This window comes from Musa acuminata, unplaced genomic scaffold (assembly GCF_036884655.1).
Source record: "Musa acuminata AAA Group cultivar baxijiao unplaced genomic scaffold, Cavendish_Baxijiao_AAA HiC_scaffold_1138, whole genome shotgun sequence".
Taxonomy (NCBI): Eukaryota; Viridiplantae; Streptophyta; class Magnoliopsida; order Zingiberales; family Musaceae; genus Musa; species Musa acuminata.
In genome coordinates, this window is record NW_027021350.1 from 3087937 (window position 1) to 3160025 (window position 72089).

General features: G+C 37.3%; 6 protein-coding genes across 14 annotated transcripts in view; 2 read left to right on the forward strand and 4 right to left on the reverse strand.

Annotated features, from left to right (window-relative positions):
• Positions 1-4067: 4067 nt before the first annotated feature.
• On the forward strand, positions 4068-12619 carry LOC103999725 (uncharacterized). Of its 2 annotated transcripts, none has more exons than XM_065179194.1 (6): positions 4068-4234; positions 4958-5378; positions 6270-8313; positions 9450-9656; positions 11090-11396; positions 12330-12619. In XM_065179194.1, the coding sequence occupies exons 2-5, from the start codon at positions 5044-5046 to the stop codon at positions 11363-11365; spliced, it is 2862 nt and encodes a 953-aa protein (XP_065035266.1). In that variant the 5' UTR covers positions 4068-4234; positions 4958-5043; the 3' UTR covers positions 11366-11396; positions 12330-12619. The 2 variants fall into 2 exon arrangements, with proteins under 2 accessions (XP_065035266.1, XP_065035267.1); XM_065179195.1 differs by having other exon boundaries at positions 4068-4219.
• Positions 12620-14239: 1620 nt separating this feature from the next.
• On the reverse strand, positions 14240-46549 carry LOC103999726 (chaperone protein dnaJ 72). Of its 4 annotated transcripts, none has more exons than XM_065179344.1 (4): positions 45943-46549; positions 18782-18851; positions 17616-17750; positions 14240-14540 (listed from the first exon to the last, which is right to left on the reverse strand). In XM_065179344.1, the coding sequence occupies exons 1-3, from the start codon at positions 46353-46355 to the stop codon at positions 17688-17690; spliced, it is 546 nt and encodes a 181-aa protein (XP_065035416.1). In that variant the 5' UTR covers positions 46356-46549; the 3' UTR covers positions 14240-14540; positions 17616-17687. The 4 variants fall into 4 exon arrangements, with proteins under 4 accessions (XP_065035416.1, XP_065035415.1, XP_009419832.2 ...); XM_065179343.1 differs by lacking the exon at positions 18782-18851 and adding an exon at positions 20162-20231; XM_009421557.3 differs by lacking the exons at positions 14240-14540; positions 18782-18851 and adding an exon at positions 20162-20231 and having other exon boundaries at positions 17533-17750.
• Positions 46550-47607: 1058 nt separating this feature from the next.
• LOC103999728 (SUN domain-containing protein 1) lies at positions 47608-54551 on the reverse strand. Of its 4 annotated transcripts, none has more exons than XM_009421558.3 (3): positions 54282-54551; positions 52732-53865; positions 47608-48187 (listed from the first exon to the last, which is right to left on the reverse strand). In XM_009421558.3, exons 2-3 carry the CDS (start codon positions 53803-53805, stop codon positions 47882-47884), a joined length of 1380 nt encoding a protein of 459 aa, XP_009419833.2. In that variant the 5' UTR covers positions 53806-53865; positions 54282-54551; the 3' UTR covers positions 47608-47881. The 4 variants fall into 4 exon arrangements, with proteins under 4 accessions (XP_009419833.2, XP_009419835.2, XP_009419836.2 ...); XM_009421560.3 differs by having other exon boundaries at positions 52732-53859; positions 54278-54551; XM_009421561.3 differs by having other exon boundaries at positions 54278-54551.
• A 9108-nt stretch (positions 54552-63659) lies between these two features.
• On the forward strand, positions 63660-65013 carry LOC135671274 (calmodulin-binding protein 25-like). The gene has a single exon (XM_065179302.1). The coding sequence runs from the start codon at positions 64125-64127 to the stop codon at positions 64749-64751; it is 627 nt and encodes a 208-aa protein (XP_065035374.1). The 5' UTR covers positions 63660-64124; the 3' UTR covers positions 64752-65013.
• A 500-nt stretch (positions 65014-65513) lies between these two features.
• On the reverse strand, positions 65514-68322 carry LOC135671273 (dihydrofolate reductase-like). The gene is made up of 6 exons (XM_065179301.1): positions 68110-68322; positions 67949-68041; positions 67765-67863; positions 67057-67098; positions 66512-66743; positions 65514-65874 (listed from the first exon to the last, which is right to left on the reverse strand). Exons 1-6 carry the CDS (start codon positions 68305-68307, stop codon positions 65711-65713), a joined length of 828 nt encoding a protein of 275 aa, XP_065035373.1. The 5' UTR covers positions 68308-68322; the 3' UTR covers positions 65514-65710.
• Positions 68323-71255: 2933 nt separating this feature from the next.
• LOC135671275 (calmodulin-1) overlaps positions 71256-72089 on the reverse strand; it is a 4569-nt gene continuing 3735 nt past the window's right edge. For both annotated transcript variants that reach the window (XM_065179303.1, XM_065179304.1), the window contains exon 2: positions 71256-71853. In XM_065179303.1, the coding sequence (XP_065035375.1) occupies positions 71480-71853 (374 nt within the window). In that variant the 3' untranslated portion in view covers positions 71256-71479. The remainder of the gene's footprint in view (positions 71854-72089) is intronic.

The window sequence follows — 72089 nt, forward strand, 5'->3', positions numbered from 1 at the left end:
TGCTTATATTTTAATTAGATGCATCATACGTGTGGGGATGTCTTGTTCGATTAAAGTGGCATTTTGATACTTATTAACTAGACAAATATATTATTGGATATATAAATGAATCATGCATAAGAAAATATTTTGCATATCTAGGACATGTTAGGTTATTTTGGTGCTAATCTTTGCTAACAAGAAGATACTTTACTAGATTAGGGTGCGCAAGGTGTGTAGGCCTCTTTGCTAATCTAAGTGGATATAAATTTATTGTATAATGGGAGTATGTTGGATAAGAGTGAGTTAGATATTTCTTTTACATAATGAGAGCAAAACGAATATTTATTGTCATACATAAGTGGATAAGATATTTTTTACCCAATAAAAATGAGTTAGACATTTTTTGGCCCAACAAAATTAGGTTAAATACTCTATTACTTGACGAAAGCATGTTAGATTTGTTTGCTTTTTGCTAGAAAGAGTGAATCGAGTATTTTTTATTTGATAAACAAATTAGTTAGATATTTATTGTCTGATATGAGAAGGCAAAAATTTTTTTCCTTGACAAGAGTGGGTTAGATATTTTCTTCATAATATAAAAGTGAGGTTAATATTTATCATCATAAAGAGAATCAAACTTTTTCATTGAGAGTGGATCAGATATTTTTTTGTTTGATAAAAATGTGGGTCAAATATTTTTTGCCCAACTAGAAATATCTCTTATATATATGTGTGTTATTGATATCATAATAAAAGTATAATGGGTATAATAGTGAAAGGGCTCCTCTAATATATCATAGTTTATGTTTTGATGGGTGTAAAGTTCCCCCACTCTCCCCACCCCCCTCCCCCTCTTTTTGTTTTTTTTTTTAATGAGGATGAATGATGTATGGGTTTTTTAATTTTTTATGAGGATGAATGATGTATGGGTTTTTTAATTTTTTATGAGGATGAATTATGTATGTGCTTTTTTTTTTTTTTTTTACGAGGATGAATGATGTATGAGCTCCTTTTTTTTTTTTTAAGGAGGATGAATGATGTATGGGCCCAACCTAATTTGTTTGGGCATGAGCATACCTTGAATTAGGTTGGGGACGGGCTTACCTATGGTATCTTGGTGCTTGTCTATCTAACAAAATATCTATGATAGTGTCCTATATATCAGGATAATGCCATAGTTTGATGTATTTGTATATTCACGAACCTAATTGAATACCTAATTGAATGTAACAAGCACAATCAAAGGTGATTTTGAACCATTGGAATTACTCTTGGATCTAAATTCCAATAAATTCATACACATTGGATGAGAAGTAATAAGTCATTGGCCTCATGTGAATGACCTACTGCTTTTATGTTGCTACTTGTGTGATTACGCTTGCTTCTCACTAATATAACCCCAAGGATTTCATGATTATTACATGAACAAGGTATGTTGATTCAAGATCAACCCATATGCTCTTGTAAATAAGTAACTTAGGGGCTCACAATCCAATGTTGATCATACCAATGCATTGGGCATTTTGATGCTTATTAACTAGACAAATATACTATTCATGTAAAGATTCTTAGCTCAACTAGGATATATGAGATACTTACAAGTATGCATTGAATCATTGATGTTTATATCCTCTATGAATGCATCATACACAAAAAAAGATATTTTGTATGTATTTTGTATAGCTAGCGCATGTTAAGTAGTTTTGGTGGTAGTCTTAAATGGATATATCGTGCATAAAGAGATACTTTACTCGGTTAAGATGCATCAAGCTAAATAGATTTAAAATTTATTGTTTAATGAGAGTGTGTTGGATAGGACTGAGTTAAATATTTCTTTTACAAGAGTAAGTCTAATATTTATTATCATACTTAGATTAGATCGAATATATTTTACCTAATGAAAGTGAGTTAGATATTTTTTTGACCCAACAAAATTAGGTGAAATACTCTTTTACTTGACAAAAGTGGGTTAGATTTTTTTTACCTAAAAAGAGTGAATTGAGTATCCTTTTATTTAACAAAAATGAGTTAGATATTTGTTGCTTGATATGAGAGGATTATATGTATTTTGCCTAACAAGAATGAATTAGATTTTTTTATAATATAAAAGTAAACTTAACATTTATCATCCCAAAAAAAAGGATTAAATTTTTTTTAGTGGATTAGAGATTTTTTTTGTTTGATAAAAAAATGGGTCAAATATTTAATGTCCAACTAGAAATATCTCTTATATATTTGTGTTACTGATATCAAGACAAAAGTATAGTGGGTGATAGTGAATAAAGTGATGTCAGCTTTGACTTGCTAACTCACCTAGGGCCCCACTCCTACCTCAATAGTAATCATGGTAGAAGAGCCCACGCACCTCTCTTGCCTTGTGACCGAGCGATTGGGAATCGACCTTTCCCTCTATCAACCATGATTTTGAGAAAGGTTGCATACTTGAATATAGGGAGCATCAATCCCTAAGGGTGGAACTCATTCTCCCATTTCCGACATAATTAATTCCTAACGGTGAAATACATCTTCCTCTTTTCAGTCACCCGGTGTGGGTGACTGTCATCATCTTTTCCCATATAGACATCAGCCCAAACAAACAATAATCATATAATTGTCCTTCGCTAACAAGGGAAGGAACCAACCGATCATTGATATAAATGAGCCTCTGAATGACCACGGATTAAGGGAGGAGCCATCAACCTCCTGCCATTGACCATCTAGGTATAAAAGCTAGCCCCCAAAGGGGGAGAAAAATAATTCCTACTACTTTGATTCCCACTACCGACTTTACCATCAGATGGGTTGAGTCGAAAACTCTCCCAATGTTGATCTCTTGTAGAGGAACCTCCGTGAAGCCAAGATGCTCCTCGGTTCGACTCCAGAATCCTGAGGAAGTCCAACCACATTGGCCCAGCATAGAATCCACCTTGAGCAAATAAGTAGCACCTTAGGATCGTGCCAATCGGTTCCCCCTACCACAACTAACATATGAGAGCATCACGCGAGCTTCCAAAATGAGTTTGCGCCTTCGGAATATGACTAAATCATGCTGACTCATCAGTCAACGACCTCATGATTATAACAATGGGAATGATGGTGAAGGGGCTCCTCTAAGGAATCATGGTTTATCTTATTTGGGTATGAACATACCTTGAACTAGATTGGGGATGGATTTACCTAGGGTGTCTTGGTGCTAACAAAAGATCTATGATAATTTTCTATATGTCCGAGGTTTGATGCATATATTCATGAGCCTAATTGAATGTAATAGGCTGAGATTTTGAAGCATTGGAATCAATTAAGACTTATCCAAATTTCACCTAATTCACACGTATTGGATGAGAAGTAATAAACTTTGATATAGTATTGGATCCACGTTGGCTTCATGTGAATCAACTATTGTTTTTATGTTATTACTTGTGTGATTGATATAGCTCGAGAAATTTAAGATAATTACATGAACAAAAATCAAAATTATATAAGGATGATCGAGAGTATGTTGATGCATGGTCGATGCAAATTGTGAGAGATGTGATGTATAATAATCTACTTATTAGTGTTAAAGGTCCTAATAATAAAAAAAATAATATTTCCTTACTCACAAATACATCTATAATAATTTACATTTTAAAATATCTTTACATCTAGAAAAACTCTACAGATGTGATGTACCAATTCACGCGTGGGGTCCACCAATTAAGCTTAGGCTTGTGAGAGAAGCAGAGTTGTGGGTTGTGGGACTCTCAGTTCATTTAAATCTTCGAAATTAGCTTACAATAACACACGGTGATCCCCTTTACGTCACGTGGATGGGATTTGTATTAGTATCTCACCTTAACATATAATATTGCATAATTCCTATTTTGGGTCTCTCTATTTAGTAGCAAAATCTGATCAGTTGACCAAGGGGGAAGGGGTACGAGAGTAAATAAGTCCAAAGTTTAGGGGCATTAACTTCATAAAAAGGGCTCCTTCAATTAGGGTAAAACAAAAAGGCAGGGAATCAAAGATTTATTCTTCATTTCAAATTCCCCCTAAATTCCGCGGCTCCTCAAGAACGAGGATCGAAGCCCCCCCCCCCTCCCCCCACAACGGTAACATTCCTCTCGCTCCGTATCCTCTTCGATTCGCTCTCGTTTGGGCCAATTGTATGTGGCTTCATTGCTCATCCCCCCTCTCCACTCCCTGTCTTCTTCGTGATTCGAAGCATCGTCTGACCGATTCGACCGAGGAGGAGGTAGCGGCTCTTGAGGTGCTTAGACGCGGTTCTTGGTGTTTTGGGGGCCGGGGTTTTCTTTTGAGTGCGTTTACTTCATGGGTTTATCGCTTTGCCTTGGATGATGATTGTGCTCGTTTCCCTATCTTATTCGTCTCGGTTTTTCTTTTGAGTCCCCCAATTGTGTGTGCTTTTTAGTTCTCGATTGAGCTCTGCCTGAGAAAATGTGGTTTCTGATGGCTTATAATATGGTGCTGAACGGACTCGCTTGTTGGAGGACTGAGAGGGGTTTAATTTTGGTAATTTTTGGATTAATTGGATTTTTCTGCTCGTAAGCTCAGATCTTATTTGCAAATTCTAAAAAAAAAAATCCGATCTATTATATTGGACTTTTCTCCCATCACTATGATCCCTCCTCTGGGTATCTGAGCTCTACTGTAAATTATAGTTTTGTGGAAGGTTCCTTCTGCCCCTTATGATCTGTATATATCCCCTTTCGGCCCTTTTTGCTTCTAGGTAGGACACTCCCGCACGCAATTTGGAAAATACCAATCTTCTTGGTAATTTTCCTAAGCTAGGCTTTTTATTCTTCAATGGAATTCTTCGATCAATTCTCTTCGCCTTCTTCTTTGCCGAGACCAAATTAAGTGGTAGCCATGCTTTTGGCATGTAAGATTCTTCATTTGAAATTTGACTGTGGGGTCTAGACTTGGAGCTTATTTTAATGCTTAAAGATTAAATTTTTTTTTCTTCTTTCAGCCAGGAATTTTGAGGTTCACTAACTTGGAGCATTTGTCTATATACTTGAAGTTTTCATGTTATGAGAAGTCACATAGTGCTTTAAGATGAGAAGGTTCTTTTCACTAAGATCGTCTACATCTAATAGTGGAAATAGCAACACAGCTGCTCCTGCACCAAACAACCAAAAGAAGAATGTGAAAGTTCCAGCTTGCGATGGTGTTCCTAATGCCTCTCAATCTCCCAAGGAAACTGTTCTTAAACCGTGCAACCGGTACCTGGATGATGAAGATTTACTGAAGTCACTTAATCATCGACGGAGCCTCTCATTTTCCTCTGCCACCACCAACTATGGTATGGAAGAAAAATTCTTGAGTGACTTCAGCAGATCACCATCCAATTGTCGCAACACACTAAATCATGTTGACAACTGTCCTATTCAGTAAGTTCTTAGTCATGCGACCAATTCTTATCATACCACTTATCCTAAAGGTTCTCAATTTTCTGTAAGTTGGTGGCTTAAGACGACTTTAAACATTAGCATTTTATGCTCTATACTAAACCTTTTTCTTGAGTTCATTGCTCTTCCGCTTTTGTCCATTTATTTTGATTCCATTCATTTTTATTCTTAAATAATATGACTGACATTTGGTGTTAATTGAGATTATAATTTGGTTGGCTTGAATAGATTTTTCTAGATTAAGAACATGCATAAGCTGCTTGATGCCCATTCGCCTTATCACCAGTTGCATGGTAAATGTGCTTCTAATATCCTAATGTTGAACCACATGCTACATATTCTACTCTATGTCTTACTCCTGGATGAACACATTGACTTGTGGATAAAAGATGATTTTAATTTTTTTATTTTTAAACTGAAGTTATCTTGACCGACTGTTTTACTTTTCTTTGGTACAACATGCTAATCAGCTCCAACATTTTGCACTTTCTTTACTGACTGTATTCATGAGTATGATTCATACATTGTATCCGTTAGTATCACAACATATTTCTCACTTGATTGATGCTCAGCTATATTCATATATTCTTGAGTATGACTATATTCATGGCAATAACTGTCAAGTTTCAGTAAATAATCATGGACATTGTGGAGAGTTTCCTTTTTCTTTTCTTGGCAAACAAGGCATCTAGTATTTTAATCTTATTCTGGTAGATTGTATATATCAGTTACTGATCGTATGAAGTTCTGATATTGGCAACTTAATTAAGTTCTGCGGTCCCAACAGTTTTTAGCTGATGTGGCTGCCATTTTCAATTCATCTTCAGTGACACTTAAGCTGCCGTCTAATATCATATTCTTGCTTGCTACCAGCTGTCAATTGTCAACACCAGAAAGAGCTTCGAGAAAAAAGAGAGGAGATCTGGCTGCCGTCCAATATTCACGTGATGTAGAGTTTGATTCTTCAGGCTCAAGAGAAAATTGTTCATCAGGAAATTCATCATGCGGTTCCCCTGTTCCATTAAGATGCAGAGCAAGTCATATGAGTACTTCAAACAAAACTGAATTTCATGATTTCTACATTGATGGAGAGCCTCAAGTTAAATTCAATCAAGATCATACTAGCCACTCATCTGGCACTGAAGTTGATGGTTGTTTAGCAGACAAAAATGTGCTCCCATGTCCAGTAAGGCCACCCAGAGTTCAGTACATGAAACCAATGTCACCTACCTACGATAAAGAAAACTTCAGGAGCTACTCATTTAGGGAGACAAATCATCTCCAACATTGTTCTACTCAAGATTGGGCAAAAGATGATATTAAGCTAGCATCCCCTTCCAGAAAGACAAGAAGAAATGCTGAGAAACTATTCCATGCATTTGCTGGAAAATTTTTAAAACCACAAGATTATGACTCTAGAACAACTACGACCATAGATGATGTTAATGATGATTTCTCTGATGCACAACCGTCCTTGACCTCAAATGGCTTTTCTGAAATGCATGATTCTGAGATTACTTCTTCCTGTGAAGATGTAAAGGATTGTTGCACAGAGGAACTAACTGGTTTTCAAAGACATAAATGCTCACTTAGAAATGCAATAATGGATGTTAAGGTTGATAATATATTTAACACCAGGCTGCAGGAAGAAGAAACAGATGAGGAGTTACAAAGGAAGGTAAAAGAGTTGGAGGAGAAGCTCAAGCTCCTTTCTGAAGAAAACCCTGAAATGATGAAGTACAGGAGTAAAAGTTCAAACTTAACAGCAATGCTCCAAATTATTCAGAACATCAATGAAGACAGGAAAATTTTGGCACTTGAGCTCTCATCACAAATTAGATCCAGGCTTTTAGAGAGATTTTCAGCAAAAGAGAGATTTAAACAGTCTAAGGCAGAATTGGATACTAGAACAAGGCGTCTTGAGAAGGAGAAGAACGAGATACAATCGAGTTTAGAGAGAGAGTTGGACAGAAGGTCAAATGACTGGTCATTGAAGCTTGCTAAGTTTCAATCTGAAGAGCAGAGGCTACGTGAACGTGTAAGAGAACTTGCTGAGCAGAACGTGGCACTTCAAAGAGAGATTTCCTCACTCAAGGCTAATGAGGTAGAAGCTCAGGGCAGGATGCTGAACTCAGACAGGCAAATGAATGAGCTGACAGCTTGTTTGGAAGACGTGAGAACAAAGAACCATGATCTTCACCAGTCCTTATCCGAGTTGCAAGACAGATATAGTGGATCAGAAGAGGATCGAGATTGTCTCAGGAGATGCTACAAGGAAAAGGAGAAGGAGAATAAGGAACTGCAAGAAGTAGTTGTAAAGCTGCAAAGAGTATGCAGTGAACAAGAGAAATCAATTAGTGGATTGCGACGAGGATACAGTGATGATTTATGTAAGAAAGTAATAGAGGAAGGTGATAACATCAGTAGGTTACAAATGGAACAGTTACGATTAACAGGTGTCGAACAGATGCTGCGAAAGGAGGTTGAGTCCTGCAGGCTTGAAATGGAATCTCTTAGGCATGAGAACATCTCCCTCTTGGACCGTCTTCAAGGTACTCATAATGGTTATGGCCACTCATTTATCAAACTTGACCGACAACTCCATGCCCGAGTAGACCACTTGCAGACTCAGGGTTTGTCGCTGCTAGATAAGAATAGCTGCTATCTTGGTGATCTGTTAGAATTTATAAAACGCAGGTGGTATCAGCAGGACACTAGCATGGATTTTGATGGATTTTCAGTGGACGAGTACATTCTGAAGTATCAGAGTCTAAAGAGAGGGATTGAGAACTTCAGAAGAAACTTGCAAACTATATTGACAACATTAGATGAGAAGTCCAATCTAGACTCATTGCTATGTCATGTGCAAACTATAGAAGATGGTAAACCAAGGCAACTGAAGAGTCAGGTGTCAGAGGTAAATCTTGCTTCATATTCCCCAAATAAGATATTTGTTATCTTGATGATCTCTATTGTTGATACAAGCATTAATCTTTCTGAGTACAGTCAATGGACAATATATATGCTAATTTCCAAACAAGATATATGTTAATTTTCTTTTGCCATCCTTTGAATATTTACAAGAAATTTGGATCCTTGAAGGACTTTGCAAATGTACAGTCTTAATTTACGTCGTCATGTTATGGTAGTAGTAATGGTAAAGCCAGGCTTGCCATTTCATTTGGACTGGTGCATATCGGCTGGAATTCACCGGTTCGGGTGTGAATTGGGATATGGACAGCCTCTTTTCAGGTGAATATGTAGCTTACTGCCTGGTAAGCCTATTGAATTGAGCTTATTGCTTGATTCTTTTTTATTTTTTATTAGGATCACATGATCCTCCAATGGTTTCCTCTCTTTTATGATTTCTGTCACTAGTGCTCACCTCTCTCATGACAGCTGCCACTTCTCTCACCCATTGCTTGCACTGCCCACATTGTCAGCCCATCGATCCATCCAGATCTTCTCTAATTCTCCTCCTCTGTTGCCACCACCACCTCCTCCCCTCATCTTCTTTTTTCTCTTCCACTTCCCCCTCTTCTTCTCCTCCTCCCCTCGTCTTTCTCTTCCACCTCCCCACCTTGCCCCCCCCACCGCCCCCCACCCTCCTCCCCTCTTCTCTCTCTTCCAACTCCCCCTCTTCTTCTCCCCCCCTTCCTCCTCCTCTTGTCTTTCTCTTCTTCTCCCCCTTCTCCTCCTCCCCTTCCCTGAAAGCTCCTTATTGGTACCAAGGCACATACCATCGACCGACACAAGTCCAGTAGCCAATCTGCAAAGCTTGTAGCTGTAATTATCGGATAGTACCTAATGGTTCAACTAGAACTTGAAACCTTGTAGAGTTTATTTAGATCGACAACAGTTGGGTTGGGCCTTTCTATTATGTTCTTTTATTCCAAAACTGAATTGAACATCAGGTGTTTGTTCAAGTAGGAAAAAGTTAAACTGTTTGTATCCTAACTGCTTAATGAATAAAGGCTTGCATCAATGTTTCCAGAAGTTATTTCATTCACATTGTTCAGCATGTCATCTGTTGTCCACTTTTTACCTGTTCAGGATGAAATGTTGTTAAACCTGAGGGCAGAAGCCATACTATCGAGAGTATTGAAAGAGAATCTGTGCTCCAGAGAATTGGAATACGAGCAATTACAAGCTGACTTTGCAACTTCAGTTAGGGCTCGTGGCATCCTGCAAACTGCTAACCAGAGACTGCAAGATGAACTTTCTTGTCTTACCCACAAGATGAAGGACTTGGAACTTCAGGTGAATGTATACATGAAGGGCTTGCTTACATTTGTTTTCTAACTGTGTTTCTTTGATCATAGATTAGTACTAAATAATGCTTTACTGTTTGAATGTACTAGTGTATGAAATTATGTATTATTACCTTCGTTTGCTTTATCCTAGACTAGTACTAAATAATTCTTTACTGTTTGGATGTACTAATGTATTAACTTTATGTAGTTTACTAAATCATAATTCATGGAAGATCTGATTGCTAATTTGGGTTACTTCTGTTTTTATTGCTTTTGAGTTTTGATGCATCATAAGTTGTCTTGATTATTTGAGATACCACTGCTCCGTTATTTTTCTCCATCAATTTAAATAATTGACCACCTTGAGAACATAAATGCTTCTAGCAATTATGTGAGGCCCATTAAAATCATTAGAAAAACCACTTAGCTTCTTTTTAAGTTTACTTGCTCTAGTGAAGTTACTGGAGAATCAACCTTTACTTGCATAAGCAGGTAGGCTTTATTTTTACAGATATTTTACTTGGTTGATGAGAGTGATGTCACAGAGTGCATTATCTGTGTTTCTTTTGAGTTTTTTATATTCTATTTTTCGGTGCTACATGGTCAAGTGAATATACTGGTTGGCGACCAGACCTGTGGAGCATTAATATTTAGTACCATATAATATACTACGTCGATACAAGTTGGCAAGTGTCAGTATACCGGTTGGATCATTACAAACAAAAAGAGAGAGATAGGTGGTGGAGTTTTATAGTATAATGTCGGAAAGACAGCAATGCAGTGATACAAACAAGCAGTGGGGGCAGGAACGTGAAGGAGAAATGCTAGCAATGGAGAAGGGAAGTAGCGATAAAAAAAATAAAAAAGTACAGCGGGTCTATGGTTAAGCATTGATTAGCTTATCGCTCGATAAATCCAATGTATTAAGATACAATGTGATAAGCTTGGTTCCAAGGATCGGATCTGGCAAAATTGCTCAAATCACATACTGGTATCCATCAGATCAATAAAAAATGTCCTGTATCGACTGGTAGGGTTGGAACTTTAATCCTTGCTCTTATGTATATTTTCCCTCTCATGTAACTTAGATGTCGCAATGAGCACAATTTATGATTACATTTATCAATTCACTTGTCAACAAAATCTCAATGACTTCATGCCTTCAGGAGAACAAAGTTGCTTTAGTTCTAATGAGGTCTTTAGATTGGTAAGGCAGTTTGCTATCCTGCAGCTTGAGGGACATTGTATATTTTTCTGTGTCAGTAAAAGTAGTTCACTGTGACTAGCTCAGGAACCAGCATTATGCAGTTGATGCTCCATAATTCTATTTTTTTCTAAACTTGTGTCTTTTGATTTACTACTTTTTATTGACTTGGTACCTTGATGAATCACTTTTGCATTTTTATGAACTTAAAATGATGAGGGTCATCAAAATAGCAGATACTGAAGAAGGATGAGACAATCTCTCAGCTCCATCAGGAGATGCAGTTTTCCATGAGGGATCTAACTTCTGTTCAGAGCGTACTCCAAAATGTCTCTCAGGAAAAGGAGCAAATGTGGGAGGAAGTGAAACAGTTGAGAAAGACTAACATGCTTCTGGAGAATGAGGTTTGTTGTCTCAGGAAGAAGATTGAGACTCTTGACGAAGACATACTTCTCAAGGAGGGCCAGATATCCATTCTGAAAGACAGCATGGAACAGTTCGTTCTAGAATGAGATTTTGAAGAATAAATCCGGTTTCCTGTAGGTACGGTTTTGTTATGTCTACTTTTTAAGATGCATATTTTGGATTTCATATCGTATTATGTCCATTCTTTGTATTTCTTTTTTCCGGTTTCTAATATTTAGCCAAATGCCATGTTTCCTTGTGAGGATTGATTTCAACTGGTAGGATCATTGAGATTGATACCAATTCATGTTTACTCAGGATCCTTACAAACTTTATATATAAAAACAATTTGTAAAGAAGATCTTAATCAAATAGTTCTACTTTTGCGAAAACCCAATGACGGTTACTCAAAATATATCCGCATTTAAGCTTTGCTCTTTGCTCTAATCATAATCCTTTTTTCCAGGTCTCCTTAATTTGTATCCGGTTACTCTGATATTAAAAATAAATTCCTCCATCAAGCCCTACTTCATGACAAGTAGCAGTTGGCTTTGTCTCTACCTGTGCTTCGTCATCAGGAAAGCTATGTCCCATTCTTTGCACCTAAGATTGTCTTGCTTTTTGCCACCTACCATCCTACAGTCTTCATGTCTCTTGTCTGTGCTTCTCATTTCTCTGGTTTCTTCACCATGTCTTTTGTTTGGCCAAATGAGAACATCACATGACACTAGCGGTGGTTTATTTTTATCTTTGAAATTGTTCAATTTTCTGACATGTCAACATGAGGCGTTCGAGTTTAAAATCAAATTACGATCTCATCACCTCCGCAACCTTTGTTATTTACGTATATTGTTTGCTGTACTTGGGTGACGACGTCTGGATCCAGAACAAAACCAGGTTTCTGCAAATCTCAAAAGGGCTCCTTCACCATGATATAAAAATGCTTAACTCTTGTCGAGCCATAGATAATTGACTGTTAGAAATAATTGACTGTCTGCACCGACCACCGGTCATTTGGGTGCATTTTTATGAGATAAAGCTGTTTAGTGCTGATTGAATCTTTCTCTGCAGGTCGTATCTGGTTCACTCTTGTAGCACCAGCTTCCCGTCAGACTCTCAGTGAACCCTTTTGTGGTGGTAAATGGTTCAGTCGTGGTGTGCACTTATTGTATCAACATCAGATAATTTTCATCTTCATTTGATTTTTCTTTTTCTTTTATCTCAATTGAATGATCTCATGTAAAGACTAGCTTGGCTTTCTGCTTTTTTCTTTACAGAGGATACTGGAATCTTGTTGCTGTGTAGGAAATATAATACAGAGGATGTGGGCCATTTTGTTTGTTCTTCCTGAGAGTTACATCTTGAATTTGACTCGCTGGAGTTAATAGTCACTTAGCAGGGCATGATCTGAGTGTAAGTTTATCAATTTCTACTAAACTAATATAAACTAATATGATCTGACATGTTCTAAGATTATTAGTCATTTTTTTTTTTAAATTTTATGATAAAAGATAATTATCAAAATTAGAGATTTTATGAATATGTTTAAATGTTAAGTGTAATTTGATCAACTTTCACTAATTCAACTCAAACTCTTGTACTAAAATACCTAACCATAATTTTAAGATGATTAATATCAATTTTTTTTATAGAATTTTATGATAATTAATTATCAAAATTAAAGATTTTTAATAAGTTTCATCATAATCTGAGACATGATTTTAAAATGATTATTATATTATTATTATTATTATTTCTATTTTTAAAATTTTATGAAAAAAGATAATTATCAAAATTAATTTTTTAAAAATATGTTTCATAATCGAATATAACTTAATTTTAACTTTTATTAAATCAACTCGAAATTTCACAGAATTACTATGACATGATTCCAAGATGATTCTTATTATTATTTTTTTTAGAATTTTAGAATAATTAATTATCAAAATTAGATTTCTTTTAATAATACATATGATCAAGTCATTTTAGCAAATTTCACTACCAAGTAAAAGTAAAAACGAATAAGAGCTGACCATTTAGAACTCGTTTTTTACTATTCATAATCCCATAAAAAAAATTAATAAAATAATATTTTATTATTCACAACCCTTTTAATTCTATTTTTTTCTTCCTCATAGCCCTCTCCTATGAGGGCTATTGCCAAGCAGTTTGCAGAGTTAATGTAATTGATCTTCTAGAAGATGATATCTTTTGGGTTATTATAGGATATACATAATCTTAAAAACATTAAATCATTATGAAAAACATTAAAAATTATTTTTCACTTCCTCTTCGATCTTCAGTTTGTCTCATTTCATCATCTATCTTCTTATGTCATTTTCCGTTACCTCCAGCAATTAAGCAATTAAGAGGAAGAGAAGAAGAAGAATAATGAGGAAAGAAAGAAAAGAGAGTTATAGGTAAGAAGTAAAATTATTTTATTAAAATTAAGTTATAAATCAAAGACATATATATATATATATATATATATATATATATATATATATATATATATATATATATATATATATATATATATATATATATATATTTACAAAGAGATAATTTAGAAATATTTAAAATTCTTAATATATGATTTAAAAAACAAAAAATAGGTTACATTAAATGAATATAGTAAAAAAAGCCAATAGTGAGATGTTTTTTCCAATAAAGCCTTTAAATAAATAAAGCTTTCTATTTTTTTGAAAAAAATTATATTATTTTCTTGGACTGATGCAACTAACTCAACTCTTTTTAAAGATGTTCGTTAATTAAGTTGATAAAAATTTTAACGATCGACAATAAGTCCCTCAAATCACATTTTATCTTCCTTCTCATGACCTCTCCAATATTTCTTTTATAATTAATAAAATTTATTCCAATCCATGCAATGCCTTGTAAGTTATAGAAGAAACTATGAAATGTAATTGCATAGTTCAAATAGTGAGTTCTTATTTATACACAGCAACGATGCTTAGATATTTCCTCAACTTAAAATCTTATCCACGTACTTAGCCACGTATTACTACGTTACAAAAAATATTTTTTTTTTTCGAAAGAAAAGTAAAGTGGTATTACTACGTTACAAAGTGAAATCAAGTCACCCTTTTTAAGTAGAGAATGTTTGCTTTGGTCTGACATACTTAGCCACGGAATGAGGAGCATCATCATCGTTATCATCCCGAATCGAAAGCCCCCATTTGGCTAATGGCTCGTAGCGTTGAGTTCATCGTGCAAGAGATACAGCCGGCTAGTTTCCAAGATTCACCCTTCCTTGCCGGTCTTTAAGAATAATATGGGAAGCATAAGGAAATCATCATATAATATGACAAGAATATGGGAAGCATAAGGAAATATGACAAGAATATGGGAAGCATAAGGAAATCATCATATAATATGACAAGAATATGGGAAGCATAAGGAAATCATCATATAATATGACAAGAATATGGGAAGCATCATATTCATCGCACTCATAAGGGAATGGTTATGAGTAAGAAGGTGGAAATGGTTAAGGGAAGCATCATCACATTCGATGATTGTGGAGTAAAGAAGGTAAGGTGGAAATGGTTAAGAGAGGCAGGCCTTCATCAAAATATGGTACTCTTAATTACACTCATGTGTACATGACAAGAATATGGTATATCATATTATCATTTACTTATGCTATCAACAATAATATAACCAATAAAAATAATAATATGACAGAAAAGTAAACAAATTTAAGATATTTTCACTTGCTAAGAAAAATGATGTAACTTAATGTGTGACGATAGTACATATGTTATAAACACAAGAACTATATATTTATATCTTATCCAAAATTTATATTAAAAAAAATGCCTATAAATGTGTTGGCATAAACTCATTCATGCTCACCTCCATGGGTGAATTACTAGTATCTTTATGGACATAATAGAGTTTACTATAAGTGATAATAAGTATAAATCTCTTTAGTTTTATTTAGGTGAGCATGCGTGCATAACATTTTAAAATCATATAAATAAAGTTTTTCATAGTAAACTCAATCTTTTTTGGTCACTTTAGCAACTTATAACCTTATAATATGACACATATATAATAAAAGATAAATTTTTGATGCATGTAATATATTTCATAAATTTTTAAAGACATCATATATCATAACATATCCGTGCACTCCTAACATATATATACATTCTCACACTATACATTATGGCAAATACATGTAATATATTTTCACTATAATTTATATATTTTTATGATTATGTAATGTGTACATTAATTTCAAGCTTATACCTAGCTCATAGCTATCATATTATTCAAAACATACTTTTCAAAAATACATTATAAATACATATGACCAATAGTATATAGTAAATTAAACATATAATTATCTGATTTGACTTAAAATGAAAGTGCTAGTGAAGGACCATGGTCTTTAATGATCAAGTGTAGTAGAGAGTTGTAAACCTATCAAATTTGGAATACAGAGTCGTGATATGCCTAAATTAAGAACCTTACATCTTAAATTACTTATAACTCTCAATCTAAGCAATAATTTATAGCAAAATTTTAGTAGAATCTCTTTTGACTTAAATTATAGCCATCCTGCAAATTCACCTAAATTATATCATCAATTTGCTAACAATTCAACCTATAATCAAATGACCTAGTAATTATCAATCAAATAACAACGTGATTGATTCTGTAAAGAAATGTTGCTTCACTATTATTAATGACTAAGAAATTTTACAAAAACTTAGGAGACATATAAAACTAAATCTATACAAAATTTTAGCTTAAAATAGAATCATTTAGGGCTAAACTATCCTCATAATTCGACTATTATTACATATTTAGTTATGCTAAAATTATGTTGAGAATATTTGAACTTCTAAAGGTCATATCATAGTGCACATAGATGGTATGTATTTAATTTCAAATCTCAAAAAATCATAAGGAATTCTTTAAACACATTAAAAGTATAGGAGCTCATTATATCCTTAAGGGTGTCAAATAAGTTAGAATAGAATCTTTTCATTAAAAAATATAAGATTCTAAGTGCTTCAGCTTCGAAAACTAATAACTATATACACAAATCTTAGGTTAAAACAATCCAAGAAGCCATAGAATCATAGAAAATATCTCTAACTATCATAGATTAATTTGAACCCTAGATTATTCAAAAGCATCTAAAATATAAGTTTACAACTTGCTAAGCTAAAACCCTAGTAGGTATATCTATAGAAGGGTTAGGTTTTCTTATCTTGTTTTTCCTTAGGACTAGGGTTCTTAGCCTCCATAAAGGAAAGAGTGAAGAGACTCAGATAAAAGGGTAAAAAATGAGAGAAATAGTCATGCTTTATCTAGTTTGATGAGGAGTATAAAGACAAATTAAAGAAGAGGTTGATTTGGGGCTGCTTAATATAATAGGTTAGGCTCGACCCATTAGGCCCATCAAGCCCATCAAGCCCAACAAAAGCCCAACTCTTAATCATACATGCTTACAATTATAACTGAACTTATACTCAAGTTCATTAGTATATTTATGTATATTACATCAGAGAATCATACCATTTTCGTAGTAATAAAACATACTTAAAAACAGGCATCAATGCTTATATATATACTCTAAATAATATTTCAAAAAACTTTATGTATAATATTTTTAAAAATATATACTTCAACTTTATAGGACAATAATATGAGCATATGAAACATAAATATCATAAAATATATCTTTAGATACCAATAATATAAATAAATATATATATATACATATATAATTTATGTTTCTGTTGACATGTTAGATATATAAAAACCTTGAACACTACATAAATAGACAAAGGTTTTATACCACAACTATTTAATGCAAGCACAACGATTGCAAAAGTAGTAGTTATTTCAATTGTTCCACAGAATCCAAAAGAGTTGGCAATCGAAGCTAGAAGCATGTTTCTATTAATTTTGTTTAGAGATCTTCCTTCCATGATCCAATTACTGAGGGGCCAGGTTTCATATGGATTGCACCAAATACCAGTAAATTTGATTTCACGTTGTGCAAGAACATGTTTTCATAAATACATTATAACAATTTACACCTAAATTACAAAAGAAAAGGTAATGTTTAAACATGACAAATCCCATGGTATAACATATAATGCAATCAATTACAAAAGTACACCACCCCATGCCAATGGGAGTCGCATGTAACGTTTATCATCTTTTAATATATATATATATATATATATATATATATATATATATATATATATATATATATATATATATATTTCATGACAACTATATGAAAAAAGAAAAAACTTAATCACAATTGACGACAGAAATAGTCAGTTTGAGATGAGTAGCACTTACGGAATCAGATATACAAGTCTATCCAAGAATCTGTGCACTTTTATGTGACTTTGACTTGTTATTAGCAGTGTATCAACTCTTCTCTTTATTGGCCTTATTTTGTTCGATCGACTCCATTGCTTCTTCAAACGATTTCTGCAGAAAAATGCCAGTCATTTATTAGCTTATTTATTATAACATTCTTGAGCAACAGAGTTGATAAGATGAAGAGCAGCGGCAATGCTCACACTAGTTTTGGCAGAATGAAATTTTCCGGAAGGTCATTGCAATTCAAGAAGCCTAACTCATCCGTTACACTAGGGAACTCAACAAATAATGGTAAAAACAGATGAAGAGACTCTGGTTAAGATCCTGGAGACCAACTCTGTCATTGATATTTTTTTTTTGCTTCTGAGTCAATTTCGTGCTCACAAAACTTTACAGGAAAGGTAACAAATGTACTGACTGACTTGTTGTTCACATGCTAAAACCAGCAAATGTTATTAAACCAGGAGGGGAGATCAGCCTCCTGACCTATCAAGTTTTAGCACTTGGATGAGCAAGGATTTGGATGTATCAACTTTTGATAATACAACAATTCTGTTTTGGGAAAAAACAAAGCTAACACCAGCACTTTTCCATTAATAAATATAGTACGAGGGCTCAAACTGGGCCCAACATCAACCTTGATATGAGAAAAACCAGCTCATGGCAAAAGCTCTTACTGTAAGCATAAGCTCTTCTTATCAATTTGCTCAACTAATACTGACTCCAAAAATAGACACCTTATTGTAACTAAAGAATGTATAACAACCAAAAGAATTGTAGAGAAAGTCACACCACCAAAGACTTTCAGCTTATACAACCAAAAGAAGATCAAGTTATTGCTTATGGATTAATTGATTCCTACATTTGATATGCAACAGAGTCAGATAAATGTCACCCATAGTTCCATGGGATTTATGCAGTATGCGGTTTAAAGCATGATAATGAAGCAGATATGGCTCCTACGATTACCTTAGATAATTCAGGTACTAAATACAAAGGCTCTTATTACATTGTCAAATGAGTCAAACCTATTTTTTATCTTCAAACTAAGACCTACAGATAGGATGGAGATAAAAAAGCAGCACATAAAACCATCACTATCTAATGGCAAGTCAGAATAAAAAGTTGAGAAATTGTACCCCAGAATTGTTCATTTTCCACACAGTTTCAGAACTTCTCTCAACAACTACTGCTGCACCTAACAAGACGCTGAAGGAGGAAAAGAAAAGGTAAGTGCAACTCCTGAATAGCAAGAAAGTTCGCTGCTTAAGAGTAATAAACATGAACTATCTAAAAGACAAAAGGATCTTGTTGCATTTATTGGCATTTTTGTCGGTATCCATACTATACCTTTCCACATGGACATATGAAACTGAAAGCATATCTAATGAAAAGAGCACATCTATGGCATCATTATTCATGACTAACAAGAAGTACAATTTAACGCATTGTCACTGCACAATTATGTCGGTTGGTCAAAATGGGCTATATGATCATGTTAACATATAAGTCCTCACAAGAACAAAATCTGGATCAATCTTATCCACCTACATTCCATGTAGATATTTTATTTACTTTTGACTAGTAAGCTTCATACCATAAGCAAGATTTTTTAATATAAGGTAAAGAAGAGCATTGTCATGCAGCATGATAGCAGTTAAACTCAGGAAAAGTGTAGATTGTATTTAAAACTTCAACTGAACACATAAAGCACCCCAAAATTACTGGAAAACGTACCAACATACTAAATAAATATTCATACTAAGTTTTCTGAAAACAAAAAATAGGCTAAAAAAACAAGAATCTCAATTAATAGAAAATCATATCCAAGAACAAAAATACAATGACAGGGATCTAACCAATAGTCAGATCCAACTTTTTATAAAATTGAATTCAGGTAATCAATAAAAATGACTACATATCACTGCTTAACATTTCAGAAAGAACTTGGGTGGAAAGCCCTTCACATGAAAGCTATGCAAGAGTAATGCAGACACAAAAAAAAATCAGAACAGAATAGAGGTAAAGCTGGAGCTTAATCCTGATACCTAAGAAGAATCCTAAAAGGATTGTGTTTATGTTGCATCAAACAATTAAAATGAAAAGAAAATGGAATTACTTGGTAACAAAAAAGTGTCTTGTTTTCATTAAGCAATAGCTATTCAGATGTCAGGCCTATTTAACTATTGAACCTTGGTAATCAGCATGATAGTCTAGTCGACAAAATGCCCAATTACTGCCAAACTAAACCTACTAAGTCTCGTAGAACAAAAAACCACCTATGCTTCCTATTCCAAGTGTCCTTCCAATTCCAAGTGGACAACAGATCTTGAATGGACTTCAATGTAGATGGTTACATCATTGAACCTGCATTTAATTTTATGAAAGGCCTCTCTCTCTCTCTCTCTATCAAATTTATTTTCCAATTTTCCTTTTTAACTTGATTTTTCATTTGTAACTAAAAAAATATTAAACTAATTTTTCACTTCCACTTTCCAGCGAGAGCCAGGCAGTCAAACCCCAGAATTGTTCATTTTCCACACAGTTTCAGAACTTCTCTCAACAACTACTGCTGCACCTAACAAGACGCTGAAGGAGGAAAAGAAAAGGTAAGTGCAACTCCTGAATAGCAAGAAAGTTCGCTGCTTAAGAGTAATAAACATGAACTATCTAAAAGACAAAAGGATCTTGTTGCATTTATTGGCATTTTTGTCGGTATCCATACTATACCTTTCCACATGGACAGATGAAACTGAAAGCATATCTAATGAAAAGAGCACATCTATGGCATCATTATTCATGACTAACAAGAAGTACAATTTAACGCATTGTCACTGCACAATTATGTCGGTTGGTCAAAATGGGCTATATGATCATGTTAACATATAAGTCCTCACAAGAACAAAATCTGGATCAATCTTATCCACCTACATTCCATGTAGATATTTTATTTACTTTTGACTAGTAAGCTTCATACCATAAGCAAGATTTTTTAATATAAGGTAAAGAAGAGCATTGTCATGCAGCATGATAGCAGTTAAACTCAGGAAAAGTGTAGATTGTATTTAAAACTTCAACTGAACACATAAAGCACCCCAAAATTACTGGAAAACGTACCAACATACTAAATAAATATTCATACTAAGTTTTCTGAAAACAAAAAATAGGCTAAAAAAACAAGAATCTCAATTAATAGAAAATCATATCCAAGAACAAAAATACAATGACAGGGATCTAACCAATAGTCAGATCCAACTTTTTATAAAATTGAATTCAGGTAATCAATAAAAATGACTACATATCACTGCTTAACATTTCAGAAAGAACTTGGGTGGAAAGCCCTTCACATGAAAGCTATGCAAGAGTAATGCAGACACAAAAAAAAATCAGAACAGAATAGAGGTAAAGCTGGAGCTTAATCCTGATACCTAAGAAGAATCCTAAAAGGATTGTGTTTATGTTGCATCAAACAATTAAAATGAAAAGAAAATGGAATTACTTGGTAACAAAAAAGTGTCTTGTTTTCATTAAGCAATAGCTATTCAGATGTCAGGCCTATTTAACTATTGAACCTTGGTAATCAGCATGATAGTCTAGTCGACAAAATGCCCAATTACTGCCAAACTAAACCTACTAAGTCTCGTAGAACAAAAAACCACCTATGCTTCCTATTCCAAGTGTCCTTCCAATTCCAAGTGGACAACAGATCTTGAATGGACTTCAATGTAGATGGTTACATCATTGAACCTGCATTTAATTTTATGAAAGGCCTCTCTCTCTCTCTCTCTATCAAATTTATTTTCCAATTTTCCTTTTTAACTTGATTTTTCATTTGTAACTAAAAAAATATTAAACTAATTTTTCACTTCCACTTTCCAGCGAGAGCCAGGCAGTCAAACCCCAGAATTGTTCATTTTCCACACAGTTTCAGAACTTCTCTCAACAACTACTGCTGCACCTAACAAGACGCTGAAGGAGGAAAAGAAAAGGTAAGTGCAACTCCTGAATAGCAAGAAAGTTCGCTGCTTAAGAGTAATAAACATGAACTATCTAAAAGACAAAAGGATCTTGTTGCATTTATTGGCATTTTTGTCGGTATCCATACTATACCTTTCCACATGGACAGATGAAACTGAAAGCATATCTAATGAAAAGAGCACATCTATGGCATCATTATTCATGACTAACAAGAAGTACAATTTAACGCATTGTCACTGCACAATTATGTCGGTTGGTCAAAATGGGCTATATGATCATGTTAACATATAAGTCCTCACAAGAACAAAATCTGGATCAATCTTATCCACCTACATTCCATGTAGATATTTTATTTACTTTTGACTAGTAAGCTTCATACCATAAGCAAGATTTTTTAATATAAGGTAAAGAAGAGCATTGTCATGCAGCATGATAGCAGTTAAACTCAGGAAAAGTGTAGATTGTATTTAAAACTTCAACTGAACACATAAAGCACCCCAAAATTACTGGAAAACGTACCAACATACTAAATAAATATTCATACTAAGTTTTCTGAAAACAAAAAATAGGCTAAAAAAACAAGAATCTCAATTAATAGAAAATCATATCCAAGAACAAAAATACAATGACAGGGATCTAACCAATAGTCAGATCCAACTTTTTATAAAATTGAATTCAGGTAATCAATAAAAATGACTACATATCACTGCTTAACATTTCAGAAAGAACTTGGGTGGAAAGCCCTTCACATGAAAGCTATGCAAGAGTAATGCAGACACAAAAAAAAATCAGAACAGAATAGAGGTAAAGCTGGAGCTTAATCCTGATACCTAAGAAGAATCCTAAAAGGATTGTGTTTATGTTGCATCAAACAATTAAAATGAAAAGAAAATGGAATTACTTGGTAACAAAAAAGTGTCTTGTTTTCATTAAGCAATAGCTATTCAGATGTCAGGCCTATTTAACTATTGAACCTTGGTAATCAGCATGATAGTCTAGTCGACAAAATGCCCAATTACTGCCAAACTAAACCTACTAAGTCTCGTAGAACAAAAAACCACCTATGCTTCCTATTCCAAGTGTCCTTCCAATTCCAAGTGGACAACAGATCTTGAATGGACTTCAATGTAGATGGTTACATCATTGAACCTGCATTTAATTTTATGAAAGGCCTCTCTCTCTCTCTCTCTATCAAATTTATTTTCCAATTTTCCTTTTTAACTTGATTTTTCATTTGTAACTAAAAAAATATTAAACTAATTTTTCACTTCCACTTTCCAGCGAGAGCCAGGCAGTCAAACTATTATATATAAGGCTTCAAATCTTGAAGAACGGCTACTTACCAAACCCAAAGTCGCCATCATACCGTATATTGGTAGATTAATACATTAACTTCAGGAAAGCCAACAATGCTGCTAATTGGGCAGCAACGTTTGCTAAGAACTCTAGTTCTTCACCAGCTGGCTTTTGTAGCATCATTACCTCTGATAATGAGGAGACTATGTATTCCAGACTTTTGAGTAGTTAATTTAGCTGTTTTACTTTAAAAAAAATACATTAACTAATAGTTATCAGGAGCACAAACTGCCTCGTTAATGTGACACGGCAAACAGATGCACATCACTGATCATTACAAAAGAACTAACCATTCATAGAGTTGCAAAATTAGTGTCTTCTAAATGTTACCAGGTCCTACCTACTAAACTCTATGAACACAAGAGAATATAATTTTTCTCAATTCATTTATTTTTTTTGTATACAAAGACATATATAGGCTGATTACAACCTATACAACTAAGGAAATTGATTCTGTGCAATATTTCATTCTAATTCATTTCCTATAATAATGGGATGATTTGATACTGATTGAGTGGCTCAAAATAGGGGATACCCTTAATTATGGGATTATACAATCCCTTAATTATGAGATTCAGAATCCCTTAATTATGGGATTTTCTACACTCCCCCTCAAGCTGGCTCAAAGATGTCAATCATTCCCAGCTTGCTAGTTCGATCCTCATAAGAAGATCTTTGAAGCCTTTTGATAAGAATATCCGCTAATTGCTTTTCTGAAGGAATTTAAGGCATGCGGACAATTCCTTCTTCAATTTTCTCCTTAATGAAACGTCGATTTACTTCAACATGCTTTATTCTATCATGGTGCACTAGATTATGAGCAATGTTAATAGCAATCTTATTGTTACAATATAGTCTCATAGGAGTTTCAATAGGTATTCGTAAATCTTTTAGAAGCTTTTTTAGCCATAAGAGTTCACAAATACCTTGTGCTACTACTCTGAACTCTGCTTCAGCATTGCTTCTATCAACAACTGTCTATATCTTGCTCCTCCAAGTCACTAAATTACCTCCAACAAATATACAATATCCTAAAGTTGATTACTTATCACTTCTTGATTTTGCCCAATCAACATCGATGAAGGCCTCAATTCTTATATGATTGTCATTTTTAAATAATAATTTGTTGCCTGAAGTCATTTTCAAATATCTAAGGATCCTATATACTGTCTTTAAATGTTCTTAATAAAATGAACAAGGGTTTAAATAAGCACCTGAGCGCTCGCCTAGGTGCTTGGGTAGGCGAGGCGAGGCCAGAGAGCTTCACAGATTCACCAGGCTGTCACGGACAAACTTCAAAACAGGGTGTTTGATGTAATGCTTATGTATGTCCGTGTCTTTTGGCATGTTCATGCCTTGTACAGCATGTAGAGGGGCAGCCGAAGGCTCAATAGTCCCATTTTAGTTGGGTTGGTGGCCTATTTAGGCTTGTAAATAAAGGTTGTGTCATGTAGACACGTGCGAGAGCTATTCGGTCTGTAATGGACCATTTTACCCTTTGTTGTGCAACTATTCAGAGCTTGTAAAGTCTGTTTGTAATTTGCATTGTCTATGAAGTGTTTTTCGGACATGTTTGCTTGTGGATCTCGATTGAGGCATTCTCTTTAACCCGTTCTCTCTTTTGTTGGTCCTAAGGGACAATGAGAGGCTTCGGGGAGGCTTACCTTTGCGGACAAACGCGCGAGGGTGCCGCACGACTTAGGCAAAACTAGCTAAGTCCGTGACAGATGGTATCAGAGCGGGACAAGCACTCATAGAAACACTTGACATGCAAACGTGGGGGACTTAGCGGGGCTGCGTTAAGGGCAGTCAACAACGCGCGACCGTTTGAGGGAAAACGGGCATGGAGATGTAGGGAAAAGGGTCACTCAGAGGAGTGAGCATCTAACATTGGCATTCAGAGGAATAACCAACCCTTCGCGCAAGAGGCACCACGAGAACAGGCAAGCTTGGAAGAATGCGGAGCGTACAAATGTTGAGATGGCTGAGTTTGAGCTACGGCTCAACGTTGACAACTTTACTTGATGGTGCTCAAGGCAAGCGAGGCGCTTGGCAAAGGACGAGACCATGCAAAGTGGAATGAGTTGCTCAACGACCGAAAGAGTTGTGCAAAGCTCATAGAGGTGAGGGGAATTGCTAACTAGAAGAATTCGGTACTCATGCATGGGCTTGTATGCGGACGAGGGAATGTTCGTGGCCATCCCAAGGCGGTCGAGACTCGACGCCATAGAGCATTGAAACTTTCTTTTCGGCATGCGAAGGATACGTCCGGAGGAGGCTGAAGTGTGCAACGAGTTCAGCATGTTGCTAGGCCTTGAGGGGTGCAACGGTGGCTGTATTGACGTGGAGGCGCAATCTAGCAAGTGTGTTTGCAAGAGGCAGAACAATGCACAGTTTGTTCAGCAGATCGGAGTAGTCCAAGGGGATGGTGGTCTCCGAAACGAAGAGAGATGTTGCTCCAACGAAACAGTTATCTAGGAGGGATAAGTCTCGACACTCCAGAGGGAGAATCATGTGAGACGGACTTCACATGTTGAGGAGGAGTACCTCACAAACAACAACTCCACGAAGCTCAATGGACCGAGCAAGCAGCGAGGAGTTGTCGCATGATCTTGCTCGAGAGAATGCATTGGTGGATGCATTGCGAGATCAAGTGGGGGAGCAACCTGAAGCAACTTAATGAAGGCACACTTAGAGTCGATATGGATATCGGACTCAAGGGAGGGCTGACCCGTGGAATGGTGGGCGAGGGCCACCATCGACTCAATGCAAAAACGAGGAGCGGAGCAACTTGGGTGTAACTTGGCGAAGTACCCAAGCCGCATGAAGGGAGCCAGCAGAGAAATTGGAACATGGAGCGGAGGCGCAGTGCTTTCCTTAGACAGAGATCAAGGACATGAACTCTTGCAGAGGCAAGAGTAGAATCATGTTGTTCTATAGGTCCTTTCTGACGGAGCGGACTCATCTTGCATGGTGCCAAAGACGAAGGGAGCTTCTAGGCACATGCACCTTATCTCGGTGGAGCATTTGATGGAGGAACTAAGGCGACTCAATTTGCGGAGGCGAAGTTGGGTTCAGAAGGCCTTAGCACGGGGCAAGAGGACGCAGAGGTAGGTACTCTTGAAGAATATGCCACAGTGTTGCCATTCAAGTTGCTAGGCAGGAAGCGGTGCGCAGCGGAGATTGTGTTGGTAGGGGCAGAGGCCCAGGATCCAGACAATGGTGCACAAACTACAGTGAAGTCGGTGGACTTCGGGAGCTACTAGGCGACGGACTGTCCTAGAGCGTTGCTTCATCTAGGTGTGACCCAAGAGTGGGTGGATGAAGGTCGATTGCCAAAGGAGCGAACAAAATCGAAGGTGGAAGAGACCCTGCGATGTATTGGCAGAGGCCATACAAGGAGGGTTCACAATTCGAGTTCATCCCACGAGGATCAGAATGTAACAGAGATGTCACCAGGAGGCAACATGGTGCAGCGGATCGGGGTGGAACAGTTCGTGGCAATGCGATACACACGACAGTTGTCCCGTGAGGGATAAGATCATATGGAGGTATGATCAGGAGCTACTGGGAGCTCCGCTTTGGTGAACAATACGACGGCAGGAAGGGCTATGGATTCAAGGAGTGGAGGCCATGGTACCGCAGAGGCGGGTCTTCCGGGCGTGCACCGAATTTTGCATCGGATGAAAACCTTGGTCATCAGCATATGGGGGCTGGGTTCCACCAAGGGAAAAGTTCGAATGCAAGTACCAGTGAGTTCCATGGGAGGGACTTGATCATGCAGAGGTATGATCGAAGCAGCTGGAGAGTTGGACTTCTCCAGAGCTCATATTCGCTTAAGGGAGCCCGACAAGTCAGAGGACAAGGTCGAGTAAGCGAATGTTGCTACCAAGGAAGCTAGGGAGAGCAGAATCGGTACAAACCTTATAATTTGATAACAGAGGCCATGCATGAGAGTTGCACTCTGTCTTTCCATCGACCACAGGGAGCTGCTTGGAGAACACAAAGGTGTTGAAGAAGGGGGTCGAAAGGGGCGAGGAAGCGACGACGAGTCCATAGGGACTTAGCTACCCAAAATCAAGCATCAGTTAGAATGAAGGTGGACTCAGAGGAGTGCCACGAAGATATATCTACTGATCATGGAGAAAAGGGATGTAGAGGCGAGGCGACGGATAGTAGGGCCATGGGCATGGCAGCGCCATGGTACCGCAGAGGCGGGACTTCCGTGCAAGTCATTGATCCCTTGCTCTCATGGAGGGAGAGCGCTTGGTCGTGAAAGGGGTCGAGGAGGTGGAGCATGCAGAGGCAATCTCCAAGTATCGAGACAAGGCTGAAGGGCAGAGGCTAAGAAACTTCGTAAGACCGGTGTCAACAAGTTTCTCATCAAGATAGCCGTAAGTGAAAGACTTCGAGTCATGCAAGAGTGCACGACCAAGGAACGAAGCAAGCAGTACACGGTGCTGTACCTTTGCTACTCAGTGGAGTAGGCGGCAGGGTTGATGGAGAAGACGGTACAATCCCAGAGGCGACCTCATCTATCAGAGAATTACTCCAAGTTGGGGTGAAAACTTCCTGCATTCCAAAAGTTCAATGGCATTGAGAAGGTGAATCACAGTAGCTAACTCAACGCAAGGAGTGCAAACACTTCAAGTGCTTCAGAAGTGTGAGCAAAGAGTAGGCGAAGGCTAGTAACTAGCTCGATGCATGAAGTACAACCTCGAGGAGGTGGGCGAAGTCAAGTAACCTTTGCCTTCTCAACTCTTAAGAGAATGGGCGAAACCGAGTACCCCAGTTCTCTTATCTATCCAGCAGAGGAGCTCTGCACAAGTTCAAAGACCCTTCGAAGATAATGGAAGACAATAGTTGTCAGATCCTCACCAACGATGATCAGTGCTACTGAGAGTAGATTGTCCGCTTCATTTCCCAACGAAATGTCAATTGAAAGCGGAAGTGATGCGAACCTACTTGGATGTGACAACTAACTGAAAGAAGAGTCAATGAGCAGATTTTGTGGAGGAAGGACTCAAAACTTCAGAAGTTTGCGAGGCGATGCTCGTTAAAGCTCCAACAAGCATCCACCCAGTTCAAGCAGCATGTGGAAATTTTGAGAGACTAGCGCAGTAAAGATGGTCTTTTCCTTCATTTGGTGGATCCGCAGGAATCAACGAGGATCAACACAACTCAGCCAACCCCACACTAGAGTCAGAGTCATTGGTGAGTTGAGGCAGCATGGCGGATCAAAGGTTCGACTACTCAAAAACAGCAGCGAAGAGCAACTGGGAGCCAGGAGGCGCATTGCAGCTGGAGAAGAAGATTGAAGACTCAGCAAAGGTAAGGAGTTGCAGTGTCGGCAAAGGCTTCGACGAGGACGTCGAAGGAATAAGTGGGGGAGAATGTCACGAACAAACTTCAAAACAGGGTGTTTGATGTAATGCTTATGTATGTCCGTGTCTTTTAGCATGTTCATGTCTTGTACAGTATGTAGAGGGGCGGCCGAAGGCTCAATAGTCCCATTTTAGTTGGGTTGGTGGCCTATTTAGGCTTGTAAATAAAGGTTGTGTCATGTAGACACGTGCGAGAGCTTTTCGGTCTGTAATGGACCATTTTACCCTTTGTTGTGCAACTATTCAGAGCTTGTAAAGTCTGTTTGTAATTTGCATTGTCTATGAAGTGTTTTTCGGACATGTTTGCTTGTGGATCTCGATTGAGGCGTTCTCTTTAACCCGTTCTCTCTTTTGTTGGTCCTAAGGGACAATGGGAGGCTTCGGGGAGGCTGACCTTTGCGGACGGACGCGCGAGGGTGCTGCACGACTTAGGCAAAACCAGCTAAGTCAGTGACAAGGCGGCACTCTTCAATGAAACGTCGCTTGGGCGCTCGCTTGATCCCAGGTGCCAGGCTGAAACCATGCAAACGAACCAAACTATTAAGTCTGGTTCGATTGAACAATAGCTAGTTGGTTCGATTGAACCAACTAAGCTACAAAAAGTTACTTTACTTACGAAACCCACCCCCTGCCACCCCCCCTAGCGACCTCGAGCAACCCTAGCGCAATCGTTGCCTTCGCCACACACTTCCTTTGTCGCTACCTCCACCGCCGTCGCACAGGACCGATGCTTCCTCTACTATCGAAGGACGAGTCCGAAGGTGTAGCTTTTGTGCGCAGTTCCCTTCACCGTTGCTGCTTCTAGGTAGCTCCTTCCATCGTCGAGGGAGAGGACCGTAGCTTCCTCCGCCATCGACGGACACATTTAAAGCTTCCTCTGCCCACGACATCATTGTCTGTAGCTTCCGCCGTTATTGCCATTACCGCCATCCAAAGCTTTTTCTATCGCTACTGTTGTTGTCTGTAGCTTTCTCCGTCACCGTCGTCTAAAGCTTCCTCTACCGTTATTGTCGTCCAAAGCTTTCCCGCCGTTGTTGTCGTCCAAAACTTCCTTCGTCGTTGCTCCTATTGTCCGTCGTCACCATCGTCCGAAAGTTCCTCCATCACCGCTGTCCTCTCCTTCTCCACTTCCCACCATCGACGACTCTTTTCTCCTATTTAAGTACTGTTAACAATAGATTGATAACTATTGTTATCATATAATAGTCCCTATTTAGATTTTAGTACTACTAATTTCTATTTATCAATTGTATTATATAATTTTTATATTTTAATATTTCAGAACACCTCGCTTTACTCGAGCGAGTGCCTAATGCCTCGGGCATTTTGGGACCTTACTATATAGCGTAGTAATTTAAAAAGCGCTAGGTACTAAAAGGCGCCAAAGTTTCAAAATGCCTGAGACACTAGGTGCTCGCCTGAGCAAAGTGAGGCACTAAAATATAAAAAATATATAATATAATTATTTTAAAAAATGATATTAAATTGAGAAAATCTTAAGTATAAAGTCACAATATCACATTAACAAAAGTCTCAAAATTCAAAACAATAAATAAAGTTAGCAGTATTAAAATCGAAATAATATATTATTAATCTAATAAATAAAAAATATTGTTAACAGTATACTGTTAGTGTTAACAGTATACTGAGTCGAATATGAGAAGAGTGTGAGAAGAGAAGAGATCGATGCTGCTAACTGAGACGGAGGCTACTAACTAAGAGCAGCGGCAATAGTGAGCAACGACAGTGGCAGCAGCGAGTAGCGACAGTGGCAGCGGAGAGCAGCAACAGCAGAGAGTAGCGACAGCAACAGCAGCAACGGAGAGGCAAAGCGGAGAGCAACGATAGCGGGGGGTAGCGGCAGCGAAGAGAGGCCACGACAACAGAAAGAAAATATCAACAGCAAGAGTCGGGTTAGGGTTGGGGAAGACGCGAGGGTCAGTGGAGAGAGGCTAATATCAGTGCTTTAGTTGGTTCGATTGAACCAACTAATGTAAATGCGACCAAACCAGACCTAACATGCTGGTTCGATTGCCTGATTTAACCCGAGCGCTTGCCCAAAGCGCCTGACGCCTAGGCTTGGGCAAGCGCCCATGCGGCGCCTCTTTGAAGCACGTCACCTGGATAATAAACGAGGCACTCGGGCCTCGCCTCGCCTAAGCAAGCGCCCGAGCGCCTTTTGAAATCACTGGAATAGTATTTTTTAAATCACTATTGATGAATGCATAAATTGACTCACTACACTCATTGCAAATGTCAAGTCTGGGCGAGCCTGAGATAGGTAAATCAACTTACCTACCAATCTCTAATATTTGATTGAATCCATGGCCCTTTGAGAACGACATCCCAATTTATAATTGAGATCTATAGGAGTATCCATAGGTTTATAACCAAGCATCCATGTTTCTTTTAGAAGGTCTAAGGTGTATTACCCTTTGTGAAATAAATATCTGATCTTGTTGTTTCCATGCCCAAGAAATATCTTAGCTAGCTAAGATCTTTAATTTCAAACTCTTTGGCTAGGATATGCTTCAATTTATCCAATTCTGAGATATCATTGCCTATTAGGATAATATCAACCACATAAACTATAAGAATAGTAATATCTCCCTTATCTAAGTGTTTATAGAACATTATATAGCTCGAGTGACTTTGAGTGTAACCATGGTCATGAACTGACCTAGTGAACCTCTCAAACTATGCAAGTGGTGATTGTTTGAGACTATAAAGAGATCTTCTCAACTAGCATACCTTATTCAAGCCATACAATAGAACCATCTGCCTTATATTTAACAGTAAACACCCATTTGCATCCCACTAGATTCTTCCCTTCTGGGAAATGCACCACACTCAAAGTATCATTCTTTTGAAGAGCTCTCATCTCCTCCATAAGTGTCACTCTCCATTTTGGAATTAATAGAGTATCCTGTATTTTTTTTGAAAATTTTAAACTAGAAAAGTGAGTTGTAAAAGCCTTAAAGGCTGAAGACAATCTATAATAGGACATATATTTAAATATAGGATACATTGTACAAGATCTAATTCCTTTTCTAATGGCAATGAAACATCAAGATCTAAGGAAGGAATAGAGTTACTTGTGTCTATGTCTAGATCTGCTATTAGTTCAGACCAAGGATTACAATTTCGAATAATACAGCTCATACCGGGCAGTACGTACTGGTCCGTCAGCAAACCGGTACACGAACCGCCCGCTATCGAGTGGTATTATATATATAATATATATATATTATAATATATATTATATAAATATGCGACGTCGCCTCTTTCTCCCCAGTGGGAAAAGGCAACGTTGCATCACGTCGCCTTGGCAACGTCGCCAAAAAAGGTGACGTGACATCGCCTCAGCAACGTTGCCGAAAAAGGCGAAGGGGCGTCGCCTTTTTCAGCAATGTTACCGAAAAATTCTTTTTTATTTATATATATAAATATATATAAGATTTTTTTACTCTTATATATAGCGTCGCCTTTTTCAGCAATGTTACCGAAAAATTCTTTTTTATTTATATATATAAATATATATAAGATTTTTTTACTCTTATATATAGCGTCGCCTTTTTCAGCAATGTTACCGAAAAATTCTTTTTTATTTATATATATAAATATATATAAGATTTTTTTACTCTTATATATATATATATATATATATATATATATATATATATATATATATATATATATATATATATATATATATATATATATATATCGAATGGTATACCGTTCGGTATACAGTACCGTACTGTACCAAGTGAATGTCGAAACTCCGATACGATACGATATTTCAATCCTTGGTTCAAACTCTTGATAGTACTCAGGAGGGTGAACATCAACCTTTTTTAGATTTTGCTATCTTGAATACACACGAAGCTCAAGTGCAATCATAGTAATATCACCCCCAAAACTAGATTGTCCAATAGCGTACTATGGCATTGGAGATTTGGGTTGTGGTGTTCAAGATTTGGATTCAGGGGTATCAATAGGACTAGTTAGCTGTTGGCTAGATAGATTTGGTAAAGTGAAAGTAAGAGATGAATATGCCAAGGAAATAGGGATTGGTAGAGACAATTCCCAAAAACAATATTCTTTGGTAGAATTCTCTCCCTGAAGATGAATTTTTTGAAAATATGTTTGGTTTTCAAAGAATGTGACATCCGTAGTGACAAATATTTTTTTCGATATAGAATCATAACATTTATGACCCTTTTGAGTCGGGGAGTAGCTAATGAACACACACTTTAATTCACGAGATTCAAGTTTACTTCGATGATGGTTATAAATATAGACAAAAGCAATGCACCCAAATACCTTTGGTGGAAGAAAGTTAAATAGTTTCACATGTGAATAAATAAAGGATAAATGATAAAGAGGTCACATGTGGATAAATGAAGGATAAACGATCAAGAGGTGTTTGAAAATTAAATATTCTAGTATCCATTCAATTAATCAAATATGAAGCAGTAAAAATGATATCTCCCCAAAGAGATTTAGAAACATAATGGTAAATAAAAGAAAGCATGCTACTTCAAGTAGGTGTCTATTTTTTCATTCTGCAATACAATTTTGTTGGGGGATGTCATCAACACATGAAGACGAGTGGTTTATTCCATGCTTTAACAAGTAGGAACCGAGACTGGTATTAAAGTATTCTCTACCATTGTTAGTTCTCAAAGCTTATATTTTTGCTTGGAATTGATTTTGGATCATGGTATGAAAGTTCTTGAAAGTTTTTTCAGCATCTGATTTTTCTTTTAAGAGATAAACACAACATATTCTTGTATGCTCAGTGATTTAAAAAGTGTTAGGCACTAAAATCCAAAAACGCCCGAGACGCTAGACGCTCGTCAGAGCGAAACGAGACGCTAAAATATAAAAATATATAATATAATTAATAAGTATAATTATTTAAATAAAAATATACTATTAATTAAGAAAATCGGGTACAAAATCATAATGTCACATTAATAAAAGTCTTAAAAATTAAAATAATAAAATTTTACATCAAATCCATTGAGTTGCTCTGTACACTTGCCATTTATTCTGAAACCTAACAATAATTTTAAATAAATAAAAATTAATAGTATTAAAATCAAAATAATATATTTTTAATATAATAAATAAAAATACTATTATTAGTATACAGTTAACAGTATACCATTAATATACTGTTAACAGTATAGTGAGAAGAGTGTAAGAAAACCGAGGCTGCTGAGGCAACGATAGCGGTAGCAGGCGACAGTCGTAACTGGAGCGGGAGCGACGAGCGGCGGCGACAGCAGTGAGCGACAGCGGGAGCAGCGACAACAGCGGCAAGCGACGATAGCAGTGGAGAGCAGTGATTGTGACAGCGGCGAGCAGCGATTGTGGCAGCAACGAGTAGCAACAGTAGCGACGAGCAGTGATAGTAGAGAAGAATCTCGGTAGCAAAATCACGAGTGTTAGGGTTGGGGAAGTCGGGGAAATCGCGAGAGGGAGCCTGATATCGGTGATTTAGTTGGTTCGATTGAACCAACTAAAGCATCGGAGACCAACCAGACCTAAAAATCTAGTTCGATTGCCTGGTTTAACACAGGCGCTCGCCCGAAGCGCCCGGTGCTTGGGCTCGGGCGAGCGCCCAGGCGGCGCCTCTTTGAAGCGCACCGCTTGGAAATGAAGCGAGACGCTCGAGCCTCGCCTCGCCTCACCCGAGCGCCTATTGTAATCACTGTGTATGGTCATCAATAAATGTTGTAAACCACTTGGTTTCAAACAAATTTGTCACTTTAGAAGGAACCCAAAAGTCACTATGTATAAGACTAAATGGTTTGGATTCTTTGTAAGGCCGAGAAGGAAAAATAGTGCGATAGTGTTTAGCAAATTGACAAAGTTTACATTAAAATAAAGAACTATTATTGTTTTTGAACAATGAAGGTAATAACTTTTGCAAATATAGAAAGCTTGGGTAGCCTAGTCTATAATGTCATAACATTATTTCACTACTAGTAGGAGTGTTACTATTTATTGTCAACTGATCTTGTCCATTCCAAGTAGTGTCCTCTTCAAGACAATAAAGTCTTTCACTCTCTTTAGCACCACCAATCATCTTCCCCAAATATAGGTCCTGAAATTCATAGTGAGAAGGAAAGAATTTAGCAGCACAATGAAAATCCTTTGTAAGTTACAAGATAAGTTGGGAACATGAAGCACAAAATCTAATACAAAGGAATAAATAATTGCAATTGTGCCTTTTCCTGGTATAGAAAAAATTGATCCATCAACACCTTTTATTTTAAAGTTTCCAAGACAAGGTGTGTAGGAGGAAAACAAGTGTGAAAGGTTAGCAATATAGTCTATTGCACCTGAATCTATGATCCAAGGAGCTTTAGGACCAAAAGAAGCAAAGCTGTGAAACAATTACCTTTCTTGGACAAAGAGCAAGATGCTGAAGAAAAAGGATTAGGATTTTGGGATTGGTTCATAAAATTAAATAGTTGGTCAATTTGTTTCTTACTGAATAGAGGCGTTTTGGCTCCTTTAGAGGTGGCGACAGATTAATTGTCCACTTAAATCCTTGGCTATTAGCCATGTCTGGAACTCGATTGTTCTTCCAGTTTGCTAGTTTTCTTGTATCTTCCAATAAGTTTCTCTTGTGTCTTGGTTTATTGAAAAATCACACCATAATTTGCCTTTATCATATCCCTTCCTTTGATTACGTTGCACAACATTAGCAGAAGAATTAATTTCAGCTGTCATGAAAAGTGTAGAATTTTCTGCAACCATAGATGGAGTGGAAGATCCCATCATGACTTGTCTTCTGCTTTCCTCCCTCTTAACTTTGGAGAATATAGTTTAGAGAAATGGCAATGGATCCTTCCCCAATATGCATCCACAAATTTTATCTAGTTCTTTGTTTAAACCTACAAAAATTTGAAAGGCTTGATCTCTCTCAAGCATTTTTATGTATCGAGCACTATCAACAGCACATGACCACACAAAATCATAAAAAATATCAAGCTTTTGCCATAGTGTCTTCAAGGTATTAAAGTATTTTGTAATACTAGTATTGCCCAGTGATTGCAAAAGGCGCTTGGGCGAGGCAAGGCGAGGCCCGAGTGCCTCGCTAATGTCCCAAGCGGCGCGCTTCAAACAGGCGCCGCCTGGGCGCTCGCCCGAGCCCAGGCGATGGGCGCTTCGGGCGAGCGCCTGGGTAAACCAAGGCGACCGAACCAAAATTTTAGGTCTGGTTCGGTCCTGGTTCGGTTGTTAGTTGGTTCGATCGAACCAACTAAACTGATATAACCCCAACTCTAACCCTAACCCTAACCCAACACTAACCTACTGCCGCTGCCGCTCTCGATCCCGATCCCGATCGCGATCTCGTCGCTCGCTGCCACTGCTCGCCGCTGTCGCTGCTCGCGCCTCCCGCGAGCCTTCCCGCTGCTCGTGCCTCCCGCGAGCCCTCTCGCTGCTCGTGCCTCCTGCGAGCCCTCCCGCAAGCCCTCCCGCTGCTCGCGCCTCCCGCGAACCCTCTCGCTGCTTGCGTCTCCTGTGAGCCCTCCCGCGAGCCTTCCCGCTGCTCGCGCCTCCCTCGAGCCCTCCCGCTGCTCACGCCTCCCGCGAGCCCTCCCGCTGCTCGTGCCTCCCGCGAGCCCTCTCGCCTCCTGCGAGCCCTCCCGTGAGCCTTCCCGCTGCTCGCGCTTCCCTCGAGGCCTCCCGCTGCTCGTGCCTTCCGCTCCCTTTCCCTTTCCCGTTGTCGCCGCTCGCTGCCGCCGCCGCTCGCCGATGCTTCCTCGTTTCTCCATCAGGCTCAGTATACTCTTAATATTAAGTTTATTTGAATTTTGAAATGATTAATTTTCTGTTAATAGATTAATAATATATTATTTTGATTTTAATGTTGTTAATTTTTATTTATTTGAAATTATTGTTAGGTTTGAACATAAATGGCAAGTGTAGAGAGCAACTAAATAGAGTCTCCAATGGTAACAAAAAAAGATCCTGCATGGAAGTATAATTATTTGAAGGATCCGAAAGATCCTAATGCAGTGACTTGCATATTCTGCGATAAAACTACCAGAGGTGGTATTTTTCGTGCAAAACAACATCTAGTAGAAAATTTCAAGAATGCAACAGCTTGCAAAAAATCTCCACCTGAGGTAAAAGAAGAGTTGCTGAATTATATGAATGAAAAGAAGACACAAAAGAATGAATCTTATGGGAATTTACCAGAAGACAATGTTGAACATCTCAGGGATGAAGAAGAAGATTATTCTGCGAGTATTAACCCAAGTGAAAAAAGAATATACGACAAAAAGGGAAAAGAAGTTATGAGTACTAAGAAAGGTAGAAAAGGACCGATGGATCTATATATGCTTCAAGGATCCCAGAAACAACAAGAGCAAGCAGGAGGCTCAAAATTGAGACAAACAAATATAAGTGATGCTTGTGATAAAGAAATAAGAGGAAGAACAATTCATCATATTGCTCGCTTCTTCTATCAGGCTGGTCTTCCCCTTAGTACAACTCGTTTAGATAGTTTTAAGGATATAATTGAAGCTATTGGAAGATATGGTGCAGGATTAAAACCTCCAAGTTATTATGAGATGCGAGTTCCATTGCTGCAAAAAGAGTTGAATTATACAAATGGCTGCAAAAAGAGTTGAATTATACAAATGACTTACTAAAGGGTCATAAAGAATCATGGGCAACACATGGTTGCTCTATTATGTCAGATGGTTAGACTGACAGGAGGCGCAGGAGTATAATTAATTTTATGATTAATTGTTCTTTAGGGACTATGTTTGTGAAGTTAATAAATGCTTCATCTTTTGTAAAATCTGGAGACAAAATATATAATTTACTTGACAACTTCGTGGAAGAAATTGGAGAAAAAAATATCGTTCAAATCATAACCGACAATGAAAGCAACTATGTTTTAGCTGGTAATATTCATCTTTTAATTTTGTTAATTATTTTATCTTTAATTAAGTGTGTTAAACTCTTAAGTCTTATCATTTTTGTTATCCTTTGTCTCAGGTAAATTGCTTGAATCAAAAAGACAACACTTGTATTGAACTCCATGTGCAACACATTGTATTGATTTAATGTTGGAAGATATTGGAAAGACCTTAGAAATCAAGAAAACCTTAGAAAGGGCAATTTTTGTTGTTGGATTTCTTTATAATCATATTGGGGCTTTGAATATGATGAGAGAATTTACATGGAATAAAGAATTAGTGAGACATGGTGTTACCCGATTTGCTACTTCATTCTTGACATTACAGAGCGTGCATCGTCAAAAACATACTCTGAGAAATATGTTTACCTCTGAGAAATGGGTGACAAGCAAATGGGCAAAAGAAGCAAAAGGCAAGAGGACTACTGGTATCATCTTAATGACATCCTTTTGGAATCATGTAGTTTATATATTAAAGGTAATGGGCCCTCTTGTTCGAGTCATTCGATTGGTGGATAATGAAAATAAGCCTGCAATGAGATATATTTATGAGGCTATGGATAGAGCAAAGGAGACGATTAAAAGATCTTTTAATGAAAATGAAGAAAAATATGAGAAAATTTTTACAATCATTGACGAAAGATAGAATTGTCAACTTCATCGTCCCTTACATGCAGCAGGATATTATTTGAACCCTGAATTCTTTTATAAGATTAAATCTGTTGGATTTAATGCAGAAGTTTTGGGTGAGTTATATCAGTGTGTTGCAAGATTAGTTCCTAGCATTGAGGTTCAAGATAAGATTATTCATGAATTATCTTTATATAAAAATGCTGAAGGTCTTTTTGGAATTCCAATTGTCGTTCGATCCAGGACATCTACCTCTCCAGATATTAATAATTTGATATAATTAATTTCATATATATTATGTTACTATGTTATTGCTAATAATAACATAAATTTTACAGCTGAATGGTGGAGTCTATTTGGAAATTCCATCCCGAACTTACAGAAATTTGCTATCAAAGTACTTAGTTTGACATGTAGTGCTTCGGGTTGTGAGCGAAACTGGAGTGTCTTTGAGCATGTAAATATTACTAAATATTTTTATTTTAATTAATTTATTTATTTAGATATATGTATTAATATATTTTTAAATTATATGACATGACAGATTCACTCGAAGAGAAGAAATCGGTTAAAACATCAACGATTGCACGATCTTGTTTACATAAAGTATAATCAAGCTTTGAAGACTCATCATGATTTGAAAAATAGATTTGATTCAATCTCATTGCAAGATATTGATGATTCAAATGAGTGGTTAGTAGGAGAAATGGGTGCTAATTTGCAAGATGCTGAAGACGAGCTTGTATTTGAAGATGATAGATTGACGTGGGGAGATGTGGTAAGAGCTTCAGGTGCTGGAGAATTACAAACATATACAAGACAAATGTCAAAGAGAAAAATGAGTGCAAAAGCATCAAGCTCGGCTCCTACTATTGTTGAAGACATAGAGAATGAAACATATCTTGATGAAGAGGAAGAAATCGAAGAACAAGAGGAAAAAGACGAATTCAATGAAGATGATTTGTGTGAAAATGACGATAATATTGATTATGATGAATAACTTTGATGTAAAATTTTAATGTTTTGAATTTTGAAACTTTTTGTTAATGTGACATTGTGATTTTGTATCTTAGATTTTCTTAATTTAATAGCATATTTTTATTTAAAATTTTAAATAATTATATTTATTAATTATATTATATATTTTTATATTTTAGCGCCTCGTTTCACTCGGGCGAGCGCCTAGCGCATCGGGCGTTTTTGGACCTTGGCGCCTAGCGCTTTTTAAATCACAGGTATTGCCTCTTTTAAGCTCTTTGATCTTATTTGTAATCTCAAATACTTAGGCTAAATCCTTAATCTTTGAATATGTCTTAGCCACAGCATCCCATAACTCCTTTGCTATTGGTAAAAACATATATGTTTGGCCAATTTCTGGTTTTAGAGTTTATCAACCATGATATAATCATGGAATTTTCTGAGTCCCATACTTCGAACTTGGGATCATTCTCTGCAGGTGCCATTGTTGATCCGATCAAATAGTCAATCTTTCCTCTTCCTCAAATATATAACTTCACAAATAGTCAATCTTTCCTCTTCCTCAAATATATAACTTCACGAACTAAGATCAACAAAGAAGGTTCTATCCGTTGAGTTTATACATTGTAATCAGCAAAAATGTATTGTCACCTAAGTTATTTGTTAGAGATGGAAGCATTGGTTTCATCTTCTCTCCTCAAGACGTGGTAGCGTAGGTTCACAAGCAAACAAGAAGGAAGAAATAGTTAGGGCCAATGATTTAAAAAGTGTCAGGCGCCAAGGTCTAAAAATGCTCAAGGCATTAGACGCTCGCCTGAACGAAGCAAGATGCTCTGAAATATAAAAAAATATATAATATAATTGATAAATATGATTATATAAATAAAAATATAACATTAAATTAAAAAGATCTAAAGTACCAAGTCACATTATCCATCTTGTAATAACAAAAATGTCAAAAGACTCAAAATAATAAAATTTTGCATCAAATTCATTCATCATCATAATCAACATCATCATTCTCAAACATATCATTATTCTTCTCTTCCTCTTGTTCTTCTTTATCAAAATATGTTTCATCCTCTTCAACAATAATAGGATATGAGCTTAAGACTTTTGCACTCATTTTTTCCTTTGTCATCTGTCTTGCATATGTTTGTAATTCTCTAACACTTGAGGCTCTTATCGCATCTTCCCATGTTAAGCTATCATCTTCAAATACAAGCTCGTCTTCGGCATCTTACAAGTTCGCTCCCATTTCTCTCACCCACCACTCATTTGAATCATCAACATCCTATAATGAGATTGGATCAATGCTATTTCGCAAATCATGATGAGTTTTTAATACTTGATTATACTTTATATAAACAAGATCATATAATCGTTGATGCTCCAATCGATTTCTTTTTTTTTAGTGAATTTGTCATGTCATATAATTTGAAAATATATTAATACATCTATATAAAAAAAATAGATTAATTGAAATAAAAATATTTGTGATCCTTATATGTTCAAAGACACTTTAGTGTGGCTCACAACCCGTAGCACTACATGTCAAACTAAGAATTTTGGTAGCTAATTGCTGCAAGATCCAAGTGGAATTTTCAAATAGATTCCATCATTCAACTGCAAAATTTATTTTATTATTAGCAATAACATAATAACATACTATTGATGAAATTAATTATATCAATTTATTAATATCTAGGGATGTAGTTGTCCGAGATCGAATTGTCATTGGAATTTCAAAAAGACCATCGACATTCTTATATAAAGATAACTCATATGATCCTATCTTGCACCTCATGGCTTGGAATCAATCTTGCAATGCACTAATATAACCCATTTAGAACTTATACACTAAACCCAATGGAGATGATCTTATAAAAGAATTCTGGATTCAAATAATATCCTGCTGCATGTAATGGACAATGAAATTGACAATTCCAACTTTCGTCAATAATTGCAAATATTTTCTTATACTTTTCTTCATTTACATTAAAAGACTTTTGAATTATCTCATTTACTCTATTTGTAGCCTCATAAATATATTTCATTGTAGGCTTATTTTCATTATCCGTCAACTGAAAGACTCGAACAAGAGGGTCCATTACCTTTAATATATAAACTACAAGATTCCAAAGGACGGCATTAAGATGATATCACTGGCCTTCTTGCCTTTCGCTTCTTTTGCTCATTTGCTTGTCACCTATTTCTCCGAGGTAAATATATTTCTCAGGTTATGTTTTTGGCGAGACACACTTTGTAATGTCAAGAAGGAAGTAACAAATCAGATGACACCATATCTCACCAATTCCTTATTATCTATGAATTTTCTCATTATAATCAAAGCCCCAATATGATTATAGAAAAATCTAACAATAAAGATTGTCTTTTCTAAAGTATTTTTTATTTTAATAATTTTTCTAATATTCTTCAATATTAAATCAATATAATGTGCCGCACATAGAGTTCAATATAAGTATTAAAGTAATTTATCTAAAACAAAGAATAACAAAATTGATAGGACTTCGAAGTCATATAATTCTTCCATTCAAATTGGAGACAAAGTAATTAAAAGATTAAAAAATTTAAAAGATAAATCTTACCGGCTAACATATAGTTGCTTGAATTATCGGTTATAACTTGGATGATATTTTGTTTATCAATTTCTTCCACAAACTTATCAAGCAAATCATATATCTTTTCTCCAAATTTCACAAAAGATGATGTATCTATTGACTTCACAAACATGGTTCCTAAATAATAAATCATAAAATTAACTATACTCCTATGTCTCCTGTAAGTCCAAGCATCTAACATAATAGAACAACCATACTTTACCCATGATTTTTTGTGGCCCTTTAATAAGTCATTTGTATAATCCAAATTTTTTTTCCAATAATGGAACTTGTATCTCATAATAACTTGGAGGTTTTAATCTTGCATCATATCTTCCAGTAACTTTAATCATCTCCTTAAAACTATCTAAACGAGTTGTACTAAAGGGAAGGCCAAGCTAATAGAAGAAGCAAGCAATGTGTCAAATTATCATGACCCGGGCTTGATGGGCTAACTAGCCTATCAACTTCGTTTGGTTTAAACCACTAACCAAAATGCTTAAGCTGAAGTTGATAGTAGTACACTCATCAGACCCTTATAAGTCATTCTTAATCTTGCCCACTTTCGATGTGGGACTAATCAGGGGTGTTACACAAATTGCTCCTGCTTGCCCTTATATTTGTGTCTTAATTTTGCTCATGCTTGCCCTTATTGCTTCTGTGATCCTTGATACATATAAGTCTATCGGTCCCTTTTTATCTTTCTTAACAATTATAGCTTTTTTTTTCTTTTTTATCACATACTCTTTTCCTACTTGGATTGACACTTTCAGAATAATCTTCTTCTTCATCATCTCTGATATGTTCAACACTATCATCTAGTAAAATCCCATAAAATTTATTCTTTTATATTTTTTTATTTATATAAGCCAACAGCTCTTCTTTTACATCAAGTGGACACTTCTTATAAGCTGATGCATTCTTGAAATATTCTACTATATGTTGCTTGTCACAAAAAATACCACCTCTAGTGTCTTATCACAAAAGATGCAAGTAACTACATTAAGATCTTTAAGATCCTTTAGATAATTATATTTCTAGGCAAGATCCTTTCTTGAATTTTTTGAAGAATTTATTGAATTGCTTTATACACTTGTCATATATCCTGAAACCCTAATAATAATTGTAAATAAACAAAGATTAGCAATGAAAGATTACTTTGTACAGTAGTTAATAATCTACTGTTAATAGTAAATTATTTACTGTTAACAGTAGTTAGAGGGGGAGAAAAAAACTGTCAACAGTAACAAAGGGGGATAAAATTGTCACCGATAGTGAAAAGTGAGAAGGAGAAGGCAGTGGAGAGAAGCTACGGATGGCCACAACAACGATAGAGGATTAGTTTAAGATAGCCGCGATAGCACTGCGAACGACAGCAACATCAGTGGTAACGATGGTAGTTGCAGACAGCAACAGCAGCGGAAGCTCCAAAGAGCATCTGTCGATGGCGGAGGAATCAACGGTCCTCTTCCTCGACAGTGAAAGGAACTGCACATAGAGCAACGGCAGAAGGAAGCTACGGGCTCCTACCTGGCCGTCGGACCCGTTCGTCAATGACAAAGGAAGGTTCGGTCCACTACAGGCAAAAGCAGTGCTAGGGTTAGCTCGAGGTCGTGCGAGCATGCAAGGGTGGCTTTGAGGGTAAGAAATTGGTTAGTTGGATCAATCAAACTAACTAACCACTATTGAACTGAACTACATTTAAAAGTCTAGTTCGATTGCTTTAATTGAACCAGGTGCTCGCTCGAGGTGCTCAGTGCTTGGGTTCGGGCCAGCGCCCAGGTAGCGCCTTATTGAAGTGCACTGCCTGGTCCACCCATGAGGCGCTCGGTCCTCGCCTCGCCTCGCCCGAGCACCTAGGTGAGCGCCTGGGCACCTATTTAAATTACTGGTCAGGGCCAGGTTCGCTTTATCGGTACGTACCAGTGTATCGACCAGCTGTTGGTATAAGACATATCGAGTTATACCGAGTGTACCAACACATTGTACATGAAGGCATACTAATATACCACCCATATCAGTCCCTTGTCAGACCGGTACATATCATCTGTACCAAGCGGTACACCGCAATAGGGTAAACCTTAGTTGGGGCTAATCCAAAGAGTGGCAAAATAAAGGAAGAGAGTTTCAACAATTAAGGTCGAAAGAAAGAAGAAAAATGATTCCTATAAGAACTATGCATTGATAACATGAACACAAAAGAATATAATTTTTCTCATTCATTTAATTTTTCTGTATATAAAGGAAGACATATATAGGTTGATTACAAGCTGTACAACTAAGAAAATTAATTATGTACAATATTTCATTCTAATTCATTTCCTATAATATGACTAATGTGATACTGATTGAGTGGCCCAAAATAGGGGATAGATTCCCTTAATTATCGGATTATGAAATCCCTTAATTATGGGATTCAGATTCCTTTAATCATGTGACTTTCTATACTTTAACTATGTTAAACAATGCATAATAAAAATATCTGAAGGTACTATGTTACCATAAAAAAAAGCACTAAACTATTCAATGTCATCTAAACTCATAACTAACATCACCTATGGGCTGTTTTATCTACTAGAAGATATAGAAGAGAAAGACTGGCCTCACCAATGGAAATTCAAAATCTGAGATTCTAACTACAAAATTGTGAGCATTTGCAAGCAATAATCCGGCATAACTGTCTCTTTGACATGCAACATGTTATTTTCAAATTTAACCAGGAATTTTGGAGAACTAGAGCTGTGTCAAATACACTTAAGAATCCAGTTTTTCAATCAAGAAGTGACTCTTTGTACTTAGTAAGTAAACAGGAGCATCTGATAAAAGAAATGACTAAATCATATTTTTCAAGTTTAAAGCACCAGAAAAAGATACAAAGTATCCATTTAATGTCATTGTCCTTTCTAATACTCTTTTACTGTGAATAAGTCTTTACTCTCCAACATCAAGTAAAAATGATATGGCATGTAACAACTGTCCTCTGCAAGCAATAGTCTTTCTATGTGCTTGAAAGAAAGCACAGTGAACAGAAATTAAAAATATCATGCAGCCACACATTATTTGATTTCCCATATCAAAACTGACCAAACAAGTAACCAACATCCAGGTATATTCAGTATCACATTATTTGATTGTAGCAACATTTCTTAATAAAAAATATATTCAGTATCACATACAAAAGAAAAAAAACTGTACCAACCAGGCCTTGATTAATTTAACCAACATCCACGTGCTCTTTATCAGATCTATTCAGATAACAATCCTTACCTCACCTTACCTCATAATAATTTGGTGTTTTGTACCCATTCACTGCATTAGATTTTAGGCTGGTCTACCTTGATATTGATGAATTAGAAAATGCATTTTTGCAAAATTTCCAAACATAAATTTAGACAATAACCTTTGCTTGATTGGTATAGAGATCCAGGAAGTTTGGATGAATATCTCAACAATTTTATGTATGTTACATCCATAGAGATTGCAATCATTCCAAGCTTTGGCTGGAATATGTCAAGAATTTTATGTATGTTGCTGACTACATATTATGTGATCAGAGTGTAGACTTTCATCTTTGGAAGGGTATATGAACTAGATTTCAATAATAATTTCCAAAAGAATTGTAAAAATAATGAACCCAATACACAGGACTCCACCAATTTAGGAATCTGATGTGCAAAGTCTTACCTCGACAAATAAAGAGGTTTCCATGACTCGAACTCTGGTCATCTAAATTGCAAAGGAGTATCATTTTTTTTTAACCAATGCTTGTTGTCATAATTTCCAAAAGAATAGATGGTTTTTCGAGAAAAGGTGTTGGGTGCAGAACCACACCAGAGGTCTAAATGGTCAATGGGGACATGGCATTACTCAAGAAATTAGGGTTCTAGCTTATACTACAATTAGTGGGAAATGATGCTACCATGGTATTACTCAAGTAATTAGGGTTTCTAACTCGTACTGCACCATCTACAGTGATAAGCTCTTAGAGAGGCCCAGATCTATGTGATAAGCTGTGTAAACACTAGCTAGCCATGGTATCCCAACAGCACCAGAAAAAGAAAAAAAAAGGAAAAACATTATATCGAGTAATAAAACTGTTTGTTTTTTAATTTCTAAAAAACAGTTGTTTTCCTAAGAATTGCTCCTCTGTTTTGGCCACGTCTTTTCCTCTCTCACTCAACAAATTTCAGTGGAATGAATGGGCAACGAAGAAACTTGTGACTCAAAATAAGAATCCTGGTAATTTTATGCCAAGTATTTAAACCAGTCTGGTTCGTCTGATTTTGATCCAGAACACACTGTTTAACAGCAAATTCAAGTGATGTCAATTGCTCTGATCCCATGAAAAATTTAGTTAAGTTCGTCTTAAGAAAGATTCATAAAACTTCAGAAATAATCACCTCGCAAAAGCCATATTCACGAGAAAAGAGCGCCTCGTCAGGATCCGAAAAACCGACTCTAAATCCAACCCGAACACGCCATCTCTCGCCGGTGGTCTGCGGTAACTATATTGGCGGCCCTCATGGTACTGTGAAGAGTACGAATAAGAAGAAGAAGAAGAAGCTCCTCTGCTCCAGCGATCGGAGTATCCGCCCCGCCACACCCGATCGTAGTCCGCGCGCTTGCGGTCATCGATCAAGACCTCGTAGGCCTCGGAAGCCTGCTTGAACATGAGGGACGCTCCCTCCCTAACCTCCTTGGACGACTGGGAGTGCTTGTCAGGGTGGAACTTGAGGGCGGATCGACGGAACGCCTCCTTGATCTCCCCTTTGGTGGCGTTCCTTCCCAACCCTAGCGTCTTGTAATGATCCATATGCGGAGGAAAGAAGTGGCTATCGGCGGCACGCGATCGGCGGAGAGAGAGCTTGAGATCAAACCCATGTAAACGGCAGGAGAAAATTGGGATCAATCGGAGGACGTGAGATGCATAGGACGCGTGGTTTCGCTCTTCGCCGTGAGTTCTGGTTGTAGGAACTCACACTTCAGCGGACCTTTTTCTTAATCATAAATAGTAAAGATTAATATCTTAACTATTCCTCTATATATATATATATATATATATATATATTAAAAAATTTAAATTTATAATTAATCTTTGATCATATAGAATTTAATATTAATTAAAACTATAAATATCATAAACTCAATATCATTATAAAAATAACTTTTATATATATATATATATATATATATATATATATATATATATATATATATATAACGATTTCTCTAGAAATTATCCACATTTTATGTATTTCTCAAACAGTACTCTTCTTTTAGTTTTTTCCAAACAGTATTCCTAATTTAAAAAAATACTCAAACTCCCCAAAATAATTTTTTCACCTGTTATAGTATTTTAATATGTTATAACAAAAATACTGTAAAACCTAAAGTATTATAAAATCTAATTAAAAACAAACCAAATGAAATCAAAATACACTGAAGAGCATTTGATTGATATATCATAACTCAAATAAGTATTTGTAATAGTTTAAGAACAACATCACCTAAATAGAAATAAAAATAATGATTTGTTGGCCCCCACAATTAAATCTATTTAAAAATAATATAAATAATCAAGATGAACTCCTAACCTTAATTGAACCAATTACAAACCTACAAATATAATATCATAATGATCTACAAGCAAATGACAACAAAAAGACATAATATGATGTCACTTATAACATTTTTTGATAATATTTATAGTCTTTTTAATACCTTAATAAAAATATTATAAATGCTATTAAAATATTATAATAATTTAAAATTAATAAAATGATGAGTGAAAATAATGATAAAAATGTTTTTTGGATTTTTTAATTAAAGATATAATCTGAAAAAAAACAAAACATGAGATACTGGTTGAGAAATACTCAAAATATAAATATTTTGTAAGAAAATCATGTGTGTGTGTGTGAAGATTTATGATATCAATCCATCAACAAAAGCTGCCTGCTAACACGTATTAGAGATCATGTAATTTTGCTGTTAATGCGCAGGTAATATCAGTTTCCTTCTCAAAAAAATATACCAACTAGAGATCGAACAATAGGACACAAGACTTTGATGCAAAATTAAATATCGACCTAACAAGTACTGATGTTACAGTTTGTGCAATAGAATAATTACAAAAGCGGAAAACATCAAGAGAAGTTCCCCTCTTGCATATTCCACAAAAGCGATGTCAGCATCTCAGGGTGACTGCTGCTGCTTGGAAGAACATAAACGAGGGCAAATATTTAGAAAATCTACAGTCCTTGATGTTGGGCTAAATAAACTAGGGGTACAACAGGCGGCAAGGGAAGGAAGAAGGAACATAGGAGAGTGCACACTCTCTCAGCCCTGCAGACCCATGGCTGCTGGTGAGCTAGGCTCATGCCCATGCACCCTGAAACGGTAGATGCACGTCAGAGCCGAGCTCCCATGGTTGGAGGTGAAGTCAAGACGAACCGTGTTGATGATGACACCAGCATCCCCTACCTCGACATCAAAGGTTTGAGCATTGCTCTTCTCGAGGTCATAGGAAAACTCAGTTAACATGACAATCTTCTTGATGTTGCTAGATGGGTCTTCATCAGGTGACTCAAACCACGCGGACACCCGGCAATCTTTGGGGGCACTCGACCTGTCGTAAGCCACACTCTGCATGTGACAAATTCAGATAGACGGTATCAGGATAACTTTGTGGTGTAAAATCAGTATTCCTTATTCAGAGATGCACTCCAAAAGATATATAGAGAAAACGAAAAGCTAAGAAGATGATAAAGTTCACTGGACAAAAATAATATCACCAGGTGTTGCATCTTCTGGAAACATTTTTTTTTCTGGGAACAATTAGTAGTAAGCTTATGTCATTGGCTCTCTATAATATTATTTGCAAGCTTATATTTCAGCTCAAGTACAATTAGTAGTAAGAGTTCACAACATTTTACCCAAAAGTTGATTAAAAGACCTAGCAGACTAACATTATACCAAGCTGCAACTTCTTTCATCAAAATACAAGGACAATAATCTACCCACTCTATCTTGCAGCTTATATATCCCTACAATTATGCCCTATAGCTATAGAAGAAGGTCAAACTGATTCTAAGCTAATAATCCCTAGAACTCTGGTTCCATTACTGACCATCTACCCCTCTCCATGACCTTTGTTTCCATTCTCCATGTTTGCTTCATTTCTCAGGCCCCCCCTCCAAAATTCCTCATCCACTCAGCATAACTGCTATTGTAGTCAAGTTTCAGAATAACTAAAACAACTAAACATACACTCTGAGAAAAAGCTTAAAAAGCAATACAAACTTTCAGATTCTTCCTCAACTGAGTCAATTGACTAAAAGAGAGCATATTTTGACTCAATTTTCTAGATTTGATCTTCAAGCTGTTTTAACTAAATGAGGGGTCTCATTTCGAGTGCATAGTGTCTGATAAGGTCCTGAAGCTCTTAGAAGAAAGTATGTCCATATATATGTTGAGGAATTGTTTTGTTTAGTGGTCAATGAAAAGTTCTAAGGATTCATAAGTATCAAAACCTACAACAATTCAGCGTTTTAGGTGGTTTCAGTCAATTCAACCTTCATTACCATCGTCTACCTTTGTAGAGGTGTACAAAGTTCCGAGTCCCTACAAATTCCCACCCATTTTTTTAGAACAAGTTGGAATCTGTCAACAATATAACTGTTAAGCTTATGTGAAATGCTTTACTATCAGAGTTTTTCCTGGAAAGCTAGTTGAAAAACTGAATGTGCTCACTTCTAAGAAGAGAAACTATACTCTTTTGCTCCAAGAAGGGTTCAGTATCAAGGAAATCCCCTCTTCCCTTGTCCATACATATTCAGTAGAAGTTTCACAATAATAATACGAAGTGGCATCATCCCACAATCTCCTCTTCTTGACAGAATATTTCTAATTTTCTGCTTTGCTGATGATGTGATGCTTTTCACTAAAGCTAATATAAATGTCAATTTATTATGTTTAAAGTTTCTGTTGCTCATGGTATACATGAGTGCTAAAGTAACAGGTCCAAATTTTTAGTCACCACCCATATCAAACTTTGAGTCATACCACACACAAAAATAAAGAAGAAAAAATTGATTAGGTCAGTATGAGACAAGGAATATAGACAAGGGATAATTATAAGGTTATCATGAAGCAACTTTGTCTAATGCAATTTTAGAGAAGGAATATAGACAAGGGATCACACTTGACATGGTTCCTATGCATGTGAACTATATATGTTAATGTTTACTTATGATCAAGCAGTTCGAGACAAAGGTTTCAATTATGTCTACTTCAACTACAAAATCTAGAAGATGATTTACATCACAACCAAAACTTCAACATCTATAGTTATAGAGACAAATCTAAATGCAGCAAAAGCAAATTCATGCAAGATGAGATTTTACATTAAAGTTTGAGATTACTAGGACTGGATTGATTGAGGTTACATCATATGGATCACAAGGCCATAATTCTTTTAAGATCTTCAATTGACTCTCATCTTCTTCTACCTAATTTCAGAAGAGTCTAAGAAGTGTAGAAATTTTCTTTTGTCAAACTAAAATTCCTAGTCATGCCTCATTAGAAAAGTTTGTCAATTCCATGCTATGTGAAGTATTAGTTTATTACAAAGATTTAAAAAGCGTTAGGTGCCAAAAGACGCCAAGGTACCAAAACGCCCGAGCGCCTAGGCGCTCGCTTGAGTGAAGTGAGGAGCTCTAAAATATTAAAATATAAAAAAAAATTATTTTAATATTTAAAATATTATCTACTGTTAACAGCTGTAGAGAAGAGTAGAGTGTGAGGAGGAGACCGAGGTGAGAAGCTGAGTTATAGTGAGAACTGAGTCGCAAATGGGAGGCTACTGTTTGAGGGCAGCAACAGCGATAAGCAACGGAGAGCAGCGGAGAGCGGCAGCAGTAGCGGAGAGAGGCAGCGACAGTGGCAACGGAGAGCAGCGGCAACGACAGCGGAGAGTAGCGACAGCAACGGCAGTGGCAATGGAGAGAGGCAACGACAGCGACAAGGACAGTAGAGAGGAAATGTCGGCGGTAGAATCGCAAGGTTGGGGTTGGGGGAAGTTGCGAGGAGGAGGCTGCTATTGGTGCGTTAGTTGGTTCAATCGAACCAACTATGGCAAATACAACCGAACTAGACCTAAAAAGTTGGTTCGATTGCCTAGATTAAACCGGTCGCTCGCTCGAAGCACCCGGTGCCTGGGCTCGAGCGAGCGCCCAGGTGGCGCCTCTTTGAAGCGTGCCGCCTGGACATTAAACGAGGCACTCGGGCCTCGCCTCGCCCAAGCACCTAGGCGAACACCCGAGTGCCTTTTGAAATCACTGGTTTATTATAATATACATTTACATTCGTTTCATGGCTAGGGCTTTAAAAAGATTATAGTAATTTCTTTGTTATATGTAAATAGCATTCTAATGGAAAATGCAGAACAAAGGTGAGTAATTAGAGAACCCAGGGTCTGCCGTACCGAACTGTACCATCCGGTACGGGCGGTATGTACCGGTCCCACAGGTTGTTGGTACGCGGAACGCCTGTTACCGGTCCGAGTGTACTGTAGCAGTGCACTGTAGCACTGTAGCAGTACTCGATACACCTGGGTGTACCGCTCGGTATACCGTACCGTACCAGTACCGAGCCCAGATCGAAATACCTGTACGGTACGATATTGCGAACCTTGAGAGAACCCATTTTTTATTTTATTTAATTATTAGTGAACTTCAGTAACAATAAAGTATAACACTTGTGGTGGTACATATGTTTTCTCTCACCTTATTCTGTTCCATTTCCTCCTATATTACACTCTCCCTTATTTTTGTTCCAAATTGTCCTTTTAATGTATCTTTTCCTAGAAAATTCAGCAACCTCAAAGTCAACAGTGTACGTTTTTTAGCTGTTCCGTTTGACCCGAGTTTCTAGTTCCAACAGCAATAGTGAAGATAGTGCAACTGTCATTCACCACTCAATTAAAATTATATAATAAAATTGGATGCCAACTCAAGTTACTCTATGGAAACTTGTGCAGTATGCAATGTTTTTGTGGGTGCTTATTCATATTAAGATACTCAATATAATCAAGCACAAAGACGAAAAAAGAAAACAATATATGATATGACTAACTCACAAATATATACAATGAGATTTATATTATTTAAGTGGTCATAAAAGTGAAGTTAAAAGAATTATGAAAAAAGTGCATCACCATTACAACCAACCACAATCTAAAAGAATATAACAATATAGTAAGGCTAAAGGCAGTTGGTAGAGAATATAAAACAATATGCCATCACATTTCTATACTTATACAGACTACATAAGCAGCCACATAGACATCTACAGCCAAAGCAACTGCATACACCACATATGCAGTTATGCAGCATATTCAAGCTACATAGGCATTATGCCATGCAGTCATATAAACTGCATATGTTTATATGCAGTTGCAAAGGTGGCCACTTTGAAAAACTAAAATCTTAATTTCGATAAAACAAAAGGTAGATCTTGAATTTTAACAAAATGGAATTTCAGAAATTAACACTTCTGAGCAACTTGGAGCTGACACAGGAACTAAAGTTAGATGAATTTGGATATTGCAATTTTCGACATCTAAACTAAATTACTTTAAGGTACTGCAGATGTTTCACCTTCACAAAGAGCTAACAGGTTTCCAATGTACCACTTATTTGCTTTCCGTCTCAGTTTAGCCACCAACAGTTTACAAAATGAAAAAGAGGTAATAAGCAACATAAGATGGCTGCCTACTCTCATTGAATGATCTCATGTAGTGCCCAAGCCTCCAAGCAAACAGGTAAGAAGCATGAATTAAAACAGCATAATAAAAGTTCAATTGTTGTCATTGCAGTATGAAAACCAACATGACTGTAAATGAAGAAAGAGTTGAAGCAACTCGTATTGTGACACTGAGTCATCATTGCATGCAAGTGTTGTACCCTCTTACAGGCCCAAGAATTATTAGTTATAGGTAAATTGATATTACTTTGTTCCACCAAAATCCATCTTATAATGTTGATCTACATAGGGAGAGTGTAGATTAAACACACAGACAAAGATAGTTAGAGAAGCAAAGTATAAGGTCAAATGTTATGGCAATATAAAAAACAGCCTTAGCTTATGTGAAAGTAGAAATGAGCAGTAGGAAAAAGGAAAAACCTCACCTTAGCCACATGCTCCAGAGTGACAGCCTCAGGTATGATCCCTGTTCTTAGCCTAAGCTCAACAAATCCACTACTTCCTTGCAAAGGAAAGCACTGGCCAGGTTCTCCAAAGCTCGGCTCCAGCATCTTATGTGCATTAGCATGAACTCCATTATGACCTTTAGCAAACCAACTGTTACCTTTTCCAAAACCATATGGCTCTGAATGTCTAACCACCTTAGCCCCACCAGAAGCTAAAGCATAATCAACCCTTCCAAGACCATCAGCAGCATGCTTTTCTATCTCTTTCTGAACAATATCCCTAGCAAAAGCCCTAATTTGATCCAAATCCAGGTTTATATTGCTATCATCTAAACCGTTCAAAAGTTTTTCAAATTCTTCCCTTGAGAGGAGACCCTTGTCCTTCAATTCACCCAAAGACTTGTCCAAAGAATCAGTTTTAGCTTCCAACTTCTTCAACTCCTCCTCAAACAACGCTCCTTTTTCTTCAGCTTGCTTCAGCAATTCCCTAGTCACAATGCCAATCTCACTACCTAATTTCTTATCTACTACATCTAATTGGACCTGAAGCATCTTGGCAGTCTCCTTTATAGATGCCTCAACATCATAAATTCTGCTTTCATAATCCAATGAAGCAAATGGAGAGTTTGCATTGTCGCCTATGCTGTAACTCCATCTCCAAACAGTCTGCCCCAACCATAAAAGAGCTGCAAGAAGCAGGCAATTCTTGGTTAACACACTAAGGACAGTTTGCCATTTGGGTTTCTCAGGTTTTGGAACAGCTTTCTTCCGCCGTGGGGATCCAGTGGACGAAGCTATCAGCCGTTTCTTCAACTTTGAATAGTCTTTTGGTCTCTCAATCACGGATTCTCCCCTTATCGTGTGGCTTAAATCCTTCCCAATAGCGACCCCATTAGTTCCTCCAGCAGAAAGCCCATCAGCATTCAATGTCTTCTCCACGATCACCATCGTTCTCCTCCTCGCATCTGGTTTCCCCTTCGCATCCAAAGTCAGCGAAGCCCCGTTGCTGGTCACTGGTGTCGCCGCAACTGCTGCAGCGGTGGAACCAGACATGGCTCCGCTTCGGTGCTCGATGTGCTCGTTCAATAACCCCAAAGAAAGAACAGCCTAACGCTTAGACGCACAAAGCAGCGAGCAATCAGAACCGGAGAAGATCAAACAGAATATTTAAGCCCCCAAACACAAAAGAAAACAGCACTAAAAACATAATATCCAAGATATATAATAACTGCACTGAAGAAGGACGCCGATTCAAACCCTAATCTGCCATAAAGATCAAACAAAACAACAAAAGAAAGAAACAATAGGTCAACAAACCAAACAATTAGTACTCGAAACCAAATAAAAGGCACGCCTAAGAATCTAAGAGCAAACACCTAGCACAACGAAAGAGGAACGGAAAGCAATCAAGATGAAGACAGATCTCCAGGATCGAAGTCTGGAAAAGAGAGAGAAGAACACGAAGAGAGTCGTGGACAGATCGAACAACAATGGAACGAAGAGGGGAAGCGGGTAGAGAAGTCACCTACCGGGAGAAGCCTTGGCGATCCGCGGGCGTCGTCACGCGCCCAGGACTCGCAGATCGAGCGCGAAAACCAAAAGAGAGAGGAGGAGAGAAAGAGAGGCGGACGGGGTTCGGAGTATGGCTCGGAATCGCTTCGTCCCGTCCTCTACCTTTATCGAGAGAGGGATCCCGAACCGAGCTTTTATCTATGCAGTCGGTCGGACCTGGGGAACGAGTTTAAGAAGTGGGTGTGTTGCTGCTCCGGTCTCGTTGAAAGGAACAGGGAAAGGAAACGAACGGGAGACCGGGAGCGGCGCGTCCCAATAGCGAAATAAATAATGATTGGCCTATCCGTTGGCGAATTACCCGATCCGGTACCCGACTCCTGCTTTGAAACAAAAACAGTGGGTTCCACCGTGGATCTTTTGCGACTCCGTTAAAAGCATGGGAAGCATGCATGAATACTCGTTCTCGCATTAGTAATCGAATTTGTCACATTTTATATTTAATATTTATTTATTTTAAAAAATAAAAAATATTACATCAAATGACATACGGACTTAAAACTAAGATCGATCATTTATGTAATATTATATTAACCAACTTAAATATATATATTCAAAGATAATTTATTTTTTCATTCGCATGAATAACCGGTGGATATTTTTTTTATTTTCTCATTTCTATTGTTAAAGAAAAAAATTGCACTTTTCATGTGTCTTTATTTGCCTTTGGAAATATTTTTGGACACAAAAATGAAAGAAACAAAAGAACTTAAAATTCATCCTGAGAACGTCGACAGCATCTTGATGATGCTCATATTTCCAAATGAGGTCACATGTAGGATAAGAGAAGATATAAATATATCAATTTATGATTGCTTAGATGATCAAGACACTTGTCAATAAGTTATTGGTTGAAAGCACTAATGATTTATATATCTAGAAATCACACCTATTTATAGGTACTTTTCACTATCAATTTGGGTTGTTGAGACTTGCAAACCCTAAAAGTCAGTGATTTATGTTAGAATCATGAATCTGTACTAAAAGAATGGGTGAATGATTGCTTACATAAAAATTAAAAAACAATAGTAATGAAGAGCAAGGAAGTACACGTTAATTTTATAATAATTCAATCATCGTGACCCACGTCTACTCCTGATTCCTCCTCCGATAAGACTACCAACGTCTACTAACGGTCTTCCTTTAATATGTGAAGATCAACTATCCTCATGCAACTATTTTCTCATTTTCACAAGTTTAGGAGATAAACTTTATAACCCGCTCACCTCTCTCTTAAACTGAAATAAACACTTAGAGCTAAAGGAAGAGAATTCTCATAAGATTACAAAAATATTTTTCCTAATTTTTGTTCTCAGCTTATGTGTTCACTAAGCAGGGATAAGTGAGGTTTTTATAGGCCCCAAATGTATTCAAATTTGGAACAAAAACTATATCATCCCGAGTTTTCGGGGAACTGATGGTACCATTGCCAGTATTGGGCGGTATCACTATCTATCAGTCTAACACTAGTTGGTATCATCACTCGGTCTAACACTGACATTGGGCGGTACCACTGCCTAATACAATTTTGAAGACTATGTCTAGGTAGTACCAATGCTGGTTTGGACGGTACCACTACCCAGACAACTTAGGAGGTCGAGTCCTAAGCAGTGCCATCGCCAGCCCTAGCAGTGCCACCGCCTGGGCCTGCTGAGGGTTGTTGCATGGGCCTCACTTGGCCCAAAATAACCCAAACTCAGGCCTAATGGGTCCGTAATTGAGTTAGCATTATTTTTTCTCTTTGAAGTATAAAAGTTAGCAAGTTTTATTTTTCTTGAGATGAGTAAGCTAGCACTTTTCTCTTAGATGTACAAGATAATAAGTTTTTACTTTTTTGAAATATGCAACCAAGCAATTTTGCTTTCTTTGGCAACTTGCAAACTAATAATTTTCGCTTTCTTTTGCAAGCTAGCAAGTTTTCTTTCTTTGAAATATGTAAGCTAGTAATTTTTGCTCCCTTTTGCGATATGCAAGATAGCATGACTTTCTCCCCTTTTTTATTGCAAACAAGAAAGAAGAAGAGGGGATGTACAAAAATTTACATCAATGATCATCATATGAAAGATATCAAATATCATAAAAGATCAATACAAAAGATCATCAGCCTTTTATATTATCAAGAAAAACTTCAAAACATAATAGATCAATTTGATGATCAATATAAAGGAGTCATAAAGAATCTCTAAGTTGAGAAATTAAGATTATAATTTATATAAATCTCCTCTTAAATAAAATCATCATACAAAATTTTAAAAATATCAAAAAATCAAGAGAAGGATTATGATTAAAAGAAATCTTCAAAAGGAAGAATCATAATAAATCTTTGACAAATTCTTCTTTTTAAGTTCATTTATATTCTTTGATTCTTGTTTTAAGAATTTTTTAAGCTTTATTGTTAAGAGTTCAAAATCATCATTACTTGAACTTTTGCTCGAGTGGTCTTTATTTGTTCTAAGTGTCAAATCATTATTCTCAAGTTCATCATGTTCGATGCAAGTCATTTTATAGGTCATTAAAGACTCGATAAGTTCTTCAAAAAGAAAATTATTCAAGTCATTTGTCTCATGTATTACCGTCACTTTCATATCTTAACTTTTTGGAATGGATCTTAGTATTTTGTTAACAAGTTCAAAATTAAAAAAAAAATTACTAAGTGCTTTCAAATCATTAACGGCATCCATAAAACAAGTGTATATATCTCCAATAGTTTCACTTGGTTCCATTCGAAACAGTTCAAACTATACATCAAAAGATTAATTTTTAATTTTTTAACCATACTTGTGCGTATATGATTTCAAGAGTATGTCAAATATCATATACAGTTTCACAAGTTCAAATATAATTAAACTCATTTTTATCCGAAACATAAAATAAAACATTCATAGCTTTTACATTTAACAAAAATAATTTTTTCTCAAAATCATTTCATTAGAAGGTTGTCAAAACTCATATTAAAAAATATTCCATAAATCAAAGTTTAAAGAAAGCAAAAAAACTCTCATTCATGTTTCCAATACATATAGTTCGTCCCATTGAATATAGGAGGATGAGTGATAGAAAGATCTTCTTAAAAACCCAAAAAGATTATCTCTCTTAAGTGTTAAACCAAATAGAGAGAAACTTGACTCTTATACCAACTGTTAGGATCATGAATCGACATTAAGATGGGAGATGAATTAGTGCTTACACAAAAATTAAATCGATTCGAAACTTTTAGCTTGATAAAAACGTATCGAAAAAGATATTGAAAGCATACTTGACTTAGAATAAGAGTGATAAGCAATTAAGGCAGAAAACAATAGTAATGAAGAGCAACAAGAAAGTGCATACAAATTTTATAGTGGTTCGGTCGTCATGATCTATTTTCACTCCTTATTCCTCCTCCTTTGAGGCAATTAGCGTCTACTAACGATCTTTCTTCAATGGGCAAAGACCAATTACACTCTTACAACTCTTTTTTCTTTTTCACAAGTTTAGGAGATAACCTTTACAACCCACTCACCCCTCTCTTAAACTGAAATCAACACTTGGAGCTAGAGGAGGGAAATTCTCACAAAATTACAACAGTATTTTTCTCAATTTTTGTTCTCAGTTTGTGTGTTCACTGAGTAGGGATGAGTGAGATTTTTATAGGCCCCAATAGATTCAAATTTAGAGTCAAAATAATCTCATCCTATATTTTCAAGGTATTGACAGTACCACCATCAATATTGGGTGATATCATTGCTTGATAAACTAAAAACTTGTGGTACCATCGCTTGTCAGTCTGACATTGGATAATGCCATCACTCAGTCTGACACTAACATTGGGCAGTATCACCTCCCAGTCTAGTGATACCATTGCCCGACATAGTCTTGAAGATTATGTTTGGGCGGTACCATTATCGGTATGAGCAGTACCATCGCCCAAACAACTTGGGAGGTCGAGTCCCAAGTGGTACCATCGTCAGCCCTAGTGGTGCCACCACCTGGGCCTATTGAGGGTTGTTGCATAGGCCTCACTTGGCCTAAAACAGCCTCAACTCAAGCTCAATAGGCCCTAATTAAATTGGCATTGTTTCATCCCAATACCAACTCAATTAGACATAAACTAATTTGATTTAGATAAATTATTACAAAGCATGAATCATATGTTATCCAGCATATCATTAGTTCTTTCGATGCTTCATCCGATCATTCGGTGCCTCGTCCTCTCCTTCGGCATATTGCTCAATCAGCATATTGACTCCCGTAACTTTCGATCTCCTTGGCACAATGTCTAATCCTTCGGTGCGATGCCCAAACTCACGGCACGAAGTCTTTTTGCCAGCACATCGATCGATCCTCCGACCTGACGTGCAATCTCTTGTCATGTTCAACTCTGACCCAATGTTCATTCCTCCTACTTCAATCAATTTGCTTCTCCTTGATCGAAACTAGTCCTATATCACTCAAAACACATATTAGATCACAAACTCATCAATTGATTTCATCATCAAACATATTAGATACGACACTTGTTTATAGGTGGAGGATGATGACATGTAAAGTTATCTTATTTTATAATATTTATTTTTATTTTTATTGATGCTATACCATCTTATCTAATAAGATTATCTAAAACTCAATCTTATCAACTCTCTACAAGATAAATCTTTTAAAACTCTTCAGAAAATAATTTTAATTCCAACACTAGCTCATGTGAGGCTTCGCAGTGGAATGCGTATGATGAAAATTAAAAAAAAAATCAAAAGGCAATCTAGCCATGTAATTATAAGATCATCCTATTCTAAATTTATGTTTATATTATAATGAACGTAGGATAGTATGTAATTCAATTTATAAATATTTATCTTTTCAGTCAAGATATATGTTAGATAAAGTGCTGACTAGGACATCTGTTTTAGATATATCACATTCGTCAAAGGTGGTGTTCTACTGCAATAATATTTGAAACCTAATTAATACATCCGAGCATATTGTATTCATTAATTGTAAGTTGATTTAGGAAGAACATCAGATCAGATAGAAAGATAGAGACCTAAAATAGGTTAGTAGCTAAAGAATATCGGTAAGATATTGACTATCACATCTGTTTTACATAGAATTTAGATCTATTTAGACATCACATTCTCACCCTACTGAAAGTGTGCAAGCTGAGATTCTTCTTGTTGTAAAAAGGAGGCTACTAATCAATTTTGACTCTTTCTTTCACATACAGGTAAAAAAAAAAAACCTATGTATTATTGTCTTTGTTAATGTCAATGTCAAGGTGATTGTATGGATTAAGAGTCAACCCAATTTATAAAACCATTTTCTTGACTTATGTTCTTCTCAAACAGTGGGTAATTAGATCCAGATTCTCTACTAACATTTTATAATAATAATTCTGACCCAATTGGTCTAAACTTCCTCAAAATGGATCGAATCAAACTATATCCAATGAACTCTGAATTATCCCAATGGTTAAGCTCTAAATAATGCTAATGCTCATGTTCTAAGGAAAAATAGATAAATGAAATATATATATATATATATATATACATGATTTTAATTGAGTTATATGTAATTTCAAAAGCGTAAGCTAACAGGAAAAGATCAGAGGTATAACGGATTCTTTAGAGTGAGAGACTCAATCGCAGCCCTTCTCAAACCCCCTTCCCTCCACTCAATCACAGGTCCTCCTCCGGTTGGCTTCTAGCCTAGTCCTAGAGCTGCTTCATCATCCCTTGTGGTCATTGTTTCCTCGATAGACAAGGTAGTCAAGAGTCTGAAAACTCTTCTTCGGCTTTCATCTCTTCTTCGAATGGTCAATGGGATGCTAAGCAGGACATCTCATAGGCCCAGGTAATATCCTGATGTCCTCTTTCCTCAAAGGAGGGATTGTTCTTCACCTCTAGAATTTTTGACCCAATTAAGAGGTCGTTTGATGACTCCATTTTGTCTGATTCTGATGAACTCTTGGAGTTAAGGAAACTTTGGTATGGATCTCTTCTAGGTAGGTTTTTTATGAGACCACCTCCTATTAATGTTATTCGCTCTTCGATTGCTCCATTGTGGTCTCCGGTCTCCTCCCCAAATCTTTGATACGGGTTTTGATTTTTTTCCTCTTTCGTTTTGAGTTTAAATCTGATATTTTGAGGGTCTTGAATAATGAGCCGAGGACGATCCGGGGTGTTGGTGAACAGATGCACCGTGGCTAGTGAGTCACGACCAAATTCATGGGTCCATGTCGGGAGTCTACGATTAGTCGATCGGGTCATCGAGGTTGATCACATCCATGGGTCGGGATGCCGCTTCCGTTTGAGAAGGGTGCCTCTCGCTTTGGATGCCGGTATCATCTTCGGGAGGGCGTCTCTCGGTCGGGGTGGTCACGCTTCCGGGGATGACCACGCTCTCCTACATAGAAGGCTCTCGTCGGGTGGTTCTCGACTTTGGCCCCTCGACGATTAAGTTAGTGCTTGGTTCCCTCTCTTTTTTCCTCTCTCTGGTCAGATGTCGGTCAGGAGCTTTTTATACTAATGTGCGAGAATTGATCGTATGCGGGTTTGGCGTGGCATCGATCCCCAAGGTCGGGATGTCGCGTCTGTTTAAGGAGGGCGCCTCTTGGTTTGGATGCCAGTATCGTCTTCGAGAGGGCGTCTCTCGGTCAGGGTGGTCGCGCTTCTGGGGAGACAGTGCTCCTGCACAGAAGGTCCTCATCTGGTGGTTCTCGACTTTGGCCCCTCGACGATTAAGTTAGTACTTGGTTCCCTCTCTTTTTTTCTCTCCTTGGCTAGATGCCGGTCAGGGGCTTTTTATACTACTGTGTGAGGATCAGTCGTACGTGGGTTTGGTACGACGATCGATCCTCGAAGGGCGAGGTGGTACATTCATTCTGCTCCCTGACCATAGAATTTAATAGGCTCTCACACCATCGCTCCGCTCTACTTGAATTTGAGACATATTCGATTAACTTAACATATAACTCTTTGAGGATCCAACTACAACAAATGGATTGGTGCCTAAAAGAAATATGTCATGAATTTCATCAATCCAGAGGTTTGGGGTAGATCAACTCCACATTGGGCCAGTCTCCATTTATTCAAGATATCTAAGAGGAGTTAATCTCCACTAATTTTTGCCTCCCATTGTTGGAAATCTTTGATGGTGCTACCAACCTAGGAAAGCATGTCGTTGCCTTTTAGACTCGAATGCCCTAATGAACCGTATCTTCTTAATCACTTTGAGGGGTTCAATAAGAGAATGATACACTCATCTAAAATCGCTTTCTATCAGCTTCTTCGCTTCACTAGCAAAGGAGTTCGAACTCTACTTTCTCAAAAATGTATACTAAGGCTCACGATGATGATGTTTCTCGAATTAAGACAAGAAGAAGAGGAGACACTCTCGAATTTCATCAATCGATTTATCAACAAGATCTGAGGCATAAGCAATGTTCACTCCTCGCTTGTGATTCGGTCCTTTATGATGGGACTAAAGCCCTCATACTTTTTTTAGTCATTGGTAGAAAGGACACCAACAACGATGCTTGAAGTACTTCAAAAAACTAACTAATACATTGCCATCGATGCAATAGTCTCGAGCAAGCACGGGAAACCCACAAAAGATCGAGACAAGAGCGACTACAATCCGCTTTTGTCCCAAGGTTGCCACGACGGAGAAGAAATGAACAACCTGACCTACCTTCCCCGAGGTCTGAACTAATCCTCTAACTAGAACAAAATGTTTGTTACGAACAAGAAAAAAAGGTTTGGAAAAACACTTTAGACCAATTAACTCAAGGAGGATATCAATATTATATGTATTAGATAATGCTTTAGTTGTCTTACAATTATCATCGGGATATTTTAAGAGATGTTCTTTGGAAAAACACTTCTTGGAAAAAAAAAAAATCCCTGAAGAGAGAATCATTTTGTAGGAATTAATTACCTACATAGAATCAAATATATGACCTCTCTAATATCATGCCAAAGATGTTGATTGCATAATCACTAATCAATGATCCAAAGAAACTTGTATGGTTCGAAAAGGATAAGTCTATATTAAACTCCAAGATTACCCAGCCACCAGCCCTCTGACATAGTTCACGGTAATAGGCCATGCATTGGACCTTACTGTAGCTGTTCAAGTCAACACTTAAAAAACTGGCCTCCCAAGAACAGAAAGAAAAACAACTGACTCCTACACCCAAATGTCAACAAATTAATGCCATTTTGTCTGCCATCAAAGCAATGGAGAGAGATGCCCAGAGGTTGGCAGGGATGGTGAAGAAACCAGCAAAGTCCTGTTATCTGGACCTTGGCTAAGAGTGGGTTTGATAACACATTGGAAATGGAGGGCTCCATGTATATTTAAAATATGAATCAATACTTAATATTTTTAAAATTATATTTAGTTCAAGTAATATATTGGAGGTACTCAAATGCTAATATTACCTCAAGATAATATTAGCATCTCAGTATTTGTGGGATACTAATATAATTTTTAAATTTTAAAAATATCTTATGATTTTATCTAAAATTATAATATTATCAAAATAATTTAGTTACAGAATAGCATGATTTATATTTTTTATAAGATGATATTTTATTTTATTTATTTTTAAAAATTCTTTTGTTATTTATTATATATTTAGGCCATATGAAAATTTTTATAAGATTACATAAATGCATACATTCGTTTCATTTATTTTATTTTATGTATTTAAAGTAAAAATTATATATTCACTTTTTAATATTAAAAGGGTAAAATTATCATAAAATATTCAATAAACTTTTGAATTATAATTTTATTAAATAATACATATATCAGTATATATTTAAAATATAATTTTATCTATTATTTCTCAAGCACTTACGAAATTCTTCGAGATTTTGGGACCAATAGTCATGCATCTAAATAATCCATGGACAAGAAGAATCAATGTGGAGGTGACTTGCTCTTTAATCCTCTTAGTGTGACATTGCCACTAGTACTTGTCCGTGAAAGATGATCTCTAATGGTCAAGATCACAAGTATAGAACAAAGATGGTGGGAGATTCGATGAAGTGGAAATTTTGGAAGATTTGATTGACTTGGATAATTGAGATGCTTAGGCGAGAAGGCTTGTAATGGGCGGGAGAAGAAACAGATCGTAGCCGTCAGCTGGCTGATCAAACGGCTTTGGTCCATTGTAGTAATTTCACGGGCAGCAGATCGTAGCCGTCATCTGGCTGATCAAACGGTTCTGGTTCGTTGTGTCAACTTCATGGGCAGCCACGACGAGAGGGAGGAGCAACAGATCGTAGCCGTCAGCTAGCAGATCAAACGGTTCTGGTCCATCCGAATGGCCAAACCAGACGGCATCCTCACTTGGACGTGACGCAAGCGGATCCCACGTCACTGCTGACGCGCTCTTATCTCCCCCATTCCTCTTTTCCCCGTAACAACCATCGACGTGCCCATTAATTGCACCGACGACTCTCTACCAGATTCCCCAACACGCGGTGGTCCGCGTCGTAAATAATGGTAAGTTTAGGGGTTATCGGTTCCGTCTCCGGAAAGGTGGCAGGACCGTAAAATTTCGACGGCACTCACGAACCTGCGCGTGGGTCCCACGGACGACGAGGTCTGACGGTCAACGTCACGATTCTCCTCCTAAATAGGTTTAAAGGGGGAGATAAACTATGAACCCTACCGCTCCGACACGAAACGCCGTCACCCGACGCGGACGATTGAAGGACACGTGGCCGACGGACGCGCCTATTAAACCCCCCATACCAACTATCCGAGTTCTTTGAGAAGCCCGTCGAGAGCCCGACGGGAGAGAGATCGAGCGGACGATGAGCATGGCGGAGAATTGCTCGGTGCTCGATCCGTGGATGCACCGAACGGAGTCGGCGTGGATCAACGAGGCCTTCGCCCGCGACAACGAGGCCCTCACGCGAGCCCTCCAGATCTCCCTCTCCGACACCTCCTCCTCAGCTTCCCACGACACCCTCTCCTCCGTCGCCGCCACCACCTCCACCTCCCGCACCCCCGTCCTTCCCCCTCGATACCAAGTCACTTCCCCTCTCGGAGACGTCGCCGCCCTCCGCGGCCGGAACCCGCTGGCGCCCACCCCGGCGGGGAGGATCTCGAAGCGGAGGTTGCGCCCGTCTAAGCGAGCGCCCACCACCTACATCAACGCTGACCCGGCCCACTTCCGGGAGATGGTGCAGCGGGTCACCGGCGTCCGGCTGGACGGGGATCTGGCCGAGCCGCTGGTGAAGCCAGAGCCGGTGCGGCCGGCGGTGGTGGGCGCCCGCGCGGTCCTGCAGCAGACCCACCTGCCCACGCTCGACACCTCGGCGTTCTTGCTGGACCGGGACGAGGGCAGCTCGTTCGGGCCGGCTGCCGACGTGCCGGCTTCTGACTTCGACGGGCTGCTCCCGACCCTTTCGTCCCTCGACTCGTGGGGCGTCATGTAAAGGACGCTCCTTTGTCGATGCTACTGTTGGGTTCTCATCCTTTCATTTCATCAAACACTTGGTGGAAGCGAGGCCTAACGAACACAGTTTCCTGTTCTAACTTCCATGATATCTTCCATGCAATTGCATCTTGAAGGTAGCATATGATATGACCACCAAAGAGCATAAAAAATTGCAAGGCAAAGATCTCACATTACTTTATATCTCAAGAAAAAGAGTTTGGGATGGAAGATTTCTTAATGGAAGCTCAAAAATTCCTTTCTTTTTTGCTCCCTGATATCATATGCATACGGAGGTGGAAAGCCCTTCACCACCTTGTGCACTGGAATCGGGGTCAAAATTGGACCCCCGAGTCAAATTTGTTGACCACCAAACCAGGGGCCACTAAGACTGTTCTATAGGGTCTAAAAGCTAACAGGACCAAGTCAAAGATGTTGACTTGATCTGAACACCCCACTGCAGTTCTGATCACAGAGTGCTTTTAGGATGCTGGCTGACGTTCTAATTACGTGAGAATGATGCAATTTATTATTGTGTTGCATGATATCTATCCACCGGGTGGATTTGGATTGTAGGCAGCAATTGTGGAGCCCAGGGGGATGGGTCAACTCTGGTTGAGTCGAATTAGATTCCAATGGAGTAGGATTTCTACATGATCAACTTAAATAGGAGATGGTTGTTTGCACAAGGCTTCATGATAAAAATATTCATATAATTATTCCTAAATAACTGAGACAATAAATTAAATGAATCTGTCACTAATGACTGAAATGATAGAAAGATTAAATCCTGATAATGTTTATAAGAAACAACAACAGATGGGAAATATATGTGATCGACATTTGTGAATATAACATTCATTGAGTAGTGTTCATGTAGCTGTTCAAAGAAAGAAACAACAGTTGCATGTCATTCCATGTTCTTTTCTTTATTTTACTTACCAGTTCATGTGGTGAAACCTAAGCTGCACTCGGAGCTTCGATGCATTTTGGATCAGCTATCGCTTCATGCTTGATGTTGTTCATTTCACATTCAACATTCTTCGGAACAGAAGTACCGCAAGCGAATTCACTTCTGGTAATGCTTGCAGTCCATTCCGATAGCTGTTTCGCAGCTGCCTCATCTGTCAGCAATTATCAATTCTCACATCAAAATTTTGTGGTACAGAGAAGTGCATCTGATACAAGACAAACAAATCATATGAAACAACACAGTACAAATTGCTTCACAGAATGTAATATATGGACCATATATCTCCTGTACACCAACTCATATATATGCTATTATTGTTCAAGTGGATCTAGAAAGCATTTTTTGTAAATTTTGTTTCTAGATATTATATCTAATTTCTTATCCAAGACCTTTGGAGGTTAAAAATTTATGCAATCTTCACATGGAGCATTTGTGTTGCATCAATCCATCTGAATTACTGCTAACTTATCAACTTGTAAATTTTGTGTTTGCTGTGTTGTACATGTTGATTTAACAAATCGTCTGATATTACTCTCATGTTGAGGGCACTTTAATAAAAGAAAATTCCTAAAAAATATTGATATCTTTGATCGAAGATGAGCTCAAACACAATCTTAGTAAACTTGCAGAGAGCCACTTGAGTCAGACAGAATCTCAAGCAATTCATACCTTATGCAAGAACTAACTCCTGTTTGTATACCATCATCTTACTCTTGTACCATTCATGCTGTAAGTTATAATTTGGTTCAAGTGGAAGAAAAAAAAAAAAAGAGGTAATAAATACCAACCGAGTCTAGGGACAGTGTGGCCCTGGGGATGCCTCAGAATCAAAGGGTTGTCAAAGGCAGCAGCAAGCTCCTCAGAAGGCAGTTTCAGCCAATCTTTCTCTCCAATAAAGTGCACAGATTTCACCTTGATGGGGTCCTTGTAAGCAATGTCACATATGCTTGGGTCTCTGAACTTGCTACCTGATATTGAAACCAAAAATTTTATTGGTGGGTGGTCCTTCAGTACCTTCCCCTGTCCAGACATGATAAAGGTAAACATTAATTTAATTTGGACAATCAACATAAGATAATACTAGGAAACGTATTGTGTTAAGGCTTCTATTAGCGATATATATTGAGCAAGTATTTGTTTCAGATCTAAAATCAATTCAGCTTTGGGAACCAATCACATTCTAGCTTGCTTTTACAATATTCATAGTTTTACACCATAAGTTGTTGAGTTCAGATAGAATTGTGTTTTACAGAATGGTTACGGCTTGAACAAACTAATAAAGATGGAAAAAGCAGATATGTTTTCCTTTTATTTTTTAAAGACAGTGGCTTACCTGAGCTTGATAGCCTATCAAAAGTGCTGATAGTGTTGCACCCTGTGACAAAGGAAAAGAAATCATTAGTCTCTTGCAGATCACCATGGCCAAGCCACTTGCTGGGGTTGAAAGAATGAGAGAGTCTTTCTCATAAAGACTATTAATTTGGAAGAAGGAGATGAAAAAGCAAAACCTCAAGATCCCTTCCTATACCTACCTGAGCATGATCTAAGAACACAGGATTTATTCAAAAATAGCTTTACATCTACTCCGATCAAGTCATGATTGATGAGGTAACCGTAAATGCAGCATTCAAGAACATGCAAAGCATAACTATTCAAAGTTGGAAACAACTCATAAGTTCTTAATTTTTGATCTGAAGGATGTAAATATCAAAAGTTAACTATTATCTAATCAAATAATAATAAAAAAATCATTTCAAAATTTTCAATCAGAAATTCTTCTTATTATCAATGAGTATCAGAAATTTCCAACAGCTTGGAAAACTAATGAACAAAATAAGGATTTTCTATGATTCAGACAAAAATATTACCAATTTAACAATGAGGCATATGCTGAACAGGACAGATTCACCACCAATTTAACAATGAATAAAAAACCATAATTATTTATTATGAAGAGGGATCGCTCTGCAATACGTTAACTCTACTATCAAACCAAGTTAGCTTGCAGAACTAGCATTCCATTATCAACGATGCACGAAACCTGAGAGAAGCCAAGCAATCCATGGAAAGGGCCATTCTTTGTGATGTAGTCACACAGATAAGAGATACACTCCTCGAAATTCTTGTATTCTGTAAATTCCTATATAACAACATATCAAAGCTATCATGAGTTGTTGTCGCACCGAGATCGAGTTATCGACTGAAGCCCTAATTTAGGACATTACCTTGTTGAATTGGAACCACTCAAAGTATGGTGGTGGAAATATGCCTTCTATGTCCGACTTCCCTCCTGCTGGATATACACCATCCGGAAAGTCCTGTAGGTGGAAGAAGATGATGTTAACAAGACTTCTTTCTAGAGAGAGAGAGAGAGAGAGAGAGATACCAAGTGGAAGTGGTGGAAGATGGAAGGATCCCACTTGCTGATTTGTTTGCGCAAGAAGCTCCCACTGGTTCGAAAGCCATGGAGGCAGAGAACCTTCATCTTCTTCTCTTGCCCATCCATCTTCCTCCTTTCCTCCTCCCCTGAGTTGTGCAAGCACAAGAAGAAGAGGAAGATGTCGCGGCCCGCCTCTCTTCTCATGTGTATTAATAGCGCATGGCGGGTGGTTAGTTGCTACCTACTTCCAATTCATCATCGCTGCCTCGTCCCAGCTACCACTTTATGTGACGACTGGTAGTTTACATGCTTCGATCACCGTCTGATTTGATTCATTTTCTAGCATTTATGAGAATGATAGCTGAGGATATAAAGAGGAATAACCTTTGTATATCAACAAATACTAGAAGACCATAATACGTAGCAGAATTATATAGAAGCATAATCAAACAGAACATCAAGATATACGTGGAAAACCCCTTGAAGGGTAAAAACCACGGGACAAACTAGAGATAATCCACTATGAGAATAATAAATATACAAATCTCAATCTCTTGCCCTAAACCCTAGCAACAACCACAAGAGAATAACTGGGATACAAGGATCACATCACTACTCACAATATCTAAAACCTTCCCAAGTAATCACAACAAGAGTCTACTGTAGATTTGATCTAACCTGAGATGAAAACACTACTAGATGATTGAGAACAGTCTCTGCTCACAATATCTAAAACCTCCCCAAGTAATCACAACAAGAGTCTACTATAGATTTCATCTAACCTGAAATGAGAACACTACTAGATGATTGAGAACAGTCTCTCTGCGTTGTCCTTGTCTTCTTCCCTTGTTCTCCTTCTTCTCTTTGGAATCCCGTGGCTCTCAAGATCTACCTCGTTGCTGTCTTTTTATAGCATTTTTCTACTTCTAAAACGTAGCCACCACACCCCCTTAATCTTAATTAGGGTTATGTTAAGAGGGGGTGTGGGCTATGGGCTGCCCTAGCCTATATGGGCTGAATATGGGCTATCAGCCCAACAATAGCAAGATTTTCCCAACTAAAAAATCTCGTTATTTTGTTGAGAATAATCTTCCATCTTAACCTGTATAAATAAGAAAATATTCAATAAGCTTCAATGCAAAATACATCTTATATCTTGCTTAGAGCAAGTTTGCCTCTCGCCGAGTCCAGTTTGCACTATAACAACGCCCCAAGTGTTGCTTTTGGTGAAGATCGACATCTTCGACAGGAGTATTATCTTGCAGGGGCATGATAGCAGATAAAATTTCGGATCCAGTTTGCACTATAACAACGCCCCAAGTGTGGCTTTTGGTGAAGATCGACATCTTCGACATGAGTATTATCTTGCAGGGGCATGATAGCAGATAAAATTTCTCCAATTGTACGAAGAAATCTTACTACTTTGTTAAGGAAAATTCTTCCTCGTATAAATAGGAAGAACATTCGATAAACTTTAATGCAAAACACATCTTTTATCCAATAAGATAGCTGATTAGGAACTAACTTTAATCCATATTTATCGTCTTAAATGATAAAGTTGTCATATTATTTTATAAAGGTTGGTAATTATTTAGGAATACTGATTGTATTCAAATTATTTGAAGTACTATTTAGATTCAAGTTTTTAGAGGATTAGGATTAATTAGGAATTCAAAAAGAAAGTAGTAAGTGAATTAGGACTTTATGTGATAAATACATGGTGTATTTATAATATATAAAGTCTTAGTAAAAGAAAGGAAAAAGGAAAATATTTAGGTGCTTCTGAATTTTTCTCAAAAAGAAGGTCGAAGGAATAAAGTAAAAAAAATATATACTCATCAATATGGAGATTATTAGGTTTGATAAATATTTTATATGTGTCAATTAAATTCAAAACTAGTTAGTGAATTAGGACTTTATGCGATAAATACACGGTGTATTATAACATAAAGTCTTAATAAAAGAGAGGCAAAAGAAAAATATTTAGGTGCTGCCGGATTTTTCGTAGGTAAAAAGTAAAAAAATCCTCATAAATATGAAGATTATTAGGATTGATAAATATTTTATGTACCAATTACATTCAAACAAGTTGAAGAAGTTCTAATTACATTAATTTTTTTTAATAAATTAAGATTTATTACTATAAATACATATCTCAAGTTCTTAGTAAAATAGAGATACAAAGAGACACTTTAAGTGGGTTATTTTTTACTATAAGAGATCTAGTGATGAACTTAATTTTCTCTATAGACAGACAAACAAAAAAATATCAAATATTTTCTATTCCTTAATTGTTGATCTCCCCAAAAATTTTTGAGAGTTCGAGAGAATTCCCCCACAGCAGGAAGTTCTCTCTTCCAATATATCTTAATCAGTACTGTTAGTGTAAACACCTTTAAGTCGTGGTCTCGGGGTCGACGCGGCTTGGTTCGGGTCTGAATGGCGGGGAATCGTTCAAACATCTCCTGGGTGCCCTTCGCCTACGCACCCAGTGTGAGGCGCCTCGTCTCCGGTCCTGTACACGGGTCGGGTCGGAAGCTCGGCCCGACCTATCCGACGATCAAGTTAGTGATGTGGAGTGGCGTGATCTCTTTTTCTCTTTTTTTTTTGCTTAGAACACGAGGGTATTTATACGGGAGCTTAGCGTTACCTGGAGCGCCTGTCCGCAGGGAGCAGGATCGTACATCTGATGGCGTCTGACATTGCGATTGACGTGTCGTGAGGAGACGAGCCTGAGCAGTCGTTAATGGGCCTCGGTTGGCGTTTTGGCCCATGCTGGCCAGGTGTTGTCAGTCTGTCAAAGGCGCGGGGCGTCAGCTGATGTTACAGGAGTCTTATCGTAATTACCACCCCTATCAAGTGCAAAGTTCTCTCTCCTAATATAACTTAATCAGTACAAATATGTCACATGAAAAACAAGTGATAACTCTGTGTCAACCCAAGCAGCAAGATGATGGATTGTAGTGTAGTACAACCAGTTAGCTGAGATGATAAATAAGTGTTCTAAAAGGAACAAGCAAACTACCTGAACTATAAGCATAAGCACAAAATTAGTTAAGGGTTTTCCAATGACTAAACAAGGAAACAAATTGCAAGCGAAGCACATAGGTATGCTTGGTCAAGCAAAGGGCAACTGTTCCAAGACGTAAAAATTAGAACAAGACCGCAAGAAATATTTATATAAAATAGTTCCATCGGAAATCAAACGCAAACGCTTTAAAGTCAATGAAGCAACAAAGTCAAGTTTAATGAAACAATTACTGATGAAGGACACCCAGTTCTAATTTTCCAACTAAGGCTAATCGGATGTAACTACCGGCTGGAAAATAAAATGACATTTTACAACTCACGCCAACTTCTATCTTATTGTGAGGAATCACTTCGCCATCATCACTTTCACAAACTCCTCATAGTTGATTTGACCATCACCATCAACATCGGCCTCACGGATCATTTCATCAACTTCCTCGTCTGTAAGCTTCTCGCCAAGGTTGGTCATGACGTGACGAAGTTCAGCAGCAGAGATGAAGCCATTCTGATCCTTGTCGAACACTCTGAAGGCCTCCTTCAGCTCCTCCTCTGAATCTGTATCCTTCATCTTGCGAGCCATCAAGTTAAGAAACTCGGGAAAGTCGATTGTACCATTGCCATCAGCATCAACCTCATTTATCATGTCTTGTAGTTCTGCTTCAGTAGGGTTCTGACCCAAAGAACGCATCACAGTTCCAAGCTCCTTAGTTGTGATACAGCCTGTTGGAATTCCACAGAGAAAAAAAATCCAATTCAAAAAATATATAACTAGAAATTTTATTCTTCATATTTAAAAATTGACAAGTAAATCTAATTTCAAAGGCTTTTTCTTAGCTTACGAATAAAGCCAAGATTCAGCAACAAAAAATCTATTCAAATCTGCGACTGAATTCCATCCAAAACTACAGGTCATTTTCTTTAACTAGATTTTTTTTTCCCCAATGTATAAGCAGCAA

Coding starts and splice junctions, on each gene's coding strand:
- LOC103999725 (XM_065179194.1), top strand. CDS start 5,044: ATGAGAAGGTTCTTTTCACTAAGATCGTCTACATCTAATAGTGGAAAT. Junction 5,379..6,269: donor GTTGACAACTGTCCTATTCA/GTAAGTTCTTAG, acceptor GCTTGCTACCAG/CTGTCAATTGTCAACACCAG. Junction 8,314..9,449: donor TGAAGAGTCAGGTGTCAGAG/GTAAATCTTGCT, acceptor TTACCTGTTCAG/GATGAAATGTTGTTAAACCT.
- LOC103999728 (XM_009421558.3), bottom strand. CDS start 53,805: ATGTCTGGTTCCACCGCTGCAGCAGTTGCGGCGACACCAGTGACCAGC. Junction 48,188..52,731: donor CTCTGGAGCATGTGGCTAAG/GTGAGGTTTTTC, acceptor TGTCACATGCAG/AGTGTGGCTTACGACAGGTC.
- LOC135671273 (XM_065179301.1), bottom strand. CDS start 68,307: ATGAGAAGAGAGGCGGGCCGCGACATCTTCCTCTTCTTCTTGTGCTTG. Junction 68,042..68,109: donor TCTTCCACCACTTCCACTTG/GTATCTCTCTCT, acceptor TTCCACCTACAG/GACTTTCCGGATGGTGTATA. Junction 67,099..67,764: donor GATTGCTTGGCTTCTCTCAG/GTTTCGTGCATC, acceptor CCTTTGTCACAG/GGTGCAACACTATCAGCACT.
- LOC135671274 (XM_065179302.1), top strand. CDS start 64,125: ATGAGCATGGCGGAGAATTGCTCGGTGCTCGATCCGTGGATGCACCGA.
- LOC103999726 (XM_065179344.1), bottom strand. CDS start 46,355: ATGGATCATTACAAGACGCTAGGGTTGGGAAGGAACGCCACCAAAGGG. Junction 18,852..45,942: donor GTGAATATGGCTTTTGCGAG/GTGATTATTTCT, acceptor TTCCTCCTTCAG/CGTCTTGTTAGGTGCAGCAG. Junction 17,751..18,781: donor GGAAAATGAACAATTCTGGG/GTACAATTTCTC, acceptor ATTTTTCTGCAG/AAATCGTTTGAAGAAGCAAT.